At 32.1% G+C, this 72,089-nt stretch overlaps 2 protein-coding genes and 1 long non-coding RNA gene across 4 annotated transcripts; 2 read left to right on the top strand and 1 right to left on the bottom strand.

Annotated features, from left to right (window-relative positions):
• Window positions 1-11,688: 11,688 nt before the first annotated feature.
• LOC114397481 (probable E3 ubiquitin-protein ligase HERC3) lies at window positions 11,689-25,715 on the top strand. 2 transcript variants are annotated; one of them, XM_028359523.1, is made up of 10 exons: window positions 11,689-12,046; window positions 12,256-12,329; window positions 12,429-12,513; window positions 19,042-19,173; window positions 19,274-19,504; window positions 19,680-19,910; window positions 20,127-20,170; window positions 21,511-21,597; window positions 23,770-24,480; window positions 24,559-25,715. In XM_028359523.1, exons 1-8 carry the CDS (start codon window positions 11,821-11,823, stop codon window positions 21,544-21,546), a joined length of 1,059 nt encoding a protein of 352 aa, XP_028215324.1. In that variant the 5' UTR covers window positions 11,689-11,820; the 3' UTR covers window positions 21,547-21,597; window positions 23,770-24,480; window positions 24,559-25,715. The 2 variants fall into 2 exon arrangements, with proteins under 2 accessions (XP_028215324.1, XP_028215325.1); XM_028359524.1 differs by lacking the exon at window positions 19,042-19,173.
• Window positions 25,716-28,058: 2,343 nt separating this feature from the next.
• LOC114395077 (transcription factor EMB1444-like) lies at window positions 28,059-34,460 on the bottom strand. The gene is made up of 11 exons (XM_028356777.1): window positions 34,181-34,460; window positions 33,393-33,892; window positions 32,638-32,814; window positions 32,057-32,150; window positions 31,924-31,965; window positions 31,645-31,704; window positions 30,072-31,247; window positions 29,877-29,978; window positions 29,235-29,366; window positions 29,011-29,136; window positions 28,059-28,552 (listed from the first exon to the last, which is right to left on the bottom strand). Exons 2-11 carry the CDS (start codon window positions 33,488-33,490, stop codon window positions 28,463-28,465), a joined length of 2,097 nt encoding a protein of 698 aa, XP_028212578.1. The 5' UTR covers window positions 33,491-33,892; window positions 34,181-34,460; the 3' UTR covers window positions 28,059-28,462.
• A 33,632-nt stretch (window positions 34,461-68,092) lies between these two features.
• Window positions 68,093-68,320, top strand: LOC114396508. The gene is made up of 2 exons (XR_003663307.1): window positions 68,093-68,151; window positions 68,243-68,320. It is a non-coding gene; the product is annotated as an uncharacterized LOC114396508 (long non-coding RNA).
• Window positions 68,321-72,089: the final 3,769 nt, after the last annotated feature.

Genomic DNA, 72,089 nt, shown 5'->3' on the forward strand with positions numbered 1-72,089 from the left:
TGCATTTGAAGTTCTTGATCAATCTCATCAAGTGCTTCAAATTGCTTCTGATCACTAGTGTTTTTTATTGTGGATCTCTCAAACTCCTCCTACTTAGTGACAACTTCAACCTTGTCCAAATCTTCATTAGATTTAGAATGCAACATAGAGAGTTCGTCATAGACGAAATCTCTACTCATAATGACCTTTCTTTCAAATAGAGACCAAACTCAAAATCCTTTGACTCCATCTCCATAGCCCATAAAGAAACCCTTCTTGGCTCTAGGCTCTAGCTTACCTTCATTTATATGATAATATGTCAGACATCCAAACACCTTTAACATTGAGTATTCAATTGGTTTGTTAGATTATACCTTAATAGAGGTCTCAAAATCTATGGCAATGGACGGTGAACGATTCACGAGATAACATGTTGTGTTGACTGTCTCAATCCAAAAACTCCTATTCAATCCTGAATTGGATAAAATGCATTTGGCCCTTTCCAACAAGGTTTTGTTCATTCTTTCATATACTTCGTTTTGATGTAGAGTATAGTGTACAATACGCTATATTGTTATGCCTTCATCTCTACATAATTCATTGAACTCAATATAACAAAATTTCAAGCCATTATCAGTCCTAAGACACTTTATTGTCTTTCATGTCTGATTCTTCATAAGAATAGTCCAATGCATGAAAATTTTGAAAGCTTCAGATTTATGCTTCATCATGAATACCCATGTCATGCCGGAGTAATCATTTATGATGGAGAGGAAATATCTTACCCCTCCTAGTGGTGGAACTCTCAAAGGCCCCCAACAGTCAAAATAGACGTAGTCCAACATGGCCTTTGTAGTATACATTGCCTTTGGGAACTTCATTTGAGTTGTTTCTCATAGACGCAGTGCTCACAAAATTGAAGAGGTTCCACCTTGTGATTTCCAAGTACGCCTCACTTTGCTCACAAAATTGAAGATGTACAATATTTGTTCAAATAAAACAATGGCATATTTAACATATTCAAGGCAAAACTCAAAAACTTTGAGTCATAGAAAACATGTTTTTCACGAGAACATTCAAGAAAAAGCCAAATCCTAATGTTAGGGTTCCCCAAAACATGAAATGGCACAAGTTTACCATGCCTTCATGGACTGGGCTTTCATCTCCCCTTACCACGAGAAAACTTCAAAAAGTTGTAAGCTTTTGGCCTTCAATTCTACAAATTAATCTAACCAAAACATCAAAGAACCTAAACATGGAATTCAAAAATCAAGCCTTTTGAAATAAAAATGGAGAAGGAAGAGAATGGGTATTTTGAATGAAGAAGAAGAGAAAATAAAGAGAAAAAAATGTTTAGAAAAGAAGAGAAAGTAGAAGAAGAATAGTAGGAACCTGCAATAAGATGTGCGATTCTCACTTGGAATGGAAGTAATTAAGCAAAAAAAAATATTGGAACAAAAATGGAGGTGGATGAGAGAGAAATGAGTGTTTCATCCCTTGTGAATTTTAGTGAGAAGTGAGAGAAAAGAGAGGAATAGGGGCACAAAGTGAATGTCCAAGGCTATTAATTAGTTTCTATTTATACCTATGGTTAGGATTTGAATTACAAGTAAGTTAATTAAGAAAATGAAAAATGGATTTTCTCCACCGATCATCATTAAGGGTGGGCCAAAAAACTAGAGGAAAATACTTTATATATTTCAAATAATTATCTCTTAGTATTCTATCTTAGTAAAAAGGAATTACAAAAGTGTGTAATGACTTATCCATGCTAATTATTCAACTCTTGTGGAGTGAGACCTAAACTCTCAACGGATCATCCCTAGCTCAATCAAAAGAGCTTGCTAAATGAATTATTTGCTTTGTTCCTACTTTTGCTTAGCAAACCCTTAGGCCCATTACGTAAATCCATACAGGACTTCCAAATTTATTCTCTAAACTCCTTCTCACCCAACCAAACTTGGCTAATTTAGCTAAAGCAACTCTCTCACTCAGCGAGTTTGCTCGCTAAGCCAAAATAGTTCTTTGGAGGTGCTCTCAGTAAGCCAAAGTGGCTCGCTCAACCAAAGTGTGATTGTGCAACCTCATTAGTTCTTTGTAAAATCACACTTCCTATGTCTTAAATGACTACTCACTACAAAAAAATGACTTTAATTTAACAAGGTTAAATTTGGTTTTATTGACGATTAAACCCCCCGTTAAATGTGTTTCTCGCAATTATTCTTTTTCATTGGCAAAGTGTCCATGGCCAGTGGCTTACCAACGATTTTCATCAACCCTCGAAAGCACAGAAATTACCTACAATTTCATAACCCTTGGTAAGTACCTATAGTTTAAAACCCCAACTACGCACAATATCAAAATCCTTTATAATTACCAGGGGTTGTAACCCCTGCTATTTCCATTTCTTTAAAAAAAATTATATGACCAACCACGTGTTAAATAATCAACCTTGAGTGATCTAATATTTTTATTTAAATATAAACAAAAGACAAAAGTAAATAAATAAAAACTCATTTTATAAAAAGTAATTCATATCATCCAACACAATTCATAAATGTGATATACAAATAAAGCATATTATTTCTTTAGTACATATTTCCCTCCCCCCATAGAGCCTTGGCTGCATTAAACTTTGCTAATGTCGCAGCCCATGTTGTGGCTGTTAGAAAAATAAAATAAAAATGAAATAAATAAATACGAAAAAGATGCACAGTCTTGAATTAAATAACAAAATAACAGTAGTAAAATAAATTTAATTGACAGCACATGAATAATGCATTATAACATACAATAAGCACAAGGAAAAAATAAATTAGGGGAAGAAAGATATAGCCTGGGTTGAAGCGCGTAAACACTATCCTTAGAGAGAAAACGCCCCACTGCACTAGTAGGAAAATTTGATTGCGCTCCTCTCCCAAGTTACGACAACCCGTTGGTCCCGATCGTGTGCAGCGAAAGGATCCCCAGAGACAATGTTTGGGAGAAAGAAACCAAACGTTGCTCTGACGTCTTTTTAGAAAAGAGGAGATATATATATATATATATATATATATATATATATATATATGCATTTTTGCAACAACACAATATGACCGTTGGAAATATGACCGTCAGAAACCAACCTACAGTTGTCACAACAAACGTAACAAACTAGTTGACTCATTAAAACAAAATCTTAAGAAAATATAAAATAAATATTTTATTTTATAAAATAGAATTAATATAAGTAATATATATTTATAAATTTTAAATTAAAACACAAATATTTGCCAACATTCCCCCACATAATTTAAAATTTTAAGATATATTTTCTAAAAGATAATTTGTATAGAAACATGAGAGAAAGAGCATGTGATATTGTATTTCGGTATAAGGAACCTTTCGGGTTTGAGCCTTATACCTAGTGTTTATGAACTTCCACCCGAGAAAAATGTAGTGACTTGATTGTCTTGAACTACATATTCTTTAACCGGACTTTAGTACACAACCCCTACAATATTGGCATTCAATTAGGTTCTAATCAGTGGTAGCGCATTACACGACCTTGCGCTTGTATCTTGTTTTGCGAGTGTCACTTAGAGATTAACCCATATCTCACAGTGGCGGCCCCACCACCACACTCACTAGGTGAATCGTCAAAGATTGGGTTGTGACCCCCACCCCTACAATAAGTGTCATCGGATTCATTAAGAGGTATTTTTTTCACCAAAAATACACATATATAAATACCTCAACCTTAATATCGCCACAATTTATAATACACTTCGTCATAGGAATGAGAAACGGAGCAGCTCTGCCAAATTTCATTTTGGTGTACTTTAGTCAACAAACAATTTCGTTGTTACCCGTTGAACTCCATTCATGGGATCACCAATCACACGGAGACGGGTGTCCATTATTGTAACTAAATAATGGGCTTTAGTCTCATTCTCCTCGACGAATCAAGTACTTGTTGACGCATCAACCCTTTTGTAAGGGGATCCGCAATATTATTTTCTAACCTGACAAAGTCAAGAGAAATGACACCATGAGAAATCAAATTTCTAATAGACTTATGTCTCACTCTTAAGTGTCTTCTTTTTTCATTAAAATTTTGCTAGTCACTTTAGATATAGCAATTTGACTATCACAATGCATTGGAATTGGAGGTATATGCTTATTCAACAATGACAAATCGCATAATACATTTTTAAGAAATTCAGCCTCACTAGTAGCAGTATTTAAAGCAATAATTTTTTCTTTCATGTGAAATAATAATTTTTCTAGTAGATTTTCATGATACTGCATAACCACTTGTCAATTTTATTTCATCAAAATCAGAACTTCAATTTTGTATCACTAAATTCCTCAATTACTTTCCAATCTACCAACTGCATGTGCAATATCAGACAGGCCTAGAGAAGTTTGTCAAATGCAACAAAGAACCGATACTTTGAGAATATTTATGTGAAGAAATTCCTTTACTCAAATTTTTCTTTAACTTGATGGATGAGTCATAAGGAGTAAAACATGTTTCGCATCAAAATAGTTAAACTTCTTCAATAACTTTTCAACATAATAAGATTGGGTAAAAGTCATACCATCATTTTTCTTTATAAGCTTAATTCCCAAAATCACATCTACTTGACCAAGGTCTTTTATGTCAAAGTTTCTAAACAATAAGGACTTCACATCATTTATGAAATGCATATTACTACCAAATATCGATATGTCATCCAGATATAAACATAAAATGACACATCCATTATCATAAAAAAATTTCACATACACACATTTATCACTATCATTAATTTGAGAACCATACGAAAGAATAACTTGATCAAACTTGTGTATCATTGCTTTGGGGCTTGTTTCAAACCATATAAAGATTTAACAATTTATTTTTCAAGGAAAAACATTTTCAAAGAAAGTAACATCTCTAGATTCCATAATAGTACCATTAAAAATTTCAGACATTTCTGAATTAACAACTAAGAATCTATAAGTAATATTATGTAAAGAATATCCAACACAAATACAATTAACATTTTTTTTGTCAATTTTCATTTTCTTATTAATAGGGATGTTAACCTTTACTAGACACCCCCACACTTTAAGATATTTTAGATTTGGTTCTCTTTTTCTCCATAGCTCATAAAGATTTTTTTTTAATTTTTTTAAAAATATATATACAAGATACCATATCAAGAAAATGACATACAAAATATAAAGCTTCACTAAGTATTCATTTTATTGCTTTGTGTGTTGTATTCTCTCATGTTTATTATTATTCCAAGAAGAAGCTACATATATAGAGGTAACCAGTCACTAACATGTAACAACAAAATACTTGTAGCAATAATAATAACATTAAAAAAAAAATCAAACAACAAACATCCTAATTTTAAAGACCTGTAGCGTTCAAAGGAGAATTTGACCAAGTAAAAGATAGTTTTCTAACATATAGGAATGAAATTAGAAGTATGCTTTCAGTTTTTCACATAAACTAATTCTAAAAACATTTTCTCTTCAAAACCATCATTAATAAAGAAAATATATTTTAATTTTAAATTTCAAATTATAAGAAAATATTTTTCAACAATCTCTCACTAATTTAATATTTAAGGAAATGAAATAATATAATGAAACATTTTTAATAAATTATAATACATTGTGTCTTCATCCATTAATTTTTCAGACATACTAAAAAGGGAGTCAATCATATTCATGACAGATATTTTGGTAAAACAAAATGATACTGCAGAAAAGATTATGCCAGAAAAAAGTAGATAAATTTTTCTCTCTAAGACTGTTAGAAAAATAAAATAAAAATGAAAGAAATAAATACGAAGAAGATGCACAGTCTTGAATTAAATAACAAAATAACAGTAGCAAAATAAATTTAATTGACAACACATGAATAATGTATTATAACATACAATAAGCACAAGGAAAAAATAAAGTAGGGAAAGAAAGATATAGCCTGGGTTGAAACGCGTAAATGTTATCCTTAGAGAGTAAACGCCCTATTGCACTGGTAGGAAAATTTGATTGTGCTCCTCTCCTAAGATACGTCAACCTGTTGGTCCCGATCGTGTGCACGAAAGGATCCCCGAACCTTCTGAACACCAATGCTCTTGCTTTCACAAAAATAAGTTTTTTATAGGAAAAGAAAGAGACAATTTTTTGGGAGAAAGAAACCAAATGTTGCTCTGACGTCTTTTTAGAAAAGAGGAAAGAGATATATATATATATATATATGCATTTTTGCAACAACAAAATATGACCATTAGAAACCAACCTACAGTTGTCACAACAAACGTAACAAACTAGTTGACTCATTAAAACAAAATCTTAATAAAATCTAAATAATTATTTTATTTTATAAAATAGAATTAATATATATTTATAAATTTTAAATTAAAACACAAATATTTACCAACAGTGGCTTCACCTAGTCCCCTTGGAATTGCCTTAACTACTCATTGCACCTTGTTTTTAGCATGTTGCTTCACCTAGCCCCCATGGGATTGCCTTAACTACTCTTCACTACACGTCTTCAAACATCCTAACTTTGTGCGAGCCAAAGTTCCTCATATGCAACTCCTAATCTTGACCATTAGTGTGTTGCATATAACATTCAATTTCTCAAAAAAAGTGTTATTTTTAAAGTTGTAGAAACATAAGTTGGTTAAGAAGGCCTAAAAAATAGAAATTGAGAGGGAAATAAATCCTGACAATAACTAAAGGATATAATGTTCATTCAAACACTTAAAGATTAAAGTAGTATGAAATTTCCATAGTTGCAATCATTAAAGATCTAGCAATATTGACAAATATTTACGATACAATAAAGAACTTTAATTTTCTTAATATTTTAACTTAACTTTCTTTTGTCCTCATCACTTATATTCTCACTTTCCAAAGTTTAACAATTAAAAATTGTATGTTCACTTATACATTGTTGAATCTAGTATTCATTAGAATTCAATTCATTGTAGTATTACATACAATGTTTTTGTCCACTTTCTTTTATTTCACTAAGCTTGCACCTTTTTCTCCCCGACCAAAAATTTAAACAACAACAATTATGTTAGAAAATTTCAAAGCAAGACAATTCTTTTCATTGTTGAAGAAAAATAAAACATACCTTTTTGGAAGGTGTCACACCCAAGGATTGTTAGGATGCCCAGGCTCCCCACTTATGACTAGGCATCCTGCGGGGTCTAATTGTACATGCACTGCTGGTTTTAGAAAAGCATACATATTATACATGATCATTTGACAATTCCATTTCAAACATTCAAATTCAAATAAGTATGCTAGGGAATTCAAATTGCATATATGAATTCAAATTGTCACTAATTTTTTTAGTTTTCTAGGGAAGACTTTTGGGGAAAAAGAAGTCAAATTCATCTTATCAATTCAATGATGATGATGAATTCATAAAATAAATAAAACTAACCTAAATCCTTGAGACTAAATCATACCATTCCTGTTTGTTGTTAATTCAAAATCAGCAAGGAGAGCATTAACCAAGAGATACAAAAATTGAAACTTAGATTTGAAACCCAAAACTTTTATTTGATTTTGGACCTCAAAACCCAAACCTATTATTAGATGAGCCATCGTAGATGAGACTAGGAAGCTTTCACCTCTGCATCCTCCACCTCCGACATTCACCACTTTGCAAACTTGCCCTTCCCCTCCATCAAACAAAGTCGGAGATGATGGCGTTTTAGAAGATGATTTTTCACTGTGAGGAAGGAATTTGGACCTCGAAACCCAAACCCAATATCAGATTTGTTATGATGCCATAGTGACGTTCGCGTCTCCTTCTCGTTGGGAGACACATTGACCTTGAAGTCGTCTTCCCTAAACTCAGAGGAGTGGTGAGGCAATGGAGGCGACGGACAAGGTTTTAGAGGTGCCAATTTTAGAGAGGAAGAAGGAAGGAGTGTCTACTATGACAACAAAGAAGAGAGTGAGAACAAAGGATTTGGAGACAATAGAAATCCTAAAACAAACACTAGGTTTTGAAGATGCAAAATATGATAAGCTAAAAGAAATAAACTAAAATTTTCAAATAAAAAAATAAAAACAAATAAAACTAACCAAGGTTTTTCCTTAACCGTCGAAAATTACTTGTAGTTCGCTAATAAGCGTAGGTAGATAACGACAACTTTATAAACCTTTGTTAGCTTCATTTGTTTCTGACGATTAAAGTAACCCCCGCTAAAAATCCTCGTCTAAAACCGTATTTTCTTGTAGTGATCCAACCATCTAACGTCACCCTAAAAGATCCACAAATGAGTTTTTAAGCTTCTAAACATCAAACTAACACGATATGCCCTATTAATCATGCAATCTACCAAATCCCCAATCTTTGAGTTAGGTTCATAAGCTTATTTCTTTTTCAAAATAAGCTTCTAGACAATCCAATCCCCCTCCAATCATTCACAATATCTCCAAATCCCTTCAAATCTCTAACTTAAGACACACAAAAAAAAGGGAAAAAACAATAGTCAAAGAGACATGGAAGGATAAAGGAAGCACTCACTTGGAAAAAAACATGAAGATGGGCTTCCACTAGGAACAAACAACAACAATGATATAATATAATACAACATAATATAATATAATATATCTATAGTTAAGTATAAACAAATCTTCAAGATAAACCTAATATTTATGATAATGTCTAAAGTATTCTTTAATCAAATAATATAGGTTAAATGTCACTTTTGGTCTATTATGTATTAATATTTTTTTCACTTTGGTACATTAAGTTTTAAAAGTTTCATTTTGGTCCTTTATTTTTTTTAAAGTTTCATTTTAGTATATTAAGATTCGAAAGTTTCACTTTAGTCCTTTATGTTTTCGAAAGTTTTATTTTGTCTCTTTCTTTCTTTTTCATTAAAAATGTTAGTGCTTCGTCAATGTTTTAAGTTTTGAAATAATCAATTATTTTAGCCGCCACTACTTTAAATTAATTATTTTACTTATATTTAGTGCTCTGTCAAAATTTTAAACATTGATAGAACACTAACATTTTTAACGGAAAAAAAAAAGATGAAAAAAAAAATAAACTTTCAAAAACATAAAGGACCAAAATAAAACTTTTAAAACTCAATGTACTGAAATGAAACATTTGAAGACATAAAAGATTAAAATAAAACTTTTAAAACATAATGCACCAAAATAAAAAAATAAAAATATAATGGACCAAAAGTAACATTAAGTCAATAATATAATTATAATAATAAGAGTCTCCTATCTCATGATTTATTTCTAATATTTAAAATTTAAGGTGTTACAACTTTACCCTTTTAAAAATATTTTCATCCTAAAAAATTAAAGTCTAAGAGTATATCCATAATTGCACTCCTGATCATCTTTCTCAATATACTAAGATTCATCCCATTAATGGTCTCCTAAACAAGTTTTAACTTTAAAGGTTTTATGATCCTTCCTCAACCTTTCTTAGGAAAATTCCCACTCTCTAGGTCAAAAGGTTTTCTAAAAAATTCCTTTTGTACTTAAACCAATTTTGGCAATCATTATACTAAACAAGCTTTATCTAGGTAGAAACCTATTGTCATCTAATCCTCCTTGTCTAGGCCTAATTCCAAAACATAACTATAAGATCAGGTAGTTTTGATTCTAGGCATTTGTCTAAGGAAGTATTCAGGCTTGGGAATTCTTTCTTGATTGTCTCTTCTAAAGCTAACTCTCTCAAGGTTTCTTCCGAGTAGATATGTGGTACTTGGAAATCCATTCTTATAGGCCTCACTAGGTGTAACTCACTTACTTTCTCTTACATGAGATCACTCAAGTTACTTCTAGGTTGAAATTTGAAAATGTCTTTATCGATCTTATTTTAGACACACCAAAGGGGTTACATGATTTGTTGTTACACTAGTTTATGTAGGACAACACTCTTCTAATAGGATTTAGGCTACCTATAATCTAGGTCACTATTCCTTCATCCTATGACAAATACAATCTAACTCGTGTTCCCAAGGCACACAAACAAACACTCAATTATATCTCTTAGTAACTCACCTACAACACATGAAACATATTAAAAAGGTAGAAGCAACTCAAAATACATAGCAACATCAACCAAATCACATATGTCAAGCATACACAACATTAGCACTTATCCTTATAAGTTAAGGAAAAACAAACATAAACATTTGTATCCTACTTTACTCCCTATTCATATTCTCATTCAGCTATGAGGCATTGCTTAATGAATTTCTTTCTTCGTTCTCTCTCAGGAATCGTCTTGCTAATTGAGAGGTGACAAACAAAATGTCATGATTTAAGTTATGCAAATCCAAAAGTCTCCCCAAACATTCTAAACACTACAAGAATGAACCAAAGGCAAAATTTTAATGCAATTCCACTCATCATGGCAAAACATAGGGATTCATAAGGCATTGAGGATGATGAAGATGAAAGAGGTAGTAGAAGTGAAGCCATCATGATGGAAGATGCCACGGTAATAGTTGTCGACGACAAGGTCACAATGGGAAATATGTTTAGGTCTTTGACTATTGCTTACCTAAAAGAGGTCATCATTTAAATTACAAAAGACTTTTGTGTAAACTACATTTAAACTTAAAAAAATTAACAAATAAAAACCATCTCAAAAGGTAGTAGGTGAGAGATCACAACCTTTGAATATAGAGTAACTTACTTTCAAAGGGTAACAATCATCACATAATGGACCATCCTAAACCACTTTCTTTTGTGTTAGCATAAGTCTAAATGAGATTTATTAAATATAGAGTAGTATCCATACATTTTTATGATTTTTAATAAATTTTAATCATCAATAGGAAAGTGTGTGATAAAAAAAAAGAATATGTTGCTGGTATGATTCTTATTTATATATTTGATTTCCTTCATTGTCTATCTCCATTAATATATTTTCTTAGAAAACATTCAGTTGTGCCAAAAGAAAGATATAAATAAGAGAAAAATTTTAAAATTTAATAAGAATTACATACTTTTACACTCTATTTTAATTTACCTTATGTTTCAATAATTTTATAAGTATAATCTTATATCAAAATTTAAATTAGTTATAAAAAATATAAACATATATATACACACATACATGTTTAAATGAATATATTTATTATAAATTTTAATTATATAAAATTAAATATTTATCTTTATTTTATACAAAATAATTTTTGTAAATTTTCTAGTAAGAGTAAGAGAGGAGAAAGCAGTCAAGCATCATGCGGGTTAACAAAAATAAAAAAAGATTTGGCACATGTCATGTAGACGTGGCTGTTTCCTGTCCGTGCGTTAGATCCAACCAAAACCACAAGGGATGCCCACACTCGCAGCTTTTTTTTAAAAAAAAATCTTTTTTCAAAATTCAAATATAACTTCCGGAACATTCCTAAATGTGAATTAATCGTATTTCATTAATTAAATCATATTCTTACACGCTAATCATGTCACAAAATATCATTATTTTAATCGCTAAAATACATAACTCTTAAGCACAACCAGACACGCGTCGCTCAGAAGAGGCCCCTCGAACGCGACGCAATGGTCCCCTCCATTTTCCAGAAATTTCGATGCCTTCAAACAATGCAATCCGCGCGTGTGGTCCTGATCTCGCCAAGTGTTCGAATCGCCACGTCAACGTCCGACGTGGCGCACGCTATAACCTTGTAATTGATACGATGTCTTCAAACTTCAAACCCCTTTCTATTTTTTTTCCCTCTCTAAACCTCTCGTTTCGTTTTTGCTTCAGCAAATGCAGCGTTGTTGTCGATTCCCTGCGTTTTGGAGCCCCGTGTTGTCGTTTACCAGATCGGAGATTTCCTCGCCATGAACGAAACCGAAGCGGTGGAGGATGCGAGGGAGGTGGTGGTTGTGAAGGAGGAAGAGCGCGCGGAGAAAATGGTTTACATGTGGGGATACCTTCCCGGAGCCTCGCCGAAGAAGTCTCCGATACTCTCTCCGGCGCCTGTGACTCTCTCCGATCCTTCACTGGCCGTAGATTCGTGGAAGGACGTGTGCGGCGGTGGTTGCGGATTCGCCATGGTCATCTCAGGTTGATTTCTCAGTCCGTTGACACTATCTTGACTAAACTCATAAAAAAACTTAATCCACTTCAAAGAAGATGTTCTAGATCTGAAATCGTTAGAACCAGATTCTGAATTTTATATTTATTTTAATCTGGTTCATCTGTTAAAATCTGAAGAACTGTTTTTTTTTCTCTGAAATTTTAATTAATTGTGCGCCGATTTGTGATTTGTGCAGAGAAAGGGAAGCTCATAACGTGGGGTTCTGCAGACGATGAAGGGCAGAGCTACTTGATATCAGGGAAGCATGGGGTAATGCAGTTAGTGTTCTAATGTAGGGCTTGGTTTTGGTGTGAATTTGTTGATGGAATTGATTTTGCAACTTGTTATGGGTGCATGTGCTTTCTGAAGGAGATTCCAGGGCTTTATCAGCTTCCCACTGAGGCTTCAGTGGTGAAGGCTGCTGCTGGTTGGGCTCACTGCGCTTCGGTCACTGGTAATGCTTCTTGTTCTTTTTTGATTCGCTGGTTAAGTTGTTCATTTGGCTCATTCTCTGTATAGTTTTTTATTTTTTGGCAAGGGGTTAAACAAGAAGAATTTTAATAAATAGTAAAATCAATAGCATACACTTAATATTGAAGTTATTGAGACTTTGAGAGAAACCAGAATGAAAAATATATTATTTGAAATTCTTAAGTTCCTTGTCCGTTTCTCTACCCCGCCCCTCTTCCTTCGCTTCAATGTCTGGTTTCTCCTTATTCATTTCTATATATGAAGAATGGCTTACTAGTAACCACTAACTATGGGGGCCGAACACATTTGGTAGCCTGAGGCCTCTTATTAAACTTCATCTAATTTTTTTATTTGAAATTTTGTTTATTCATTTGTGAAACAAAATTATAAATCAAACCTCCTGAATAATCAAAATAACTTGATTATTCAAATTGATTGTTTATATAGTATAATGCTACTTTGTGTAAGTGCTTCAATTGATTGAAATTACTTTTAAAGAAATTGAGTTGTGTATTAACAATAGTTAACAATTAATAAGAAGATACAAGAGCAATGTAGATAAGAGAGTTATTCAGAATGAAGGAAAAGCAGATAAAAATAAATAAAAAGTGAGTGAATGCTTAAGTTTAAAACAATCTTATTGGAGTTTTAACTTTTGATAACTATTAGGAATTGAGCATAGTGAAAGAGAATTTGTAGGCAAAGATAAACTAGGAATACAAAGTAAAGCTACTTCATGATAGTTATTAAGCAGTTGTTTACTTGTTTAATAGGAAGTAAAGATAAGAGATAGAAAAGGAGTGTAATATAAGGTATTTGTTGAATATTTCTTTATTTTTTGTATCTTGCTTCTATATGGAGAGACAACAGGGTTAGGTTATTTTGTATGTGAGCTGTCTCTCTCTTCTTATGTACTCTATATATATGTCATTCAAAAAGCAATAAAGCTAAAGCTAAAAGTGAGACAACTTTTTACTCACTAAAATACCAAAAGCTTCAACTTGGCATCAGAGCCAAGTTCACGTCCGCACCGCTTGTACGCTGTCGTCCGCCGCCGCGTTGCCGTCGTTCGCTCCCATTTTTCTCTGATGATAGTAGGGTTTGGTGCATCTTGAGAAGCTCGACCTAACCCCACAAGTCGCGTGGCCATCCGACCACCCACGCGCCGCCGCCAGCCGCTGCTTCTTCTCGCGCGTGAGCGCCATGCGCTGACTTCCTGACATCGGAATCTTGCCAGACCGGCGCCGATTGTCTCGTCGGCCTCCCAGGAGTCCATTCCAGCCATCATTTTTCAGTTTTGACACTTGGAACGTGTTGGCCTTGCTCTTCTTTCCTTTTTCCACTTTTAGGTTTTGTGTTCTTGAGTAGAAATGGCTTTGTCTGGACCTGTTCTCTCCTTTTCCGGAACTCCAACAATCACAACAACAAAACTCAACTGGAAGAATTATTTATCTTGGTCAGCTTCAGTGGAGCTGTGGTTTCTCGGCCAAGGCCACCACGACCACTTGGAGAAAGGTGTTGATGTTGTTCCAAATGATAAAAGGTCTGAGTGGGAAAAGTTGGATTATCAACTTTGTGTTGTTCTATGGAAATCTGTTGAGCCCGACGTTTTGAAGATCCTTAGATCGTTCAAAACATGTTCCTTCTGGAAGAAAGTCCGAGAAATCTTTGCCAATGATATTTAGAGCCTGTTTGATGCAACCATGAAGGTTGCAGCCCTTAAGCAAACTAGCCATGACATGATTGCACATATAGGTAAAGCTCGGGCTACAGTAGAAGAGCTGAAGAGGTTCCTTGTGGGTGATTCATTGGAGGAAGTGAATAAGAAGCTGGATAAATTCTACATGGTTCTTATCTTAAGGAGTCTACATTCAGACTTTGATCATGTGCGTGATCAAGTGCTTGCTGGAGACCAAGTTCTATCGATGGACTCTCTCATCACTAGACTGCTTCGTGTGCCTCATGTGTTGAAGGATGAAAATCTAGCTGATGGGGTGGAAACATCAGCCATGGTTGCATCTCGTGGGAGAGGGGGAGACCGTAACAGTAGAGGAGACCGCAGTGGAAGAGGTGGACGTCCTCAATGCACATATTGCAAGAGGATGGGCCACACTCAAGAAAACTGGTATTCCTTGCATGGCTTCCCTGACAAAGTAGCCCAGGTAGCTAAGTCAGAAAAATCAGAGTCTAGGTTTTCTGATGAGGAGTACCAAGAGTATCTGAAGTTGAAATTTGAGAAATCCAGCAGCCAAGCTTCATCTTCCTCGGTACCATGTTTTTCAACAGCATGTATTTTACAATCAGTTGAAGGCTCTAGTCTTTGAATACTTGATTCAGGTGCCTCTGATCATATCTTTGATAATAAATCTTCTTTTTCATCCATTTCTTTTCCCAAAATTCCTCACCTTGTCACAGTGGCTAATGGTTCCAAAGTTGCGTCTCAAGGAAGTGGTCAAGTCTCATTACCTCCTTCGTTAAAGTTAAATTCTGTCTTGTTTATTCCTCAATGTCCCTATAATTTAATTTCATTGAGTCAGTTAACTCGTTCAATGAATTGCTCAGTAACCTTTATTGCTAATTCTTTTGTGATTCAGGAACATGGCACGGGTCGATTGATTGGAGAAGGACGTGAATCATGAGGCCTTTACTACTTAGAACCCAACTTTCCTATGTCCTGTTTTGCAACTTCAAGACCCAAATTTTTGCATGATCGCCTAGGTCATCCAAGTCTGCCAAAGCTGAAAATGATGGTTCCTAATCTTAAGAATCTTCAATTCTTAAAATGTGAGTCCTGTCAACTGTGAGTCCTGTCAACTAGAAAAACATGTTAGATCATCATTTCCTCAAGCTGTACAAAGATGTAACTCAGCTTTTTCTACCATTCATTCTGATATTTGGGGGCCAAGTCGTGTTACCTCTTTTGATTTTCGATATTTTGTAACTTTTATTGATGAATTTTCAAGATGTACTTGGGTCTATTTAATGAAAGACAGATCTGAACTTTTACCTATCTCCATGTTGTTCTTTAAAGAGATTGAAAATCAATTTGAAAAAATTATCAAGATTTTTAGAAGTGATAATGCTAAAGAATATTTCTCTCATGATTTGTCCTCCTTTTTGTCTTCAAAAGGTATTCTACATCAGTCCACATGTCTTCATACACCACAACAAAATGATATAGCAGAAAGGAAGAATCGTCATCTTCTTGAAATTGCTTGTTCCCTAATGCTAAATTCCAATGTTCCCACACACCATTGGGGAGATGCAGTGCTTACTGCTTGCTTCTTAATCAACAAAATGCCTTCATCTTTCCTTGAAAACCAAATTCCTCACTCAATTATTTTTCCTCATGATCCATTGTTTCATGTCTCTCCTAAAGTGTTTGGTTGTACGTGTTTTGTCCATGATCTATTTCCTAGTTTAGACAAACTTTCCCCTAAGGCCATCAAGTGTGTCTTTTTGGGTTAAAGGGTTACAAATGTTACTCTCCAACCACAAGAAAATACTATATGTCTGCAGATTTAACCTTATTTAAAGACACACCCTTCTTCTCACCTTCCATGGATCACTCTTCTTCTCTCCAGCAAGTCCTTCCAATTCCTTCTCCTAGTCCACTAGATAACTCTGACCAAAATGTTAGTGAAGTCCCATATTCTCCACCAAATATGCCTGAAGTTGCTCCTCCACCTCTTATTACCTATCAACACAGGACATGACAAGTTGATTCTACAATGCCTGAGCCTTCTCGTGATTCTCATCCTTCTCCAACCAATCCTCAAACCATGGATCCTTCTTCCTCTCATCACTCTGATTCAGATTGACCCATTGCCATCAAGAAAGGTACTCGGTCTACTCGTAACCCTCATCCCATTTATAACTTCTTAAGTTATCACCGTATGTCTCCTTCATACTCTTCATTTGTTTTCTCGTTATCTTCTCTTAATGTTCCTTCTAATGTTCATGAGGCACTTAATTACCCTGGATGGAGACAGGCTATGATTGATGAAATGCAGGCTCTTGAGAATAATGGTACTTGGGAACTTGTTCCTTTTCCTCCTGGCAAGAAGACTGTGGGTTGTAGATGGGTATATGCAGTCAAAGTTGGACCTAATGGTGAGGTTGATCAGCTTAAGGCTCGATTAGTGGCCAAAGACTATACTCAGATATATGATCTTGATTATTGTGATACTTTTTCTCCTATAGCCAAAATTACTACCGTCCGTTTGTTTCTTGCTATGGCTGCCATGTGTCACTGGCTTCTCCATTAGCTCGGCATCAAAAAATGCCTTCCTCCATGGTGATCTTGAGGAGGAGATTTATATGGAGTAACCTCCAGGGTTTGTTGCTCAAGGGGAGTATGGTCTTGTGTGTAAGCTTCATCGATCTCTCTATGGTTTGAAGTAATCTCCTCGAGCATGGTTTGGTGAATTCAGTCATATTGTTAAACTTTTTGGGCTGAAACGAAGTGAAGCTGATCATTCTGTTTTTTATTGTCATACATCCCCTGGGAAGTGTGTATATCTAATTGTCTATGTTGATGATATAGTGATTATAGGGAATGATACTACTAAGATTGTCTAGCTAAAAGAACACTTGTTCAGCCATTTTCAGACCAAAGATCTGGGAAATTTGAAGTACTTACTTGGTATTGAGGTGGCTCATTCAGGAGATGGTGTTGTGATCTCACAGAGGAAGTATGCACTTGATATTTTGGAGGAGAAAAACATGCAGGATTGTAGACCTGTTGATAGTCCTATGGATCCAAATCTGAAGCTCATGGCAGATCAAAGTGAAGTTTTTCCTGATCCTGAGAGATACAGGAGACTTGTGGGAAAACTTATTTATCTCACTATTAAAAGACCTGATATCTCCTTTGCTGTTGGAGTGGTTAGTCAGTTTATGCAGAATCCTCATGTAGATCATTGGAATGCTGTCATGCGTATTCTCATATATGTTAAAAGAGCTCCTGGACAAGGATTGTTATATGAAGACAAGGGTAATACACAACTATCGGGATATTGTGATGCAGATTGAGCTGATTGTCCTATGGATAGGAGATCTACATCAGGTTATTGTGTCTTCATTGGAGGGAATATTATCTCTTCGAAGAGCAAGAAGCAAATTGTTGTTGCTCGATCCAGCGTAGAAGCTAAATATTGGTCCATGGCTATGGTTACATGTGAGCTAATGTGGATTAAACAGTTTCTCCAAGAATTGAAATTTTGTGAAGTTGTGCAAATGAAGTTATTCTGTGATAATCAGGCTGCTCTTCACATTGCCTCAAATCCAGTCTTTCATGAGAGTACTAAGCACATAGAGATTGATTGTCATTTCATTCGGGAGAAGCTATTGTCCAAGGAGATTGCCACTGAGTTTATTAATTCTAATGATTAACCAGCAGATATTTTGACTAAGTCCTTAAGAGGACCTAGAATTCAGTACATTTGTTCCAAAAGCTTGGTGCATATGATTTATATGCTCCAGCTTGAGGGGGAGTGTTGAATATTTCTTTATTTCTTGTATCTTGCTTCTATATGGAGAGACAACAGGGTTAGGTTATTTGTATGTGAGCTGTCTCTCTCTTCTTATGTACTCTATATATATGTCATTCAAAAAGCAATAAAGCTAAAGCTAAAAGTGAGACAACTTTTTACTCACTAAAATATCAAAAGCTTCAACTGTATTAAATCAGGAAAGTGAGAATATAATATATGTGCCATCTTTTAATTATTTTAACTAATAGAGGTAATTTTGTAAATATATTATCACTAAACAATTTTTATATATTTTATAACTATCTAATTAGTATAATTACCCAACAATGCTAATTAAAATAGGATGAAAGGATTTTTCTTCCCTTCAATGAGATCTGAAACTGATATGTATATATGAAAATTACAGAAGCAGATGTGTGGTATGAGAACAAAGTTTTAACAGTTTGTAAAACATGTATATGGAGACACTTATCTCAAATGATGTATATGGAATATTGCTAGAAAGTTCAACGTGTCATTAAATGGAATATGGTTGAAAACTTTAGCGTGTCGATAGATTTTTGTACATTGGTTACCATTTAAAATTGTTAATTAAAGAAAGTCTTTTCTAAGTTAGCTGCAAAAATTGTGTTTTAGGCAATAACGAAAGTGGGCCATGCTTGACCAATAATGTAAGAGACTAAACTTATTTAACCATATTTTTGCATGCTTTTTGGTCCTTCTAAATATCACAAGTTGTAAAATGGAAGACTAATAGATGGATTATATGGGGAAGGAAAACAACCTACAAGGACTAGATTCCAACTTTTTTAAAAATGTGAAACAGAATGGGAAGCTTATGATATTTAGAGGGATCATGAACATATTTAAACTTAATCATTATGACTCAGTCAACTTGGCATTTATAATATTTTAAAGAACAACTAGAGTCACCTCATAGATTACCTGTGAAGCAACGGCCAATATATGAATATGATACTAATGCTTTGCTAAGGAATATACTGCTTCGTCTACAGAAGAAGGTGAGGTGTATGCATGGGGCTGGAAAGAATGTGTGCCTTCTGGGAAAGTTATTACTGATTTCATCACTGTGGGAAGTCTCCAAAAGGATATTGCTGGGAAACAAAGTTCATCAATAGCTGAACAAAGTGCTAATCAACACTTTTTCATACAACAAAAATAATTTAACAAAAAGAGAGTTTTCTGATTTCATTTCAGGGAGTTAATGGAATTTCAGACATTAAACAGGAAGCCCTCAGAGCTCAAACACAAGCAGTGGATCAGATTCTCATCATGACAACAAGAAAGTGGGAGATGAAGTTGTAAAGCGTAGGAAGATCACTTTCTCTAGACAGGATTCTGACAGTCAAGCATCTGGAGATGAATTCTTTAGTGTGTCCCCCTCTCTTGTGACCCTTGGTAATGGAGTGAAAATTACCTCTGTAGCACTTGGAGGGCGGCATACCTTGGCACTGTCAGGTAGTTCACTTTGTATATATCTTTAGTGTACTATAATGATTCCGAGAATCTAGGGATAGTTGGCTCTTGTGGTTACATTATGTAGTTTTGTAGGTTCAATGAAGTATGAAGATATGGAAGGTTTTTGATGTAAAGCAAGACACCTGATGCATCATATTTTTACCGAAGTTTTCAGATGTGGGACAGGTCTGGGGTTGGGGCTATGGAGGTGAAGGACAGCTAGGATTGGGTTCTCGGGTAAAGATGGTATCATCCCCTCATCTTATACCTTGTATTGAGTCTGCTGGGAAGGATAAATCATCAGCTTTTCATCAAGGAAGTGGTGCTGGAGCTCAAGGGTCAAATGTTACTGGAAGTTATGTGATGGACATTTCTTGTGGCGGTCGACATAGTGTCGTGATAACAGGTCAGATTTCACTGCTGTCATGTAGCCTTGCAAAGGCATCTCTGAATGTTTATAAAATTGTATGAGTGTTGTATTACAAAGGCTAAATTCAGTTTGAGAATTGTAATCAGTTACTAAATCTATATTCATTTAATGTAGTTGAAAGAGATGCATGTTTTAGTTAGTGATTAAGAACAGTCATAATTTGTAACAATTTTTTAAAAATTCTTTCTGTAGATGCTGGGGCTCTTCTTACATTCGGCTGGGGACTGTATGGCCAGGTGAGTCTGCTGTTGTTGGAATTTTTTTAATGGTTTTCCATGTTGATCTTCTGCCTAGATGAATGGCATTTTATTTTTGCTGCCAAGGATGAGATAGAGCTTGCACACATTGAAATCTCACATTTTTAATATTATGGGTTCCTTAGCCCGGGGACACACAACAAACAATGAGAGCTAATGTTAGGCTGTTATTCGAAAGTAATGTGTTATATGGTTTGAGTACAATGTTAAACTAGCTGGAGTCGTTGCTTTGGCATCTGAATGTAGTTTTAAATGAGCAAGGGTTTTCAAAGAGACATGGTAGAACTAATTTTATAAGATTTTCAATCGGGGGTAAGGATTGACATGTGATATGGAAGGACTAAGAATCCAAGAGGATGTACAAAACTTTGCTTACTATTGCACAATTGGGTGAGAGGTAAAAGAACTAAGAGGATGGATAATGGTAAAGTTGTTGTTTCTGATGTTATTCTTATTTAAGTTTGGAAATGTGTAGAAGAACAGTGTTTCATTTGTTTCACTATGTATGTTATTTAATGAGATTTTAAATCCTAGAAAATGTCAAATGAGTGAAGTAGAAATACTTTGGTTCCTAATATTCATGTAAACTACATTGGAATAAAACTTACGAGTTACACTACAAAATTGTCGGGAAAAAAGGTCATTGAGCAAGTTAAGAGAAGAGACCCAGATTGCAGGGAATCAATTTTGAGTTATGCTAGGAAGGTCTACGACATAAGCTATTTATCTTTTATCAGGGGTTGCCAGAAAGGAACCTAAACAAAGAAAGAGACCTACATAAAGTTTTTATTGACTTGGAGAAAGTATATAATCAAGTGTCTAGATAAGTGTTGTGGAAGGCTTTGAAAAAACAAAGGTGTTCCTGTGACTTATAATTTAAATTATATTTGATATTTCATGAATCAACTACTTTTTTATTGTATGAATTTTTTTTGAAAAAAATCTAATACATGTCAAAATTGTAAAATTACATACCTATGAATGTTAAATGTTTCTAAAATTTGGTATGTGTGATCATTAAATAAATATTATTTATTTATTCCAGCTAGTGTGTGTATGTGATGACCTAATTAGACAAACTAATACTTAGGGGAAGGTTGGATTTGGTTACTACTTCAGTCAAAGGATATGATAACTCACCTCAAAATCTAAAATATGAGGATAGAGTTAAGAGTAGAGTAGAAATTAAAAAGCATTATATGCTATGTTTCATGAATATGGGTGTGGTACTGGTTCCAGTATGGATGCGGATAAAGAATTATGCAATTTTTAATAATTAAAGGCATAGTAAACTAATATACTTTTTAAATAATGTGAAGGAAGAAATTAACAAGCTCGCATCTCACATCTCATAAGTAACGATGAATGAAGTAGACACGGGAAGTGGTCGAACCAGTATAAATCGAGTTTGCATTTTTCTCTTCCCTTATCTCTTTTATTTTATTGCAATTAGTTTTGTCTTGCATGTTTAAAGAACATTATTAAATTGATTGCTGCTTCTTCTTCTGCATTCTGAACCTATCATTTAGAAGGAGGTTTAAAAGTTTGTTAGTGAGAAATTAATTCACCCTTTCTTATGTTATTGAGGCCGCTAGTCCAACACTTATTTTTTTATAATTATTTTTTTTCTCTCTCCCTAGATGTCTAATAGTCCTAGCAAACCTATCATATTTATACATATCAAATGTTTTGAATTAGCGAGAAGAGACTAAAATTGAATAAAATTTTAAAAGTCATTTTTTAAATTAGAAAATATTTTATTTTATTTACAAATTTTAATTAAATAAAATCATTTAGCTTATTAAAAATAAGTGGAAAAATAGAAATGATAAGAAAAAGAGAAAGTAGCAAATGAGCATAAGAAGATAAAAAAATATAGCAACAAGTTGAATTGAACTAAAATATTTAAATTTGAAACAATACAACAAAATTTTTTAAATACAAAGAATATGAAATAAATTTAACGTTGGTCGCTTGAGCCTACACGATGGGGGCAAGTTTTCTTTGAATGGTCTGGGATGTGACACATGAAACATCGCTTTGGTTGACCTGGTTCTCGAATATTCATTTCAGTGTGGATACGAGAGGAGACAAGATGACCCTTAGAATTTTTTCTTGTCTGGGTCAGGGCAGAACATTGGCTTGTGACATGGTGGCCAATACGCTTTGTTGCGCAATTCTCCAAACAATCCTTTGTATACGTTGGAGACACTTTCCAACGTATACACAAGATGTATGTGGTTCATGTACTCATTGTGAGCATACTTACAAGTAGCAACAACATGAGAACAATGCATGTGCAATTTTTGGAATTTGCCACAGTCACATAACCTTTTATCTAGTCTAACTGTGAAATATTCAACAAGCCGAACCTCTCTCGGGTTTATTGTCTCCAGACCAAGAACTATGTCTCGTGTCGATCAAACTCAAGAACAGTGTGAGTGCTTGCCTTTCTCTGTGTGTCTTTGATGGGCCTTATTTAGTACTTGCTATAAACTTGGATAGATGCAACCATTGTTGTGACTTCTCTCCTTCTTTTGTTGAACAATGCATTACACCTTAGATATGTTGATTTTATTAGTGCTCCTACACTACTAGAAAATTGTGTTTCAACGACGATTATTTAATGCTTTTAACAACGATTGGCAAACCGTCTTCGAAGCTACCATCATGGAAAGTGTTCAATTTCCACAACAATTCTTGAATTGTCTTAGTATGTTTGGTATTCGACGACAGTTTTCATCCAAAAACCATCTTAGAATCATAATATGTTAAAACGGTTTTGGGGCAAAATCGACTTAGAATGTCATAATTCTAAGATGGTTTTAGGACAACTTTACCATTTGATAGACTAATCATGTTTCCAATAGCTTGCTTCAAGGCATCAAATGACATTTTGTTGTCAAGTTGAATGATTTTTGGTGAACCGCTTACAAACATTGAACCATGTTTAGTTGTTATGATGGTGCCATCATAATACACTATCACATTGACTAATGATGAAGGGTTTAAGGTAGCAAAAAGGTTTCTGATTTAGGTGATGGACAGTCAAGATCCCACCATCATAATACACCATATTTATAATGTTTACTGACTTGTTACATACACTTCAAAAAAAAAACAGTAAAGATCCCACTAGCAAAATGAACGGCCTAGATATCACCAATTGGAGCAACACATATTGAACAACCAAGATCCCATCGATAAAATCAACGGTCTAGATATCACCGATTGGAGAAATGCACGTTGAATGACCAAGATCCCACCGACAAAATCAACGGCCTAAATCCCATCGAGTGAATTATGTTACTGTTAGATTTTTTTCTATAAATACAATGCATGTATTTCCACCATATACACTAGCTCACAGACTCATTTTCTCTCGTTCTCATATATCACCCTTTAACTTCTTCTTTACGTTAGTACCAAAGCTTAAACCATGGAATCTACATCTACTCCTCTTCTTTGGAAACAACATTTTCATAGATCTAGAGAAGCATGCAATACATTTTATTTAGTTTAATATCAATTATGTTATGATTCACAAATAATGATGTTGTTATTTTGTATTTCTGCAGGTAACAGACGATCCAATCCAGTCATATGCTTAGGCTATGCCTTTTCTAGATCCCAGAATTGAATTTTTGTTGGTTCAAGCTAGGTTTTCAAATGTTTCAAAGCTCAGACAAGTTAAAATTGACGAGCTTTAGTGACTGCTTTGGTTGAAAGATGGACACCTGAGTCACACACATTTCATCTTCATGTTGGTGAGTGCATAATCACCTTGGAAGATGTTGCTCTTCAACTAGGTTTACGCATTGATGAAAAACCAGTTATTGGCCTAACATATTATGATTAGCAACAAATGTGCACAAAATATACAGGTGTTATTCCCCCAAATAATGCATTGGTGGGATTAACACTTAAACTAAAATGGTTAAAAGAAAACATGTTGACTCTCCCAGCAAAACCCACACAACAATTAGCAGTCCATTGTAGGACATACATTTTAGGGCTGATTGGTGGGGTGTTGATGCCAGACATGTCAAGGAACAAAGTTCACTTGATATATCTACCCCTGTTAGCAAATCTTGATCGGGCTGGCCGGTAGAGCTGGGGTTCAGCATGTTTAGCACATTTGTACTAAGAAATGTGTAGGATTATTTATTCCACATCCAAAAAATGGGGGGGGGGGGGTGTATAGTGTTGTTAGAGTCTTGGGCATGGTATCGCTTGTCATTCATTCAACCAAGGATCAAGCGTCAACTCTCATATCCACTTGCAACAAGGTAAAAAAAATATTTTCTCACTCAAACAAAGTTCATTTTTGGTAATGTATTTAACACTAACATAATACATTTCATTAGATGAAGCGGCAGAGGGCTACAATTTTTCATAATCTTGTGCGATGATGTGATAGGCTACAGGTCAAGATTTGATAACATGTGTAATGAAAAGGTTGAACCATTTATGTTTTGTTTTACTTATTCAAACTTCAATTACATTGTTTTTAAAATTACTAACACATTATTTTTTCAGTTCCATTGGATGTCTTACAGAGGTTTTGAGTCATTTCTACTAGAAAATGCATACAAGGATTCCAAAATATGGAGTACTTGTGTAGTTTTAATCTGTTTTCCAATGGTAGTATGGCATCAAACTAAGATGGTCATGCTCCAATTTGGACTTTGTCAAAATATTCCAAATCCACCGCATAATCTTGACAAAGTCCATCATATTGACATGAGAGGACATAGTGACACAAATTGGGTAGAGGAACATCAACGGTGGATTGCAATTTGGAAGTAAAGACGCAAATATGTGTTAATCAAGCAACCAATTCTAGGGAAGATTGAACATATGAGTTACTACATGAATTGGTACCGAGCAAATTAAAAAATTTGCCTAACACAGTTCGCAACTCATCCAAATGTTGCCACCACATCTCGTTTAGCTCCAGACATGGAAACTGAACAACATCCTCCACAACAAAGCCCACCAATTGATGTTGGCATGCATGATGAAAGACTACAACCACATGCTCAATCATATGAATTTATGTGACAACCTCATCATCATCAAGAAGATTATGGGTACAATCTGCAGTTCTTCAGTGCTAGCAGAGAAGACTTTATGAGCAACCTCATGGGTATAGATCTCCAAGCATTGGAGTATGCTTATGCGTACATACAAAGTATGCCCATACCTTCATTTGCATCATTTCACCAAAGTATTGTCAACAGTTCTTCCACTAATGACTTCATCCAAGAAGAGCAACCTGTTGTACCTGATGAACAACTTGAACCTTAAGAACATGGATGAGTACGTCGACAACCAACAAGAAACAGGCAGCCTCCCAGATGTGGAATTGGTGGACACAAACGACATTAAATGTTTTCCCTTATTAATTATGTCCTATTATGATGATTATTAATATGCCCTTGTTAATTGAATGAACAATGCATTAATTGACTGAACGTTGCATTTTTTTTAATACGAATTGATTGAACATTCATTTCTTTGAGACGAATTGACCAGACATTGCTTTTTCCTATACGAGTTGACCACACATTGCTTTTCCCTATACGATTTGACCTCACATTGCTTATTTTGAGATGATGTGATTGGACGATGCTTTCTACCAGACGATTTGACTAAACACTATTTTTTCCGAATTGTGGATACCAAACATAATTAATTAAGACTCAATTTAAACCGTTTACATTATCAGTGTGATCTCAGCTGTTGGTATGAGTCACGAGAGAACAATACATCATCTAATATATATAGCAGTAGGGATTTGATGCAACTCAACACCTTTGTCTAATATCCACCCTATTACTTAAAACATGGAGAGTGCATCTGCTCTTGTGTATCGCGATGCTGACATTATTCCATCAGATGAAGGTATAATGTTTCAAAGCCTTAGTGATCCTAAAGTCATCACAATAAGTGATGACATGTTGCTTGCTACCTTAAGGAACACAATTTTTACGCCAACGGAGGTTGTATAATTTTAATCAATCTTTTTTTACCGTCAACCAATCTATGTAGGTTATGATTGTGTTACATATGACTGTATGAAACTCAAACACGACGATGATGTAGGAATTTTTTTTTCATCTATTCAAAATTTAGTAAATTCTTTTTATGTGGTACACACAAAAAATAATGACCTTTGAATTAATCTTATTTCATAATATTATGATACATCTTTCACACCTTATTACCACCTCTCTTATTCTCTCCTACTATTACAAGTCATCGTTCCACCATCATTTCCTTTCTCTCTTTACTAAAAATTTCACGCTTTTGTACCTTCAATCTCCAAGACCTTCCTAAATTCTTCACTACAACAAGAATCAACTATAAACAGATCAGTTTAATTGTGAAAAAATTCAAAATAAAAAACACAAAGATGTCTTTTTCAATCTCTTCATGGGAGAAAGTAATCCAGAATTTGCTCCTCTTTTTTCCTCGAAGCCAGAGTGACTTTGTCGTGGGATTGTTGTTGTTGTCTTGGAATTCTCCGTCACTGTTGTTGCTGGCGTTGTGGTGGTGGGAAAAGAAGGTTTAGTGTCAATCTTGAGGGCGGCCTTGGGGAGGGAGTGTGGGTTTGCGATGGCGAAGGTTCCACCAGTTTTGGACGGAGTCATTGACGTTGTTGTGCTTGGCTCTGTGTGGTGGTGGTGGTTTGAGAGGGAGGGAGACTTGGTTGTAGGCGATTCTAGATTCAAGGCGATGGGGGCAGGAATTGGGTTCAGAGGCGTGATTGGGAGGGAGGGGCGACGATGGTGTTGGTGGTGGGCGTTGTTGATGTTGTTCATGCCCCATTTCAAGACATTGAGGACAAAGTTGTGCAGAGGCTGAGACTTCACCCAAGTTGGTGTCGGTGCAGTAGGTGCACCGTTGCCTGAAATCGACTTTAGTGGCAGCAAACGATGGTCGATGGCAAAGTAGCTGGGGAGAAGAAGAGGGGTGGTGGTAAGATGTAGAGGGTGCACCATAATATTATAAAATGAGATCAATTTAAAGAGTATTATTTTTTTATATGATACACAAGGAAATTTATTTTTCCACCATAGATTATGTCATAATAATTACTCTGAAATTAAAACTTACAACTTTATAGATACTACATAACCCTTCCCTCACTAGCCTGATTCTAACCGTTAAAAGTAAATATATCATGCCTTTTGAATAAAAAATGCCTATCTCATTTAAACACTTGTGTGGCATTTTTGAAAGCTAACAATATTATTTGAAGTAAATGAGTAAAAAATGCATTAACAACTTCTCTGAAATTTTTTGAAATTACATAATTTTTTTAATATTTATAATAACCTCCTCTATAAAAGAATAATATTTTTCAAACAATTAAAAATGTTAATATATATAAAAAGGTGTAGATATAATATTTTTAAACAATTAGAAAGTTAGTATAAAACAAATTTACATGATTTTACAAAACCCCATAAGCTATCAATATTATTTTTTAAATTTTATTAATCAATACTTTTAGGACATTAGTCAAAAAATTAAAAAGAAAAAAAATATTTAATACAAGAACTACAAGAGAACGTAAAAATAATCATACACAATAAAATCTTACACATTCTAATAAAAAAATTTCTTCTTTTAGTTTCTTATCTAATAGGCAAAGGACACTAGTTAACATTTATCTTGTGATTACAAGTGATTAATATAATTTACTTTTTTTTATAACCACCACAATTAGAACCTTTGGTTCCCGGGTTAGATCCCAAGATATTTCACTTTTAGGTCCTTTAAATCGACTATGAACTAATCCTCAATCGAGAACCTAATCACACTTACAGTTTCATGCTCTTCTAAAAAATATATCATGTGAGAATCAAACAGTTATTCTCCCGCGAATTGTCAACTTAATTACACTCATATAACATACTCAGTTTAATATCCAGCGGCGGTAAGGCTCTACTTTTCTAGCTAACACTCCCATAGTTATCTATTTAGGTCATGATGATAATGCCACACCAGAAATGAGTTCAAAGATAGCTACTGCCTGCTAGGCATATTGTTCCGCAGCCAGTAGCACCCCTAAAGTGTCCTTTTTTTGTTTACATAAATTTAGGTACTAGCTTATAATCAACACCAAAATGCAGCAAGTACACTAACGAGGGCATGAACACAATCATTTACAGCATTACACAAAAGAAGGCCCTCTTGAATATTATTGTAACTTCTTTAAATAGAAGTTGCAGTTTGAAACTGAGAACTGGCATGGTAGGGTCAGCTTTTACAAGAGACAGGGTTTCTCCTAAGCTGCAGAAGATGCAGTAAAGGACATAGAACATCCATTCTGTGAAAACCTCTTGGAACCTGTGCATTTCAAAGAAAACATACTTAAATACTTGCTATAACCAAATTTAATGCATGAATGAGGGATGCATCCCTTCCAAAAATGCCTTCAAAATAAAAGATATAAGAGTAAAATATGTTTTTAGTCCTTATAGTTTCGATGAAACTTGATTTTGGTCCCTAGACTTTAATTTCATCAGTTTGGTAGCTAAACTCTACAAAAACGGTGATTTTCGTCCCTCTTCATGCCAAAAACATCAGTGAGGAGGGACATAAATCATTACTTTTCTAAAATTCTAGAACCAAAATTGATTAAAGTACAAGATTAATACCATTTTTTTTGAAGGGACGGGAACTAAACATATTTTATCCAAGATATAAAGAGGATCATTTTCCAAAAGTATGTTTAGCACTAAAAAATACATTTAGAATGATTATCCAAACATGCACTTAGGAACAAATTAGTTATATTTCGCTACCTCAACAATGAAACAAGCCCAACTGTTGCTGGAACAGTTTTCCAAGATCCCTTTCAAGATGATGACATCCAGCTTCCGGATCACCTGAGCAATCTCCAAGAAGAGTCCATGCTCGTTGCATATCATCTATTACAAAAGTGGCAAGTAGTTCAATAAATGCAATTTTGTATGATTTTATTAATTTTATTTTGCGAGTCAAGTAGCATGGAGAAGAAATAGCATACCTCTATGAGCATGTGCCCTGAGCATTCCAGATCTTCTATGACTATAGGCCAGGATACTTCACTTTCAAAGTCAAATGCACAGCTCCTTCCTGGGTGGCTAGCATTGACTTTCTGTCTTTTGCACTCGGGAACCTAGGCACCAACTTGACAATGTTAAGCTTAATCAAGCAGTTGTAACAGATTTTGGGTGCATTATTTTGGATAAACAGCTTAAGTATTAAGTGTTTGTCTTTGTATAACTTGTTTCTATAATTGAAGAGGAAATAGGGTTAAACTGTTTTTAATAAAGTTATTTCTATAGCTATCCTAAAGATCTTATTAAAATAAGTTGAAAAATATTTATGAACATATTATGAGCTGCTTTCTTAAAGCTCTTCCAACTCTTTATGCAAGTGTTTATGTCATAAAATGTGTTGTAAATAAGCTCTTCCAAATAAACTTTCATGCATTTTTCCTTTGCATTTCCTTTTCTTGTTGTATGTTACCCATTATGCCTTGGCTTAAAGGATAAATTGAAGCTTTTGTGCACAACGGATTGCAATTAGCAAACCTAAAGTTATTTTAGATGACCAACAAAAACCAGTTTCCCAGTCTCGGAGATAACATTTGCTTTTAATTTTTCAGAAATATAGTGAGCCTTACCGCCCGATTAGCAATTCGTTTCAGTTTCTCAGCCTGGCTTGTTATCTTTCTCAAGTACAGCATGTGCTTTATGGTACGTTCCAAGAGGTTGTCAATACTACACTGCATATCATAAGGCCAAAGTTAAAATTTTTTCACAAAGTACAAAAAGGGAAATCAAACAATTAGCTTTTGTCCTGAAACATAAATTCTTACCCTACCACCTTCTGGGACAAGTTCTCTCAACTCCTTCATCCTGTCCATGATCAGCTGTCTATCTCTTGGCCTTGACTTTTGGTTGTTACCAACTCTTGTTCTTTTCTTGCTTGAGCTAGAGAGCTTTGGTCCACCAATAGGCTGCATATGACTATTAGCCTTTTCCTGTTGTGCCTTGTCAATCAATAAGCTTGCATTTCCATCAAAAGATGATGTAAAATGGTTAGAAAATTCATCTTTTCCCTTGACCATGATTGCAGGCATAAGATCATTTTTCACATCTGAACTATCCACAATCAAAGTGCTTTCTTCTGAATAATTTTCTGGCTGAATGGAACTGGTAAACTCTGTTGGCATGGTTGTAAGAGACCTAACACTGTTGGATATACTTGAAGTATCAGCAGCAGCACCACAAAAATTGCCAACAACAGCATCTAAAAGATATTCCAGATCAACATCTTTGGGAAACTCCAAACCTTTAATATGATCATGCTCTTTTTTGTTGATTACAAGAGTTGAGTTACTGTATGTTTCCTCAACAGAGATACATTTTGACATAAATTTGCCTGTCTCTCCATATGAAACTGATCCAAGTGCTTTGCGGAATTCAGACTCTGAGGGAAAAGCGAAGTCATTCACATTCTTAGCATCATGGCCAGTTTCAATGCCTCCAAGTTGTTTCTGTGTCGTATTTATAACCGAGGAAGAGTCTAATCCATTTGACATCTCTCTAAATACTCCAACATTGTTGAGCAAGTGAGACCAGGACCATATCTCTTCCATATGATTAGGTTTTGTCTCCACCTTACCGATATGTCTTGGCATCTCAGTTGATGAGGAACCTATCTCATTTTCATTTTCTCTTTTCAGAGATTCTAGTAAATTTTCTCTAGAAAAGAAACAGTCATCCTGAATAAATGATAGCATAGTCGGGTTCAACCTTGAACCATTTGAATTGAGGGCAGCAGGACTAGTTGAAACTTCACTTTTCAATATACTTTTTGTAACAGAAGATGATGATTCATCCAAACTGCCCATCAAATTATGCATTAGGTCTGAGAATGACACATCTTGACAATCAGTTCCCAAATTTAAAGGGGTAATATCTGCTTCCAGATAATGAGTGGAATAGAATTTCTCCTTGATATTGGTAACAAATTCCTTGTCTTCAGCAACCTAAAATGTTGACAGGACAAGAAAGCATTATGTAATCATATTAAGCATAAAGCAAAGATTTTCCTCCAAAATACACATGATCTCACAAGTCCTTAACAACAATAGCACCAATTAGCACACTGATAAGAAAACCAATTTTTGTGCCTAAACCTGTAAGGTATGTGAAAACTGAAAAAAAAAAAAGAAAAAAGAAAAATAAATGAGCTGTAGCAGGTATGCAAAATGCTAATAGATTGGGAGTAATAGACCAAAATTTACGACTATAGGGAACAAAATTGCCAGAATTCGTGGCACAGGATTAATAGATATGCATGCATCAGGATATAAGTATATAACTTCAATCTGCAAAAGCTACAGCCTGTCTGGGTCAGGATCCAAACATAAAATATATACATACCGCTTCAAATGAACCGAATTGCAAAACCCCTTGTGGAAGCACTGGTACAAGCACAATAGTCTGAAATAAATTCAAATTATCAACTTAACATTAATTTGAATTGCACTCATTAATTGTGGAAATAATATGTAAGGCAAGTCTTAATATAAAATGATTAGTCACTAACACACTGATAAGTCCACATGCTAAATGCCTTGTAATATATCCAGAAATTAGAAATTGAAATCAGATCATACTTATAGTACAAACTAAATAATATATAAAGGCAAGACATAATACCTTGATGCCACATGCAAATTGAAGCAGCCACTCATCAGGACACTGGAGAAGGAAAAGATAGCAGTTATTAAATATTTCAAAGCAGTGAGCTTAATTTTACTCCTAAGTGGAAATTGAATGCATAGAATCTCACCTCAGTGATTAAATCTGTGTCAAATTTACTGGTGAGAATATCCTCATATGAAACCCAACAATGATCCCTGGCGAGAGCTATTTTGCCAACAACCCTGAACAAATGATATTAAGTAAGCTTATTGAATTTGAATCACCTTTATAGATCATAATACAAATATTTTTCTTGTTCACAAGAATACTATAATTAATTTAGATTTAGCACCCTATCTTTCCTCTAAGAGGACACAAAAACGTGCTACTTTATGACATCTTGCATACAATAAAGTAATACAGATAGCAGAATGACTAGATCATATGCTTTCCTGGCCTCATTCTAGAAACATGCATTTGGAATTTCTCAAATATAAAACATTATATTTCAGTTTTCAACTACAAACGAAAATAAGTTCATTTCTCTACTTTAACAGCTCACTCCATTAGAATCCTCTCATTTTTACTTAGCAGAGTTGTCAGAAGAAGACAAGGATAAAGTTAGAAAATGTACTTAATATTTTTAGTTTTCTAAAGTCAATTGTTTTGATCAGATGGAGTAATTTGCAACAACTTTAGATATAAAAACAATAAAACTGAAGTTATTACCCTTCTCCCAAACTGTATTTGCGATGAGACATTTCAATCAAGAGTAATCGAGCCGAATAATCAGAATTTTCACCGCTTGAAGAATATAACTCATCTGGGGATTTGAAACTGAGGTCACCCCACATACTTTCCTTAACCTCATCTCTTTTCTGGTAACCATTTTCCCAGGTCAACGTCCTAAAACAAATAGATTTGTGTCATATATGCTAGATCTTTAATTCTAAAGAGCAAACATAATTTCATTCAACATACTAATAAGCCTATTACTAGTAATAAGTAACACACTAGATGGGATGGTTGACATTGATTTTATTTATTATCTTAATAACAACAGTTCATTGTTTGCTAGAATGGTCACTGAGTAATGGGATTAATTTCCAATTTGATCAAAGGGATTTTGACCTTGAGGTTCTAGATTGTGTTTCTCAACAAACAATTGAGTAGGTGAAAAGAAGCTTTGATATCATATTACCTCTGGTTATATTTATAGGAACCTTTTCAGAAGTTTATTTTGATCTTTTCTATAAGACACGACAGGTATAGTATTCTATATATAAGATAAAAAGAAGCTTGTAGACAAATTTCAGCTGATAATCCAATTAATCCGCATCCCTTTTAAAGAACTGCAACGCAGATATATAGAAGCAACAATATAATTAAACTATCAAAGTGAACAGGAGTCATCATTTTAAATGGTTAAGTATATCATTCTCTCAATTAGAAAACTATTAACAACTACTAGCCAAAGAACTTACATAGGAAAATGTTGGTCAAGCTTCCAAAAACCAGCATATTTCCATTGTGTGTGATCACAAAAGCCCTTCAACAAATGCATTATAGAAGTGGCATCCATCTTTCTGTTCTACTTTCCAGGACTACGCAAAACAAAGAAGAAACACAAAAGAAAAACCCAATAGCAACTTCAAACACACGCCTAGCTTCCTCTGTATGAACCTCTCCCTGCTTGTTTAATTCTCAAACCCGCTCTTCTTTTGATCGGTGGCCCTGTTGCACATAGGAGCATGAAAACAGTCATTGCTTGGCTCCTCCAACACAAGACTATGAGAGAGTATGTGTTTAGAGCCGTGCTGTCACAATCAATGATGACCAGAAGTGCTCACTATTTCCATTTTTTGTGCCATTTTGAAGCAACTTGCAGACAAACTCCAACAAAGTGATTTTAGAAGAAAAACCCCAAAGGTCTAAACTATGAATTAAGCCTTAAAAAACAGCTCAGCATAGAAGAACACACATCCTGCAAAACCAAAACACAAAACATTTGTCAAACAAATTTGACCAAAAAGTCTATTTGATTACTTGAAAATTTCTGCCAAGAAAATAACAAGTCAACTCTATAAAATGAAGAACCAAATCCCACAATATTACACTTTGCTCATTCAGAAATTCAGAATAAAAGAACCAACCCAAAAATCAAAATCCTATTTTTCTCGCTGATTCATTTTTTCAGCAACCAAAGGTCATCATCATTCATCACATTTGAAGCAATAACTGACAAAACAAAGCCTATGCTTATGATGCTTACCACTCTTGTACTGTTGACTGTGGAATCAAAGAATTTCACCATACACAAATTCATTACACTCCATGAGAAAGAAGCCAAGTGAAACTCCCCCACACACTTAAAAAGAAGAGATTTTGATGGATAATCAATAACCCCAGAAGGTAGAAAAAGTGGGGAAAAAAAGAGAGGGGTGGCACTTTGTTTTTTGCACTAAAAAAAAGTCCACACAAACCCACAAAGCTTTGGTTTTTCTATTCTACTATTATACATGCCAACAGCAACAGCAACACCAGCACAACCCTTTATATAAAAATTACGGTCATTGGCATTCTCTTTCATCTTGCGGACTTGAAAGTGATTCAAAGGTGGATTTCATAAAATGGGGGTGGAGAAAGTGGAATGAGGGCCCCACAGACAGGGACACTGACAGTGACAGAAGCTGCTGATGATTCTACTGCACTTTGGAGCGCGTGGGAAAAGGAATTTCCACTTTCTAATGACATTAACAGTAACAGTAACAGAGACAAGTTCTGTTTTCTTGTTGAATCTTCTCCTCGGGATTCTCTCTTCATTGCAAAAACTCATTATTGCACATTGCCCAAGGAAGCAAAACTCGTATAAAAATTGTTACCACGACAAAACAACAAATATGAAAAACAAGAAAATTATGCAAAATTATCCAATAATATTATAGTATTTAAGTTAAAATATATTTTTGTAAATTTTTTAATACTTTTCATTCCCACAAAATTGAAATATATTTTTTTTACCTGAACTTAAGTTGGATAAATTTAAATATACAATAATAACTTTTTATATTTATTATATATATAATCGATGTAAATGTAATGAGTTTACATTATTTATGTATAGAACTGAATGTAAAATTTCACATTTTTAAACTAATTGCACATATAAGTAATGCAAAAAAAAAAAAAAATCATGCACTTAGGTTTGAAATCTTGTTTTAAATAAAAAAATAACACATTTTAATTTTGTGAAGACGAAAAACCTATTGAAAATTTTACAAAAATAAATTCCAAACATTCATATTTATGGGGATGAAAAATATATTTTATGGTAGTGTTTATTGTTTTTTTATATTGTTATTGGTAACGAAATATTTACTAACTTTGCTGATGACTAATTTCGATCGTGAATCTAGTTGGTCACCTTTAGTTAGATTTTTTTTTCCTCCCAATCATGTTTTTTTCATTCAAAAAATTCAAATTTGAGACCTTCATTAATGAAATCGAGTCTAACACCAATTGGACCAATGACTTGTTGGTAATATTCATTGCTTTAGGTAGTATTTGATTTAATTCCACTTAGGTACATTTAAGTATAAAGTTTTAAAAATTAGTGAGTCTCACATTTTTACACTTTATTTTAATTCAAATATATATATTTTTTTTTTACTTTCACACCTCTTTCATTCCTTTAAACCAAATAGTACATTATAAAATGTTACTACTCAAGCAATTGAGGTTAAATATGTCCCTACATCTTACATAGGTGTTTTCATTTGCGATTGCGATGAAAGTTTCAACTAAAAGTTGAAGATGCAATGAAGGCAGTTGAAAGTCGTTTACCTCCGTCGTTCATTTGCATAGAAAGTGTCCTTGGAAATTGTAAATAGTGTGTGGTAGGATCCACTTATTTTACTTTTAGTTCAAAACTAAGATGAAAGAGGAGTGAAAGTGTATAATTTTTCCTTATTTTCGGAACTACTCTCAACACTATTAAACAAGTGGTCTCAATAACTTAAGAGGGGGGTGAATTAAGTTTAAAAAATTTCCCCTAACAAATTTTAATTCTCTCTTTAAAAAAGAATATGCAAACTTAATAGAAAAGAAGTAAAGAACAATTTACTTGAAATTTCTTTAAATATGCAAAGCAAAATTAAAATGCAATAAATTAAAGGAGTTTAGGGAAGAGAGAATTGCAAACTCAGTTTTATACTGGTTCGATCACGCCCTATGCCTACGTCCAGTCCTTAAGTAATCAACTTGAGATTTTCACTAACTTTATAAATCCCTTTACAACTTCTGAACCACCTAAGGATATCCTTCCTTGTGTTCAAAGAACTTTACAAATCAAGAGACTCATTGTCTCTTTATTAACAATAGTTTGCTTTGAAGTACAGAAGAATATTTGTCTCTCTTTAAGAGAAGAATGATACAAGTTGAAGACTTATAAGAATCCTTAATGATTTTGCAAGTGTTTGACCAAAGGTTTTCTTATGAGAGGATAGGACAATGAATGTTCTGAAAAACTCTAAAGAATTTTGAGTACAAGTCACATATTTATAGGTCTTTGGTGGCCTTTCAAAAAACTTGTGAAGAGTTGTGACTTTTCAGAGTTATTTTCAGAATTTCCTCACTGGTAATCAATTACAGATATGTGGTAATCGATTACACATTTATTTTGTGAAGTTATAACTCTTCAATTTGAATTTCAAAACTTTTCGTGTTTGGTAATCGATTACACAATAGTTGTAATCGATTACAGATTTTAAAATTCAAATTTAAATCTTTCTGAAATATGTTAGAAACTATTCTTGCTTCTATTTGGTAATCGATTACCAGAGAGAAAACACATATTTTTCAAAATGAAGTACTTACTTAAAAAACTTTGTAAGATATTTTGAAAGCTATAACTTTTAAGGCCAAACCTTTGCAACCTCTTTAAGAGATTCTTTTAACATATAAAGGACTAATTGTTAATCATTTCTCTTGATTTCTTGATCTTGAGTTGAATCAACGTTGAATAGCTTTAATCTTTTGACATCATCAAAATCTTCATACAACATATGCATCTACAAACACTTCGTGGGCCTTGTGATCATCCCAACTTTAATCTTTTATAACTTTTCCTCTACTTGAAAACATATTTGATTATGAGCAGTAGAAATTCCATTTATGAGGAAAGGACCATGAGCATAATCGATTTAGTTTTGAACACATTCGATTTTGTTTACATATTCAATTTTCTTTCAAGGGCAAAATGGTTTATGTTGTTGCCAAATTCAAGGGCACCTTGTTTTTAAAGGATCTCTTGTGTCAAATTCAAGGTCATATTCAATTACAGTGTCATCTCGGACATTTTTAGGGCCCAGAGCAAAAACTAAAAAAGAGATCCCTAAACAATGAAAATTTATTTCATAAATAATTTATCAACAAAAAATTTCATGAATTTATAAATTTAACCATAAAAAAATAATACACAAAACTCTTATATATTAAAAAGTTCACCAAAATGAAGTTAATAATTTTTTTTTCAAATTTTTTAAAAGTTGTGGGGGCCCTCAAAATGGGGTCCTAACCGTCAATCACCTTGCGCATGTGTCCGAGATGGTACTATTCAATTATGCTTTTGCCAAAATTGATTATGCACTTTCCTTTTTTAATAACAAAACACGCATATAATAGCAATGGTTAAAAAAAAGGTTTTTCTTCCATAAAAAAATTACAAACACATGGGTAAAATTAGAATTGTAAAAATACCATTTATTTTATTTTTATTTTATTACCTAATAAATCACTTTAATTCAAATCTTTTATTTCCTTTTCATCCTTCACACTCTCATTCTTTTTCTTTTCTACAGCCCGAACACAAGCATAAGGTAATCTTCTAAACTTAACAATAAATAAAAATAATTATTTTTTATTTTAATTTTAAAAAAATTAGTTATTATTATTTAATTTATTAAGTATACTTCTTTTGCCCCAAATAACTAATGTTTAAGGTTTTTTTAGTCAAATTAAGAAAAGTAAGTATTCGAAGAAAAATTATAGTACCTCTAATCTTATATATAAGAAACATAAGATAAATCATCATAATGCCACAAAATTATAGGGTATTGTATGACCCCAGGGTGGACCCAAGTATAAAAGTTAAGGAGAGGAAGGGGGTGAATACAACTTAATGAATTTGTGATAAAAATCTACACTAACTATATTTTATTTATTAAAAAAGTCCAATCAATCATGTCATAAAACTTTATTAAAAAAATTCCAACAAATGTTTGGTACAATTTGATATTTAGTTTACTTTTCCAAATTTTATATGATGGCATTTAGATTATAAATTCAAAGCTAGTCTCATACACTTAAGTTAGAAACATGTTAGAGTCTCACAAACAATTATAAGAAGAATAAATATGAGATGATCGAAAAAAAAAACATATATGAAGAATAGTGAGAGTGCGACTGTTTGCGTGTCTTAAGAGATTCAAGTTAATTATCAATTCCTTATATAGTGTATGTAAGAGTATCCTATAGACAAAGGTTAACAGCCCTATAATTAATTGCAGTGACAAACAATTAAGAGAGAGAAGTATTAATAACAAGGATAATTTTGAAAAAAAAATGAGAACAAATTTATTGTTTTCTATTAAATTAACAAATTTCCATGATCATGATAAATTAGGTAATTGAGTCTTATAAATAGAAAGGCTTAAATGCAATTGTGATCCCTCTATTTTTCAAAATCCATCATATTTTAAAATAGAGACATTTAGTCCTCCTATTTTTTTTAAATCTGCAATTTTAGCCATCTATTTTAAAATAGAGACACTTAGTCCCTTACTTGTATAAAATCTACAATTTGGGTCCTTCGCTGAAACTGAAGGCATTTGCTATAAGAGATTAACATTGACAATGATGTAGATTAAACTAATTATCTTGTGACACATCAGTAAATTTGGGCCACATCAAATTAATTTCTTACTGATCAAAGCTTTTTTAATTTGATGAAAGAACCAAAATTGCGGATTTTATAAAACTGAAAGACTAATGTCTCTATTTTAAAATAGGGAGACTAAGATTACAAGATTTAAAAAATAGGAGGATTAAATATCTCTATTTTAAAATAGAGGGACCAAAGTTGCATATTTTTAAAAATAGGAAGATCAAAATTACATTTTAAGCCAAATAAAAATAAAGGTAACATTATTTCTATATTCAAACTCTCAAATGAAAATATTTTTTTAATATTAATTTTATATATTATACATATTAAAAAATAGGGGGGCCAAGGCCCCCAACCATGTGTGTAGGTTTGCCCCTCTATGATACAAGTTGTTGTTGTTGAATAGTTGTTAAACACATGAATCATGTATCTCTAAGTCGAATCAACTTGGTCACGTTCAACTACTTTTGCCATGGAACAAAACATATCCACCATATCTTGATTACTCATTCAAATGGTTGGCAATGACTTCCGTGCTTTTTAGCACTTGAACATCACTTGCACAACAGATCAAATCATTGAAGAGCAAGGAAGAAAAAGTGAACACATTTCTAGACTTTCTACCACTAGAAGAATTATTTTCCATTCTTTCTAAGATGTTCACAAGTAATAAAATTAAACCACTTTATTATAGTTGTTACAGTAATAAGCAGGAGTAAAAGTCCTAGTTCCTTGCCACTATTAAATATTGGAACTATGGGATTCAACACATATGGGATTGTAACCCCAACTGCATGAAACATAGTAGCATAACAATTTCATTGTAATTGTTGTTTACTAATACAAATATCATCCTGTACAAGTTTTCCAATAACTTTTTTTATCTATTCTCAATGAACGTTGTTATCTTTCCGTATTATTTACCCAACTCAAAATAAAGGAGTAAGCTAGTTCAAGAGGGTGAGTGGCGTTAATGGGGCTAGTTAAAGATCACAATCCGAGAGCATCCAAGGATTGACAAAGCTCGATTTTCTATATTAAAATCGATTACGCCTTGTCTAGAGAAAAGTTCAGCAAACAATTCATGGAGAATGAAAAAAGGTATCTAATTTTCTAGCAATATTAGATCTCTTAATACCTCTTCCATTTTCTCCCCTTCATCTTTCAGGTCGGGACAGTCCATGACAGATGGCAGTCTTGAATTCCATGATTGCTTTCCTAACAAAGCAAAATTAAAGGGGTACAAAATACTAAAGCTCATTCCACCATTAATATTTTTTGTACATAACTTGTTCCAACCAATGTATTTCCTTTTGTTGTGTTCTTCCACTCCCTCACCAAAATGATTTCATCTTTCATTATAGCTCATCACCAGGAACAGCCCTGACCCTAAGGGTGGGTTAGAGGGGCTATCACCCCAAGTCCTTAGCGGAGAAGGGCCCAAAAAAATTGTATGCTCTGGTTTTATAAAAAAAATTAATATGTTTTTTTTACATAATTAATATAATGTTAGTCTCTTCAACTTCTCTAATTTAATTACTAATTTGTTGATTCCAAATTTCAAGTTTCCAACAATTTGAGCATTTAATTTTTTTAAAGCATTAAAGAACTTCCACAATTTCTATGATTGTGGCAACAAAATTAATTTTTTCACCTTAAACAAGAAGATATTGAGAATGATTTTATCATACACTCAAACCAAACCACCGAATACTGATAATCTAATATAGCTGGAATAGCGGAGTGACTTTTGAGTCAAGAGAAATTTCTTTCTTTTTGGATTCAACCAAAATTTCTTTCTTCTTGAATAGCAACAACTCTATTTTTTATCTGCGATTGGCACAATGACTCTGCAAGACACACCCGCATTCTGCATATATTAACTTATACATAGCTTGATGGTATGTGCTTGAGACTTGAGTTCTTCACTTTTTCATTCGGTGTTTCTACTTATAATTTTTGTTGTTTTAAAAAAATTGATAGCATTTGTAAGTAATTAAATTAAATATGTTGTATGAAGATGAATAGAGGACGTGGCTCATGGGCTCAATGGCTGGTAGCAAAAAGGAAAATAATGAATTGATCATCTATCATCACCTATTACTTTAAGCCTTCAACTATTACTTTAGTTTTTTTTATAGATAAAAATAAAACTATTACTTTAGCTAAATCTAGAGTGAAACAATGATTGTTTCAATTATTTATATTTTTTTTTCTAGAAAGTTGAGCAATGGTGGGATAAGAGGTAGAAAATGGTTGGTTTATTCCAAACATCTTGACAAAGTATATTGTTTTTGTTGCAAATTGTTCAAAGATAATAACAAGAGTTTGTTAGCAAATGAGGGCACAAGAGATTGAAAGCATATTAGCAAAGCACTTAGGCAACATCAGAATAGTGTTGAGCATATGACTAACATGAATACTTGGAATGAAATAAGAGCAAGATTAGATAAAAATCAGATAATTGATAAAAACTTGCAACAAGAGGTTATGAAAAAGAGAGAACGCTAGAGACAAGTTTTACTTAGGATATTTTTAACTGTGAGATGTCTTGTCAAACATAATTTTTATTTTCATGAGTTCAATGAAAAATTATATCAAGATAACAATGGTAATTTTTTGGGCTTGATTGAAATGATTGCGAAATTTGATTTGAACGTGCAAGATCATGTTAGACACATTCACAATCGTAAAATTCATTATCATTATCTTGCGCATAAAATTCAAAATGAGATGATTTCTCTTTTGGGCCATAGTGTTAAAAGTTCCTTCATAAAGATCACTAAAAAGGCAAAATATTTTTTTATAATTCTTGATTGTACCCCTGATGTGAGTCATCAAGAATAAATGACTCTAATAGTATGGTGTATAAATATGTCAAATAATAAAATAAAATTTGAGAAGTATTTTTTAAAATTTTTAAAAGTTGATGAGACATCTGAATTGAGACTTTTCAATGAATTACAAAATGTGTTGAAGTCTTTTGATCTTAATGTTAATGACGTGAGGGGTCAAGGCTACGATAATGGTTATAATATGAAAGGAAAACACCAAGGAGTTCAAAAGCGATTTCATGAATTAAACCCAAAAGCATTATATATGTCTTGTGCTTGTCATAGTCTTAATCTTACTCTTAGTGATATGGTGCATTCTTGTGTTAAAGTTGTTTCCTTTTTTGGAGTTGTTCAACGCATATATTCATTGTTTTCTAGTTTTCCAAAAAGATGAAAAATTTTGCTTGATATTGTTCCTCGTTAATTGTGAAATCTTTGTCTAATACTCGTTGGGAAAGTTGAATTAAAAGCATTAAAGCTATTAGGTTTCAAGGTCCCTAAATAAGATTGGCTTTGCTAGAATTACATAAATCTTGTGATGATGCCAAGTCAAAAAGTGAAGCAGAGAGTCTGGTTAATGCACTTGAAAATTTTGAATTTTTGCTTGGTTTGGTTATTTGGTATGACATCTTATTTTCCATTAATATGGTGAGCAAGAAATTATAATCTAAGTCTATGTGTGTTGACACTATCATAAAACAATTAGAAGGTGTATTATTATTATTTGAGAAGTATAGAAATGAAGGTTTTGCATCTAGTATAGGTGTTGCTAAAAGTATTGCACTTGGTATAGATGTAGAACCTATTTTTCAAAAAAAACTGTCATGTTTTTAGGAAAAAATAATTTGATGAAAGTAATGAGGATGGAGTAATTTTCTTAGTCGAGTGATGAGTTGTTTAGAGTCAATAATTACTTTTTAATTGTTAGGGTCATGGCAATTACCTCTATAAAGAACACATTTGAGCAATTAAAGACATTTGAAAGTATTTTTGGAACATGTTGTACTAATTTTCATCTTTCATTTTCTCATGATAATTTATTGGATGTTGATTTGGATGATTTTTTCTCTGAGTTGAAAGTGTTGTAAATGACTTTGCTTGATGACTTATATTCTTGAGTTCATCAAAACTATAGATTGATATCTAAATGTTTCAGTTGCTTGTAGAATTGTATTAACAGTGTTAGTGACTCTACCATCAGTTAAATTTTTTTTTCAAAGTTAAAATTAATAAAAACTTATTTAAGGCCATTGATGTCACAAGAAAGTTTGTCTGACGTAGCAGTTTTATCTATTGAAAAAGATATGTTGGAAAACATTGATGTTGGTGTTATCATTAACGATTTTGCATCTTGAAATGCTTGAAGAAATCACTTTTTATGAGTTTTGTGTATTTTATTTTGTAGGTGATAAGTGAGGAGAAAATTTTACGAGTGGAAAAAATATTTTCTAGATGATAAAGATAACATTAAAGTAGATTGGAGAAAAAAAGGTAATACATATTTTAATTTGTTAAAATTATGGTATTTAATGTAATCAGACATTATTTTTTAATAAAATTATGTGTTTAAATTTTTTAAAAAGAATATTTAATTTTTTAAATATTTATATATAAAGGACCCATATCTATTGTTTTGCCTTGAGCCCCTAAAATGTCAAGACCAGCCTTAACCAAGATTGGACAAAATCTAATACATCCTCATGCAATATGTAGGCACAACTTGCACTGTTGATATCAAGAGTATCTCTCTTCCAGCCATTGAAATAATTTTCCCTCTCCAAGATTTTTTTCCCAAACTTTTTCCTTAATATAATTAAAGCAATTGAATGACTCACTTTGTTGGAAAAATGATAGTTAAGAACTGCATAAAAAGTTTGAATAACAGTGAAAAGAGTTATCTATGAGCAACAAAGTTGTAACCACACCTTATAAACTTGGGAAGACGGGAAAGCCATTATGAGATTTCCTTCACATAATGCAACAACATTACAGGTTATTGTATGACATAATTTGTTGTTGTTGTTGAATAGTTGTTAAAGGCATAATCATATATTTGTAAGTTGAACCAACTAGGTCACGGTCAACACTTCTTGCCATGAAACGACAAAGATTTACCATATATTGATTACTCATATTCAAATGATCGACAATGACTTTCTTGCTTTTAAGCAATTGAACATCACTTACACAACAGATTAAATCGTTGAAGAGTAAGGCAGAAAAAAACAAACATGTATCTATACTTTCCATCGCCAGAAGAATTCATTTTCCATTCTTTCTATGGTGTTCCAAGGCGATGAAATTCAGCCACTTTGTTACCGTTGTTCCAGTAATAACTAGGAGTGGAAATCATAGTCCCTTACCACTATTAAATATAGGAACTACTAGATTCATCACATATTGGATTGTAAGCCTAATGGCATGGAGCATAGTATCACAATGATTCGACTATAATTGTTATTTACTAATACTAATATTGTCCTGCACTACTTTTCTAATAATTTCTTTCAACTATTTTCAAAGAATGTTGGTTTTAATGAAGCTGAGAATGAAGGAGTAAGCTAGTTCAAGAAAGATAGTTGGATTAATTGGGTTTGTTGTAGCATTAGAGATCACAATCTGAGAGCACCCAAGGATAGACAAAGCCCAATTTTCTATATTACAATCAACTATGCATTGGTAAGAGAAAAGTTGACCAAACAATTCATAGAGAATGAAAACAACACGATATCTCTTAATACCCCTTTCATTTTCCCCACTTCAGCTCCTAGGTCAAGACAATTCATGACAGATGATAGTCTTAAATTTCATGCTTGCTTCCCTAACAAAGCAAAATTAAAGGCATACAAAATTCTAAAGCCCATTCCACATCAATCTTCTTTGCACAAAACTTGCCCTAAGCCAACCAATTTATTCCCATTTGCTATCTTCTTCCACTCCCCCACCAAAATGATTTCATCATTAGTTATAGCTCATAACCAAGAGTAGGTGGAATCTAATAGATACTCATGCAATATGTACAACTCGTACTACTAATTTCAAGAGTATCTCTCTTTTAGCCATTGAAAGAACTTTTTCTCTCCAAGAATTTATTTTTTGCCAAACTATCCTTAATATAATTAAAGATAGATCTCTTATTTATTTAAATCTTAGTCATTCATGATAGGGTCTATATCTTTAAATATTAACCATTTATTATAGGATCTACTCTAAATATTTGTCCCTCTAATTCTTCTATAACCAATGTTTTTTCACTTGATTCATTTCTTTATATATGTGTGTTATGTGGTGAATATATTTAATAACTTTTTGTAGAATACAAATATAACAAATTTAACCATAAAATCATGTGATAATAATTAAATAAATTAAACATTCATAGGTTTCTCTAGAAAAAAAATTCTTGTATTCCAAAAAGTATAGTATATTTTAAAATTAAGTTGATTGATATGGTATTAAGAGATTAATGCTCGTACATTGTCAGTGTAAAAAGACTTTACACACAACCAATCACGTCCCTCTATTTTGTCACCTCACATGATAATGTTTAATAAAAAATGAAAAAATAGTTAAAAAAAAATGAACAACATTATGTTACAATACTCCACATCTTTTGCATGTTTACGTTTTGCAATGACTATCGCCTCAACCTCCACCATATTATATCCAAAGATGTTGTAATGGTTGTTCTAGTATGTGCATAGGTAGCGATATTCACATTTCACTTAATGAAAATTTCATTATATTTATATCATAAACACACATATTTTTTACAAGTAATTTTATGTACATGCAAGACAATATGTTATTTTTGTTTATAATCCTTTGTATATAAGTTCTCATCAACATAATATGCAAAAGCCCAAATGTTTAACTAAAAACCCAAGTGTCTCTCTAACTTTCTCCTGGTGCACCTCACAAAATTGAGAATTAGGTAAAGATAAAAGGAAGGTGAGTGAAACAAGTAGCAGGACAAATGTAATGGCCTGAAAGAGGGTGAAAGGTAGAAAACATGCAATTACATTTTCTAATTATTTTTAATTTAATTAAAGCACTATTATGTGAGGTGGCAAAATAAAAGAAAGTGATTGGTTGTGTGTATAAAGCCCGGTTGTGTGTATAAAGCCCTTTTACATTGATAGTGTGTGGGCATTAATCTCATTAACTAATTCTTAAATTAAATGAAATTTTTAAAGTTATATGAGGTTTATGTGTGAAAATTGAGATGATGAGATGTTTGTTTCTTAATGCAGGGTAGCATTAAGTATCCCCATAAGAAGTGTTTAAAATAATTTAAAAACTGAGCTGATTGTCAGACCGAGACTCGATGACTAATCAACTAGTTCAGTTCACCTATCATATTGGACATGCAATTAGACTAGTGCAACCCGTGGGTGGTTTCTGGTCGAACCATCAAACCGTGGGACTTGGACTAGTTTTGAAACGCACCATTTCATTTATATATATATATATATATATATATATATATATATATATATATATATATATATATATATATAAATGAAATGGTGCGTTTCAAAACTATATATAACACCATCCCCCTTAGTTTTTATAACCACCCGAAACCTCCCCTATTTCCAAATTTCCTCTTCTTTTTCAATAACCCACCCCCATCTCTCAAACCCTATCTCTGCTTTCCAAATTTTCATCTCTCAACCTTTCAATCATCTTCTTCCATTGTTCCAAAATTTATCAAGCTTATTGCATCCTTGTGTCATTCCCAAGCACGAGAATGTGATTGGAGAAAAAAGGGAACACCACTCATTTCCTTAAATTTTCTATTTAATCTCTTTAAGGTAAAAATTTGTAACTCATAATGTTAGATGAGTATTTTATAACATTGTTTAGTTATGGGTTGTGTGAAAAGGGTTAGAAAACTAAGTATTAGGGATTATTGTGGTTTCCTCAAAACCCTAGGTTTGCTAAATTTGGGAATTTTATCTAAATCTCTTGTTCTTTTTATTTTAAATGCTTAGATCCTGTGAAAAATAAGGTGGTTGATCCTCCCAACAACATTGAAAGACATTGATTACGTTCTTTTGAGTGAGTAGCTAATCTACTTAGTGACAAATTTTTTTATTCTTTTAGGGGAAGCAAGTAAATTTTAATATATATATATATATATATATATATATATATATATATATATATATATATATATATATATATTAAAATTTACTTGCTCATATATATATTCTTTTATGATCTTTGAAATTTTAGGAGTACTTGAGAATAAAGGAAAAATATTTATTTTCGCTTGATTAGAATTTATTTTGAGATTTTTGATAAGATAATTAAGGATGAATATTGGATTATAGTTTATTTTATTTATTGTGAGTTTATGATTGATTGCCGTTCGCTATAACAAAGAGATAATGTAGTCTGAGTCAATTACTCATAGTATATTTATATTTGTTGTTCGCTACAATGAAGAGATAATGTAGCCTATGTGTCAACTACTCATAGTATATTTATATTTTCCGTTGATTGCAATGAAGAGATAATGTAGTCTATGGGTTGAATATCCATAGTTCCTAAAGATCCATTCTCTGCAACGTAGAGATAATGCAACCTACGTGCTAAATGTCATAGTTCTATAATTACAGTTTGCCACAACGAAGAGATAATGTGGTCTATGTGCACATAGTGGAATGAAAGTTTGATTATAAAGTTATTATTCTTGAATACAACTTTATATATAGTTCTAAAATTTTTCAAGGGAGTACACAATAGTTCCTAAAAGAAATTGTATTTATTTTTCTTTATTTAATGTTATTTAAATTCCTCTTGGATGTTAAGACTCGTGTTATGTTGTGCTCTCCTTCCTGTCCGCTTTGTATTTTATGCTCTCACTAAGTCTTTATGACTTATCCCCTTATTTTATTTTCTCATATACATAAATAGTGGAGTAGCTGACTTCCTGGGATTTGCTGACTTATCCATGAATTTGATTATCTTTTGGTAGGTCTCCATTGCGTCTAATGGAGAGTTTTTTTGTGACTCCAGTATAATGCAGCTATAAGGATAAGAGTAGTAATATATTTAGAGAGAATTTCTTTATTTTGAAATTTAAATGATCCTCTCTTATAGATATGTTGATGATGTACTTATGATGTTTTGAGACTCTTTGATGATTAGTATTTATGACCAACATCGTTATTAGTTGATATTTTGGACAATATGTCAAGGGTCTGTGTTGTGACCTGAGACCTTGATATTTAATTGTTGGATTGGGATATATATATATATATATATATATATATATATATATATATATGAATATATTATATGTTTTTATAGGTTATTAATTTAATATAAGATAGGCTAGCCAGACTATGGAAATTATAGTTTGTGCACCGGTCATCATCCAAGAGTGGGTCGTTTGTACTACAACTGTGCTTCTTATCCCAATGTGCTGAATGAATTGTCATTTGTGCTACAACTATGCTTCTTAATACCTAATTTCAAAAACTATATATACAATATACCTAGGGAGCAATACAATTAAATTACAAAAATTCACCCAAGCTAGATTTGAAATCAAGACCTAATTAAACATAACACATTGTTTTTTCCACTAAGCCAACATAACTACCAGACTTTTTCCCTTATAATATATATATATATATATATATATATATATATATATATATATATATATCATACAAAATTAGTTATAGTATTAATATAATATATCATACAAATTCTATATTCAACTAATAACCAATAATAATAAAATATTATATTAATTTGTGATGTGATTTTTTTGGCTTTTTTTAATATAGGGTAAGGAATTTTTTATTATTATTAAAAATCAAGTTATGCAGTTCAATAAGTGACCCACTAGTTTGACTATTGACCCAATGTCATGACTTGATTGATCACTGGTTTAGTTTTTAAAACTATGTCCATAAGTTTCATTCATTAGGGTGGATTATGGGACTAATCATCGATCCCACTTTAGTCTCATTTAAAGTGTCAAAATTATTTTAAACACTCTCTTGCAATTCAAATTTAAATGCAACCAGGAAAAAATCTACACAACTAAAAATCAAGTTGAAAACAACTCCATGTATATCTTGTTAACTCTTTCCATTTGAAGCTATACTGCTAACTATAATGTGGAACCTTTTTTTAAAGATCAGAAGATACACAGGGCTTCTTAGTTGACATTTAACTAATTATTTTTCTACCGGGTCAGTCCATTTTAAGGTAAAGTGTTACCCCCAATTGTAATTCCATGTCAAAGCTGGGGATCGATGGAACTTAGTTAATTTTGCTACTTATATGAAATACAACGTAGTCATGAACAATTCATAACATTAAATCCTTGTGCTTGTGGAGTGAGTGCTCTTTCTACTTGATGATGTGGAAAAAAAATGTTAGGTTTAAAATTAGGAAATAATTAAAGATAAGAGTATCTTTTTAAAAAAATATTAAATTAAAAATACCAAATTTACAAAAAAGATCTTAAGTTTTAATTATAAAAAACAAAAAATTAAAGTTAATAATCCAATATGGCAAAAAAAGTCACATGTGACATTATATAATTACACAATATATAAATCAGATCAGTGTGGCTTATTTTAAAATCAAATCGAAGTGAGATAAGATCAATGTCTTCATTAACTTGACACACTTTTTAAGAGTTGGTATGTTCAAAAATGAAAAAGAAAAAGGTATTTTTAGAACAAATTAAGAATTACGAAGCACACTTTTTGACAATGAGGGACAAATGTGTAGGTCAATGAATTGAACCGCTACAAACCGAAAACCTCCAATTTTTACCCGTTTCATCAATTTTAGGTCCATTAATCCGATTTCTTATCTGATTGATTTAGTATCTATTTGATTAGAGAACAGACCAATTCATCAATTTACAGATCGATCATGTCAGATTTTCAAAATCATGATTTAAATATATTAATTATTTTCTCAAGTAAAAATTTGAGAAATAAAAAGTGGAGGTTTTGCTTTAAAATTAAGTTGTCCAGGCCGTTCTAGATGCTAACCATTTTTAACCTTAAGGAGGGCCTAAGAAGGAAGAGTTTTGACTTGGGTAGACTCAACATTGATGGACCATCACTTGAGCAAAGAGTAAGAGATTTCAAGAAGAACTTGGTGAAAAACTAAATTCTCTTGAAGAAGAAGCGAAACTCATAAATTTTTGCCAACTTTTAGAATATGATTTATTTTCATTTTTAATTGTATTTTAGACCTAATTTTGGACTTGTAATGGCTATGACCTTTTGTTGTTATTTTTAAGTCTTTTAATTATTATATTAGTTATTGGACCTTGGGTCTAATTTAGGGTTATTAGTAAAAGGTATAAATAAACTCTTTAAACACTTTGTTAATAGTTTCTGATGAAATTTCATATTAGACATAATTAATAGAATGTCTCTCTTGATTCTTGTGTGAAACCTTAGATCCTGTATAACGAATCATTCTCAACTTATTAATCTTTCAAGATTGTGTTATTATTCTTTCCATCTCCTTTTTTAAATTTCACCTTTTCTTTCTTATTTTCATCAATTTCAGAAAGTCTCAAGTAAATTCTCCAGTTTATTGATACTAAAAATTGAATCCGCAAATTAGGATTTCATCACCTATGATCTACATTATTATTTTTTGAAGTAAAAAATTTGGGAAAGAAACAAGGGTTTTCCTTTAAAATTGGATTGTTCGGTCCCAAAGGCTGAACACACACATAATCTTAGGGAAGATTTTATTGCCCAACTGAAGACTTAGCACGTTACTGTAAAGTGAACACATCCCATCTGGTTCCTACCTGATAATCTCCTCCATCCATTGAGTAAGTTCTATATCAGACGGCCCAAAAATTTCCCACGGTACAGGACCTATTTCCCTTTTCCACACTAGTAGGCGTCATCACAGGAAGCTCTCAAACTCGAAAAAATGATTCTAGTACCTTCCAAACATGTTAGAAAGGCATAGCGATACTGTCACGTAATTAAGAATATGTAAACACGTCAAAGTGCGCCAACTTCTGGCATATAGCAAGATAAATTTGCAAACATCATCCTCACCCAGATTCATGAAAAAGCAGAGCTTATCGGAATTTTTCTCGGGAACTCTCAAATTCAGAGAAGCCTTGGCGCTACTAACAATATCTGATATGACACAAACATACACTTAAAAATCAAAATTCAAAACTTATAACTACCCGATTGACTTTCACAACTTACTACAAAAATATATGTTCTCTTGAAATCATTAATTGGAAGACATACGTTGATGTGTTACTTAGAACATGCAATAATAGCAATTAATATAACATTTGACTATGGTTACGTGCCAAAATATATGATATCAGTACACTGCGGCATCCCGACTTTTGATAGCTACATACACAACCGACCTATATAAGAAATTGTGAAAGTCAACCCTGTTATTCCAAGTTCACTTTGCTAGCTTGCGTATTATTTGTTATTTTATTTGATGATTTTTAAATATATATTATGTATTATATGTTTTTGTCACATGTCATTATTCAAATAATATAATGGAACTCTTTTTTCTTGTTATGTCACTTTAAAAATGTATCATATATATTTAAATTCGTTTTCTTACTAGAACACGGATCTAATTTATTAATAATTCAAAGTATTATTTTTAATTCAATATTTCATGACTGAATCCTTTTATTTTTAATAATTTGAATGGAATTAAAACTAAGTCCAGACTTTGCTATTATCCATTTTAAAAATTATCATTGTTTTAACATTTAAGAACTTACAAACTAAAATAAGCTATTGTGTGTGAATGAGTGTTGACAGAAAATCTTGATATATAAAATGGAATGGCGAAGTCTTCTCTAAAACTGTGTGTTATTTAATTTAAAAACAAAAGTTAAAAATGTAAATCAAAAAGGAAGAAAAGAAAGAAAAAAAGAGCAAAATCACGTGCTTATTTAATTATCTAATATATAATATTAAACCCGTTTTAATTCGCTATATAGTTGCTTTAGTGTTTATTTTTTCTACATAGTTATTTATTTATACTATTATTAGCTTTTTGGTACACATAAATAACTTATTTCTTTAACCGTTTTACGTGTTAGACTAGTAACTCGATCTCACGTCTCGCTTTCCTTTTTTTTTTTTTATTGAAATCAGATTATGTAACAAGTTTTTGCACTCATGATACTGACATCGATGTGAATGTTTACTGAGGTTACATTTAGTAGTCCAGAAAGTGTTAATCCAGTAATAATTACAAGAATAAATTTTGAAAGGGGATAAACATTTTACTTATTTATAAGCAAAACTGCTTGATAAAATAATATTTTTAAAAAATAGTCAAGTAACAAAAAATCAAACAATATTAAAATTTTCCAACAGTCATTCGGGACTCTTTTCAGAGTGTAACCTATATATGAAGCTCTAGCATGATAACTTTGAGGTTAGTTAAATTCCACTATAATTTTCTAGCATCTAAATAATATATTTTCAAACAACTCTAATAGTACGTAGAAACTTTGGTGAAGACGAAGTCTTGGTCAATGGGGGCTCGAAATTGTACCAAAGGCCATCACTATTCGATCGTTGGCATCACTGCCTCTTTCCAACTACTGATTATGATGCTGGTTTGTGGTTGAGATAGCAATGTGAAATAGGAGTGATGGTCAATGGACAACGGTAACAATGGGAGCAGTGGTAATAGCTAGCAACGACAATAACGTGATTTGCATTCAAAGGAAAATAGCCACTTTGCTTCCTACACTGAATAAGGCACAAGAAAAATTAGTTAGTAATATTTAAATTATGTTTCATCTTATTTTTTCATTCAGTTTCGTTTCAACATTATATCTATGTTAGGATGTATTTCTAATTATATCAATTCCACATTTTCCTTGTGATTTTGTTATGTATTTTGATTTTTGTTTATTTAGGCTAAAGATATCTTCTATAAGAAGTAATCTTGTACATTTCAGAATATTTACAGTATGATAGAGTTAACTCTTACGATGGGATTTTTTTCATACATAGAAAACTCAAACCCTAAACTTTAATTAGTTATGAGAGTAAAATATGTACCATTTAAATCAACCGTTGGTTTTGATTTTGGCAAACGGTAAGTATTTTGTTTTTAATCTCTCCTGTAAATTTATGTCATCCTTTGTAATTTTGTGACCCAATGAAAATGTGAAATATTCCAGTAGACTTAATTATACAATCCATCTTTTAATTATAATTAAAAATTTGAATCCTTTAATTATTAAAATTTCAATAAGATCTTCTAATTATTAAAAATACTATAATTATACATTTTCCGTGAGTTCTATCAATTTGATGGACAAAAATAAATATTTTTACATCGTTGTATTGATGTAAAATAAGAAATTTTTATATTGATTTTCAATGCAGCCGATGTAAAAACGCCATTCTTATTAAAATCTATGACTGATGTTGATAAATATTTTTGCATTAATTATCAATACAACCAATGTAAAAATAATTATTTATATAATTTCCGTCAATCAAACTAATAAAGTTTTTATAGAAAGGATATAATTGTAGTATTTTTAAATAATTAAAAGATTAAATTGAAATTTTTGCTATTAGTAATGGAGGGATTCAATTGAACTTTTAATTATAACTAAGAAAAAAATCATATAATTAAGCTTATTCCACTAACTTATGGGTCTTTTTGTTTAAGAGTAAATATTAATCTAGTGACCTATGCAATACACATGTTTATTTTATATTTTAAAATTCTAAAATTGTTATTTCCATTTAAGTTTATTATTTAAGAGTTATAAAACAAAATCTAGAATAACAATTACAAATAACTAATATAATTTAAGTTTTGAAAATTTTCTTAATATACCACATTCGATAATAATAAATTCAAAATATGACTTAAATACTTAACCTTAAATATTAGCAATATTCAGATTTCATGACAAACTTATGGGTCTTTTCATTAAGAGTAACACTACCGGGTCGCGTAGAGTGGTATTTATATATTCATGTGCAACTTGTGAACTTTTTGAATAAATTCCCTTTTAAATTTTAATGTGCCAAAAGAGTTGATACAAGTCAGCGTCACTTGTTATAAGCTTTCATTATGATAAGTGCCTTTGCATATATTATATCATGTGCAGCTTACCATGTTGGTAAGTATGATCAATACTCCTTAATCCAGACAAACCGACCTCTTGGTAACGAAAGTAACATATTAGAGTTCAATTATCTGCATCTATACCCACAATTAAATATTTTAATTTCCTTTTCAAATATGAATGATACCCTTGTTCTTTTATAGCGCCAAGCTAGTTTACTATTGCCATATATAAATATTATAATGAAGATTCTGCCTGAAAATAGATGGTTTTTTTTGTTCCATTTCGTATTGCAACAACCCGGTAATATATAGTTATATACACAATACGGGAAAAAAATGTTCTACATGTATATTAATGAAGCATTATATTCATGTAAGGATTACTATTGTTTGCATAAACTTTATCCAATTAAATTGGTTATATAAGTATCGGGGTCGTTTATATTAATAATGCGATACATTATTAGACTGATATGATGGTATTTCGGAATTTGTGGAAATTTGTTAGGAACAAGTGCATTTTTTATGGTATGGTGGTGAACAAAGATTTGATTAAGGATGTTCTGTTTTACACGTGGGCATGGATAAATGGATACTCAAAGGACTTTGACTAATCTTATGCTTCATGGCAATGCAATCCTGGGGTAGTCGGGGACTTGGGTAATTGATAAGTGTGGATTGTGTTGGTCATTTATAATTCATACGTGGAAATTCTGTGTGAGGCTTGGCCTTTGTTTATTCGTAGAGCATACTAGTATGTGGTTGATGTGGGTTTTTCGAAACTGCAGACATTTTAAACTGCCTTTGTCAATTGGTTTTGCTTTGGTTTTGGCATTTATTTAAACTTCAATAATTATTTTTGTATATAGATCAGGGGATGTTGGAGGGCATGTTACAGGTGGTTGTAATTACATTAATAGTATGCATATAACCATTATCGGTAGCGTTCTTCATGGATTTTTGAAAATCCAATCCATATCCAATCAATTAAATGGATTGGATTTATAATCTACATCTACTTAATTGAATAAAAGTAGTTTGAATTTTTTAAAATCAGTTTATAGTTGAAAATCATTTTAGTTTTAGATGGTATATTAGAAATTAAATTAGTAGTTGCTTAATAAAAAGTTACTATAAAACAAGTTCAGTTCAGCTCTAAAGAGTAAGCCAAGAATTGAACTAAAGCAAGAATTGAAGCAAGAAATAAACTAATGCAAAATGAAATGAGATACTTACAAAGAGCATAAGAAATCTTGAACAGTAAAAGGCTTCATTGAAATAGCAAAAGACTTGATAGAAACTTCGAGGAATATCATTTATTGTAGCAACAAGATTTATACAAGAGGAAATAAAAAAAAGGTCAACTTACACTCACAAGAAAACACTCCTAGAGAAAACATACTTTTTAGAGAAAATTCAAACTGAAATCTAGTGTACTAATCTCTACATGAGACCCCTTATTTATAGCACTCTTTTACAAATAAAATAAACACTCATGTTGCACACTTTACTTTACTTCTTTACTTCGTACCCCATTGCCCAGAGGCTCTTCGCTATGCGAAGGTATGGGGGAGGGATGTTTCCACACTATCTAATATTTTATTTGAACAGTAATATTTTGAAATATTTCTTAAAACTTAAAGGTAGTAGTTGTTTCCATGATGACTTCTTTTGAAAGGAGGAGTCTTGGTAGATTTGGGACTTGAAATGTTGTCATTAGGACTGCATGTTCCTGATGAAGGGATAGAGAATCTTTGTTGTATGTTAACAACAAAATCTTGTGCATGAGAGAGAAACTTTTGGCCTTATGCAAGGTTGAATGCTCTTGGTATTCAAATTTTAAAATCTGAAAATGTGTATCCTTACGTGGTATCATTTGGGGTCTTGTGGTGCCACGTAATTTTTACTTAGGTGTACATTTCATAATAGTTATCTTCGTTGTCTTGGGAAACATTTTCAGGGCTTGATAAGGCCTTATCCCTGAGGCCCACCGATGGTGTTGAACTCACCTCCTTTAATCTTTCTTGTCATCTTCTTCAGAGGTTGGGAAGGCCAAGACCATCATTATCTTTTGTTTTTTTGCTAAAAATGATGATCCTTTATTGGCTTGGACTTTTATCTCAAACCTTTGTTGGTATATTTTTACCCTTCATCAATTTTTTTCTTACCAATGAGATCAAATTTGTTACATCATTTAACTCGATCTAGCTAGGTATTGAATGTCTATCTCACTAAAGAGTTTTATCGAGTCTTGAATCATATCATAATCCCAGGATATAATCCATATTATGCCTTGGCTGGCTACAAATGATATAAACCTATATCCTTGAACAAAAGTGATTTTTTTTCATTAAAATATTGATAATTGTCTTTAGCTTGTTGTGGGAATAAATTAACAGTGTGCCCAATATCGTTGAACCACTTGAAGAACCATTTTGGAAACTTGAGTGAAATTCCCTTTTTGAACCAAAAAAACCACGAACGTTGAAAAGGCCGAAGGTAAAAAGTATTGTATCAAGCATCAATATAATCATAATAATTATATGATTGCAGAGAGAATTGTCTTGAAAAGGCCTTGGATTTATAGAGTTCTTGATTCCAGTTTGAACTAAGAGTACTTTAATTTGCTTTTGAAAATATTATACCTTGCACCGTTGGGTCATCATGATGTATTTCTATTGAATCAATTAGGATAAACTTATAAAATTTTCTTGTTTTTTTCTCATTCATGAGGGATGTAATGGTATTGAGGGGGAAGTGCCCTTTGAGCTACTTCTCTAGGGTGAAACCTCGACCATTCTTTTTCAATTATTATCGGCATAAGCTCTAGTTTTTCTTGGTAGTTTTAAGATGAAGAGGGTTGGCTTCTAGTGAGGTCAGAAGGCTTAACTAATGGTATTGAAGAGGGGTAAATTTGTTGTAATGCAGGATTAAGAGATTTTGCGAGGTTGTCGGTTTTCCATCTATTTTAACAAGAGGTTTTTGAACAACTTGAGTCATAGTGGGTGACTTTTGGAAACAAGTGTTGAGCTTGGAGGAGAAATCGGTGTTGAAGGTCTTATAGGTTGTAATGATATTGGGAGGCTACCACTTAGTGGAGGACCATATTGATCTCTTGACATTGCTTTACTACTCATTTTGATCCCTACAAAAAATCTCTTGTTGGAAAATCTGGCAAAGAATTTTTATTCCCTTTGATATGAATAATATCAAAATCAAAACATGAGAGTAAAGATTGCCATCTGGCAAAAATGTGTTCAGAAACCAAGTTTTTTACATCATTCTTTAAAACACTCGGTGTTGCTTTACAATCAGTCATTAATAGAAAATTATTGCTAAATAGATCATCCTGAAATTTGGTAAAGCATAAAACAATGGATAAAATTTCCTTTTTAACCATAGAGTACTTTTGTTGAGCTGGATGCCAAATGTTCGAATAATATCTAACAGTTTGTTCTTTAGAAGAATTTTTTGAAACTTGCTTTAGGATTCCTCCATACCCTATGTCCGAGGCATCAGTTTCTACAATCAAGGAGGCTTCTGGATCCGAAATTCCTAAACAAGACAGATGCTTTATAATTTGCTTAATTTTAATCACTTGGGTCATGTCAACATTTCATGGTGGTAGATTTTTCTTAATCTTTTGTATAATGGGGCACAAGTGGTTCTAATATTTGAAATAAAATCTGTTACATAATTTAAGCATCCTAAAAATCCTTGTAATTGTTTTTTTTATCTTTAATTTCATTTGGAAATTTTTCTACAAACTGTAGAGATCTTTGGATTAGGGTAATCATTCTTTGGTATAATTCATATCCTAGAAACCTAGTTTTTGTTTGGAATATTTTTGCTTTTTTTGCTGAACCAACCCATTTTCTTTGATTATTTCTATAAAGTTATTTAAATGTGAGATATGTTGATTTATTCCTTTTGAAAAAAATAGTACATTGTCTAAATATACTGCCGAAAATTCCATATATTGGTAGAAAATATCATTCATAATATTTTGAAATTCACTTGGCACATTCTTTAAGCCTTGGGACATTTCATTCCATTCGTAATGTCCAAAAGGGACTACAAAAACAATTTGGTATCTATCCTCTACCATTGAAATTTAATAATAGCCTGACTTCATGTCAAATTTAGAGAATATAGTTGCGTCATGCAACCTTTTTATTAGATCAAATTTGTTAGGTAGTGGGTATCTTATCCCTTTTAGTACTTTGTTTAGAGGCTTATAATTTTTTTACTAACCTTGGAGCCCCTATTTCTTGTTATGAAGTATTCATTACATAAAATCCGGAACAACTCCAAGGAGACTAGGATAGTCTAATTAATCCTTTATCTAAATAATCTTGGATTTCTTTTTGCATTATTTTAACTATTGTTGATTCATTTGTATTGGTCTTGCTTTTGTTGGGGCATCATTCTCATTAAATTCTTCTTCGTAAGCTATTGAAACTTCATATTTTCCGACTCCAAAAGGCTATGGGATTCGTATCAAATTTCTTTTTCTATTTTCTCTTCAAATTCTTTTACTATTTTCTTAATGTTAGGAGTTTTTAGTTGTTCTTAAGTTCTTTTATATTGAATTTATTTATTTAGCATATTTATGTGTTTTTGTTTCCTTTAGATTAAATTTACTTTAGTTATAGAAACTTCTTGTAACATATTTAATTCCTTTAGTCGGGGGTGTTGAACAAAAATCAAAACATATTTCTTTTTCTAGGGTTTTAGATATTATTCCCTTTTTAGTCAGCTTAAAAGGATATAATATAGTTAAAAAATGGTGTTCCTAAGATTAATTGTGTGGTCATGTGAATAGTAAAAAAAAAATAGAAAACAATCTAAACCAATAAATAGTTAGGAACACCATTTTTCAAAATAAAAAACCCAAAAATACAATATTATAAGGGAGCAGCCTCTATTTCTAGGTCCCTCATTTGAAGTTTTATTCCTTCTAAGGGAGGATACTCAGATTCTACTATTTTGTTGCCTAAAGTTTTCCAGGGTGTTGATATCTTTGATAAAGGGTTTAGTTCTTTTTTCCTATTAAATGGGTAATTTAAATTATTTATTTTACAATAGTTTGAAAACCAATCAAAGAAATATATGTTAATTTCATTTTCTTTCATGTATAGATAAAACGAGTTCTCTAAATTGATTTGTTTCACCTTTTGTAAAAGCCGAGAAAAACCAATCTCTTAAAATTTTATTATATGGAGCTTCAAAGTCATCTCTTATTCATTGCTTATCAATTTTAAAGGGTGGTTCTCTTGTAAGGGTGTTAAGTATTTGAGATGTGGTTGGAGAATAGGTAGGTGACCCATACCTTTTTTTCTCTTCATATACAAGTCTAGAAATTTTTGGTACACTGTTGTCTAATCCTTTCAGATCAAAACTAATTGTTGAACCATCAACTGAGTGTCTAGAAAATCCTTCTCTAACTAAGTGTTGAGGTTCCAATGCCTTAAAAGATGTTCACCTATTCATTCTTAATTTGATATTAGTGTCTTCTTGAATTATTTCTCTAAGTTGAGTATTATAAATTTTTTCTTCCTCTATAATGTCTATAAATAGCCAATCTTGTGGAATCTTATCCACTACTTCTTTGTGTTTAAGCTTTTTAGGTACTTGAGCGAAAGATTTTCTTCTACAAGTATAGTTTCATTTTTAGGTGATGATGTTAAGGCCTTAAAATTATAATTTATTTTCGTTACTTTATAATATATTCTATATATTATTTGAAAGGGTCCAATTTTTTCATCTAAAACTTCATTTGGGGATTTTCAATTTTTATGGTCATCCTCCCCTAACTATAATCAAGCATATGAATTTCTTTGTCATAGGAGGATGACCATAAAAATTGTTGTTCGTAAACATCACATTTTTTTAATAACGGGTATTGACCAATGCTACAGAGCATTTTCAATTTTAGCAATTTGTGATTCAATAGGAATTGTTTGATTTTCTTGACTTTGTGAGGCAGAAGAAATATCTTGAGATGAGTGTCTTACTACTATCTTATTTCTTCTTCTTAAATTTAAGTCACTTAAAATTCTTAACAAACTAGTCATTTTACTTATCTTTGTTAGTGTTTCTTGTGATGGGACCACCTCGATTTTTAACTTAGCTGACCAACGGGTTTATTACTCTTTCAAGATAATTATCGAGACCACTAAGTCTTGAAGCTGACCAATGTCCTAACAGCTCTCATTGTTCCAATTAACACTATCAATGAATAGTTTTTTGACTAATTTATTTTGAACTCTTAGCTTTCAGAGCATTCAGCCTTGGATAAGGCCAAAAGCTTCTCCCTCATGCACAATATTTTTCTATCCACATAGAGCCAAGATTATCTATCCCTTCATCATGAACATGCAATCCTAATGACAATATTTCAAGTCCCAAATCTTCCAAGACTCTTCCTCTAACATTCCATTTTTTTATAAATAAATTTAATTTTTTTAGTAAAAATAAATAAATAAATATAGAGCAAATAATAGGCTGAGTACCCTAGGTATAAATAGCTAGGTTAAGTCAAGTGCCTCCTCTTCGCCTCATTTTCGTTTTTCTCTTTTCTTCTCTCAAAACTCTCTCTTTTTCCCGCAGATCACCAACCCGGTCTTAGAAAAACAATGATCTCGAACTCATTCACCGTTGGATCATTGTGAAATTTAAGCACCTGATTTGCAACCCAATTCCGAGCATTCTCACTATTGGGAATTTCGATATCATGTCTGAGCTTATAGAAATACCCTTCGTATCGTAGCCTTTTCCTTTCCCGCAGAAACCTAGAGTTATCTTAGTAAAACTACGATCTCAATTTCGTTAACCGTTGGATTTCGTGAAATTTTGATATGTTGTTTACGATCCAATTCCACACACCTCCACCGTTGGGATTTGAAAAAACATGTCTGTGGAGGGAGAAATATGCATCGCATGAAGTAGTATAGAATGGAGGCTTCAATCCCTTCTCCGTCTCCCTGACATTTGGGAACTCTATCGGAGCAGTCAGAGGAAAAACTAGAAAAATCTCAGGGAACCGTTAGAGATGCCGCTATCGCTGTTTGAAGACACGTGAGTCCGTTTAGAGGTAAGGGATGAATTATTTACAATTGGGGATTAGTCAGAACATGTGTAGGGATTCTTAGAGTATCAATTGGAATGAGTTTTGGGGTGTTTCTGCAATTTTTATTTTGTCCTTATAGTTATAACTGAATTATATATGTTTGATGAACCATTTGATGTCCCAATGAGAAATTGTTTTGAGATTAATGTGTTCTTGTGTTGAGTGTGAATAAAAAAAAATTGAGCTCTTTTTATTAATGTGAATTATATTCTAAATGATATTATTTTTAATGACTTATTTTATATGAATTATTATCTTATTCTATATTTTTCCATGATGATGATCAACATGTTGTGTGTATATATTTATTGTAATACTAAAATAATAAATTAAATAAAGTTGTAAGATTAATGCCTAGTGGTAATTTCTTTTGATGTAACATTAAATTAATTATTATAAAAACTCTTTTGATTAAAAATAATGTAGCTTGATTTACTATATATATATATGTTTTGTGTCATGCAAATATGATTATTGTGGGATGTGCATATGAATTATGAGATGTTAAATTGTGGGAATAATATTTGGTTGCAAATAAGTGTATGTGTTTAACACTTATGTGACAATGATTACGTTGTGAGCTGTGAATTGTATAATAACCCGACCAGTGTTGATATTGAAAAAAAGTGTTGATGCGCAATGTTAAAGAGAAATTGTATGTTTCCTATTTAGGAACCAGTGTTAAATTGTAGCGCAATGTGTTAAACGTGTTTGAAAATACGAGTGTGAGATCGTGGGTATTGTATAATTCATGAGCAGTGTCTATGAATGAAATATGTGATGAATTGTAGAATAACATGTTGCTTTGAGATTATAGTATTGTTATTGAGATTATACCGTTGTGATTGAGATCAAGTGTATGTGATAAACTGAGTATGCAAGTGAATTGTATAATCATACGACTATAAGTCTCTTTAAGGGAGATGAGTTAATGTTAAGTCCCTTTTAGGGCGACGAGTTAATATTAAGTCCATTTAAGGGCGACGAGTTAATATTAAGTCCATTTAAGGGCGACGAGTTAATACTAAGACCCTTAAAAGGTGACGAGTTAAAACTATTTTGAGAACAATTGAGGAGTCGTGTGTTTTGTACAATTCATAGATAGAGTTTGTGAGCTAAAATGATTTTAGGGGTTGGACCTGAATCAGGAGGGAGAGGCCCTGACGGACTCTTCAGAGTATAGGCCTTGGGGGTCACGGGGTTTGAGTGCTCCTTTAAGCCTATGCTGATTCCATATGGTTGGAGCATTTTCGCAAAACATCGTGATCCTGACTGATCTCCCTATGATCTTACTTAGTGAGAGTGACCTGACAAACCCATTGTGTGGTGTGTCTTGTTATGTACTCCTAAGTGTCCCAGGGTGGTTTTTCATTGACATGGTACCACATTGCATATAGGATTGAGTCTTAGCATAAATGTTGCATATGCTTGCTAATTGTTTATTTTGAAATTGATGTGTTATTATGTCTTGATCAGAGTGTGTGATTCTTGTGTAATGTGATTGATGATTGAAGATTGAAAGGTGAATTTTGAATGACAAAGTGGTGGAATTATGTGAGTTATATTTAAGTAAGTTTTATTTTGTTTATATGATATGTGTATCTAGTTGTCTTGCTTCTCTATTAGTTAGGAATGTGATAACTCACTCCCTGTGTGTTATTTGTGTTTGGATCTTGTGATGATCTTGAACTTTGTGTTCGAGGGAGCAAATGACTAGGTGAATCGCTTTAAGGAACCTTATGTTAAAGGACGTTGGGACACAATGCTCTGATAGGATGTGACAGTGGGACATAAGTTTTCATATTAATTGCATAATGTTAGTCTATTTTATTTTATCTCACTGATTTAACCAAATATTTTTGTAAATTTTGACGGCCTTATTTTGAGCCGAATATGTTTTAATAAGTTTTAATTGATAATAGTGAAGTGAATGTGAACATTTTACCCGTGTGAATTTGGTTACCGATATTTTTATATATTTTGTTTATTTATATATATGTCGGGGTAGAGGGTGTCACATTTCCTTTCAAAAGAAGCCATCATGGAAGTAACTACTACCGTCAAGTTTCAAGAAACATTTCAAAATGTTACCATTCAAATAAAAATATTAGATAGTGTACAACATGAGTGTTTATTTTATTTGTAAAAGAGTGCTATAAATAAGGGGTCTCATGTAGAGACTAGGTCATTAGATTTCAATTTGAGTTTTCTCTAAAAAGTGTGCTTTCTCTAGGAGTGTTTTCTTGTGATTATAAGTTGGGTTATTTTCTTTTTCTCTTTTATAAACCTTGCTACTACAATAAAATGATATTCCATTGAAGTTTCCATAAATTCTTTTGTTGTTCAAGATTTCTTATGCTTCTTGTAAGTATCTCATTTCATTTTGCATTAGTTCATTCTTTTGCTTCAATTATTGGTTTACTCTTTAGAGTTGAATTGGACTTGTTTTATAGTAACTTTTTATTAAGCAACTACCAGCTCTATTTCTAATGTATGATCCATCCGCTCTAGTATCAAAGCCTGAGTCGTGAGGAATGGCTTAAAAATACTTTAGTTAGGGTTGCTTTTAGCTAACATTGATCACCACTATTTTTGGTCGACTTCAACTAGGGTTATTTTTAGTCGACCAAAACTATTTTCGGCTAAGGTTGAAACTATTTTTTGTCAAGTTTACTTAGGGATTTTCGATCAATGTTGGACGGAGATGTTTCTTGGCCAACATCAGTTGACGCTAATTTCGGCCGACGTTAGGGACAACTATTTTTTTGGATGACATCAGAAGGTGTTATTTTTTGGTTGATGTTGGTTAGGGTTTTTTTCGATTGATGTCGGTCGAGGATATTTCTTTGTCGATGTCGGCTAAGATTTTTTTGGTCGATGTTGGTTGATGTTTTTTGGCTGACTTCAGTTAGAGCTATTTTTTATTGACATCAGCTAGGGTATTATTGGCCAAGATTGGTTATTAGAGGGAAATATTTTTTTACCAACGTTAGTTAGGGCTATTTTCGTTGATACGGGTAGGATTTTTTTAGCCAAAATAGGATGATGATATTTTATAGTTGACATCGACCAAAAAAACCCTAATCAATGTCAGCTAAAAATAGCCTCCATCGTTGTCAGCCATAAGTAAGTCACCCTAGTTGATGTTGGTTAAAAAAAATACATTGGTTGATGTCGACCAAAAAAATCTAGCCAACATCAGTTTCAAAATAGCATTAGCTGAAAAGTAGCCTTGGTTGATGTCGCTCCAAAAATAGTCTCAATCAACGTCAACCAAAAAAATCTCTAGTCGATGTCGATCGAAAATAGTCTTAGTCAATGTCGGCCAAAAAATATCATCAACTGACATCGGTCGAAAATACTCAAAACGACATTAACCAAAAACATCATCAACTAGCATTGGTAGAAAAAATTCTAGATGATGTCGTCCAAAAAATAGCCTCAATTGATATCAGCTAAGAAACATCATCAACAAACGTTGGCCCAAAAAACTTCGATCGACATTTGTCGAAAAAAAAAGCATAAGTGGATGTTGGCCCAAAATAGCCTTGACCAATGTTAGCCAAAAATTTGTCTTTATCTGACGTCGACCAAGTTTATTTCTAGATGAATGCTTTAAAATTTGAAAATCCAATAAAATATCCAATTCATATCCAAATTATTGAATTGGATTTAAAATCCAAAAACCTGGATTTGAATATAAAATCAATCCATTCAAATGGATTAAAAGTGATTTTTTGGATATGATCTGTTATGAATTGATTTTATATAACTGAATTTTTTTTTAATACCCTCTGGATATTATCTATGGGCATGTATTGTCCTTGTAAGTTGGTTATGTTTTGGGTTTTAGCTAGGTACCTTGTCAATTGTCATAAAGATATATTTAGTTGCTGACAAAAAAGAAATACTACGGACGCCTTTTCCCACATACATGAATTAGTGTAGGTAAATCTCAAAAATAGTTCTACCTACACTTGACTAATGTAGGTAAAACTCAACAGTTTGTACCAACCATTATTTGGTGTAGGAAAATTCATTAAAACTAAAAAAAAGACTTCTACCTACAACTATATTGTGTAGGTAAAACCCCAAAAAAACTTGTGCCTATGATTGATTAGTGTAAGTAAAACTCAAGGATTACTACCTACAAAAGAACAATGTAGGCAAAATTCTAAAAAACTTATACCTACAATTGCATGATGTAGATAAAACTTCATAAAACTTATGCCTATAATTGATTGGTGTAGGTATAACCTCAAAAAGTCTTATACCTACCATTGGTTGGTGTAGGTATAACCTCAAATGATAGTTTAAAAATTATAATAATATAAAAGTTATACATTTCGAACTTTAAACATAAGTTACGTGGGATAAAATTAACTTAAAAGTTAATTAAAAACTAAAAAATTAATTTATTAAATTATAAAATTATAATTTATTAAATAAGAATAATTAATAAATTATTAAGAGTAAAAAAACATAAAAAGTTATAAGTTAACATTTTAAAAAATACTATTTCAAGTAATATTTTTAAAACACTCATTACAAAAAAAAGTTTTCCTTATAAAAAATTAAGCAAATTTTTTAGTTAATAATTTTTTAAAAAAATTGAAATATTTTATTCAACGTAATCTTATTATCCGTGCAACAGAATAAATTTTACAAGTTAAAATAAGATAAGAAAAAAGAAGAAAGTAAAGGAGCAGGGTTTGGGAGATAGAAAATGGTTTCCCTGGCATTCTGTTAGAATCACTTCCCTTTGCAGCTATTGTTGCTGCTGCTTTTGCCTTTGCTCCACCACCGAACCACTTCCCCTGCAAATAGGGTTTGGTTTGCGCAAGGTGCGTTTCGATCACCGATTCTGCGATTTGTGTGTTTCACCTTATATTTTGGATGAATTTTTGTGCTTACATGCTGTTTTTGGTTACTGAATCCGTAAACTTCTGTTGTGTTTTTTAGATCGAAATTCTTTGGACCTCCTTTGCTCTTGTTGATGTGGATCTACTTCGTAGCTGCATCTTGTGTGTTTAGGTTTCGATCTTTGCTTAATTTTGTGGTGAGATGTTTTCTTATGTGGTGAGATGTTTTCTGATGCTTAATTTTGCATAAAAGAATAAAACCTACATACAATATTTTAGGTGTTTTTGGTATTGTATTTTATGTTTGAAAAGAAAGGACCTGAGTGGGAAGTGAATAAAATTTGTAGGCACACGAGCACACTAGGAAATGGTGCAAACTAAAAATCTGAGGACTATAGTATGGAAGAGTGAGGGGTCAGGGGAAGTGGGACAGTGAGAATAAGGTGCATAAAAGAGTCTTATAAGAAATATGAATGGAAACATGTGAACCTCATATGTAGGGTTCATAAGCCTCTAGTTTTTTCTAATAAATGGGCTTAGACCAAGTTAATGTAAGTTGGACTCTCATGGCTATTTTATTTATTTATTTTTTAGTATCATTTAGAAGCTGATAGTAGTATAGTATGAGTACTATATATTATTTGTTTCCTGTGGTGCATGTCTTTAATTAATTGTATGGGGTTGGTATGGTTTTGGTTGTTTAATTATTTAATAGGTTGATCAGTAGTTTTTATTTTTATTTTTGCGTCAAACGCCACACCTGGTATGTTTGCTTAATCTCCCTTCATAATTTTATTGTTACTCTAGATTAGGAGGGGAAAAGGGGGACAGGAACCTTAACTTTCAATTGGAATGTTACTTAATCTATGTTTTGTTATACAGTTTTCCATCATCATGTTGCTGATTTTGTGATGTTCACCCTTTCTAATCTCTTTCTTGTTCAGTGTCACCTCTGCATGTATTTACAAACTTGTTAGGATTTCAATCCTTAAGTTTGAAAAGATTATGTCTATGAGAATGGAGCTGAATGATTTCCCCAAATTAGTTGGGGATTTTAACCTCTAATTTGGGTTGTAGGATATATTGGTACTGGCCTAAACTTTAGTTAATGGCCTTTTTGAAAACCTTTTCAGTTCACACTGTTTCTATTGGCCTAAATTTCACATAATGGGAAAATTTAGGACATGATAGGTGGAATAGTGAATGACTCAATCAATAAATTAGTGCTATGACTCATTTTCTTCTTAATCATTTTGTTCCAAGTTTTTGGAGGTTATTAAGAAACTCTACATGTTTAGTTATTCTTGTTCTCGTCTTTGGTTTAATCTATTAGAAATAATGAAAATCTACATGGTGATGCTCTCTCTTATCCAAATTATCTCAATAAATTCACAAGGCTATACTTTTCAAGTGTGATTGGGTTGATATAAACAGGGGTTGCAAAATTGATAACTTCGGTATGACATTAGTGAATTTCAATTATTTACAACATACAGGGAATGATATATGTGACGATCCATTTGTTTTTGCATCTCAAGCTAAGAAAGTATTCTATGTGGAGAATAAAACACAAAATGGTTGGCTTGTTGTTGTGCATGCTAAAATCAGAGATGTATATGATATGGGTGATGAGCAATCCAATGACACGGATCAAGGGAATGAACAAGTCTTACAAGAGATAAATCATAATGATTTGATCAGACCAGAAGTCGATGATAGTGATGATATCATTGAAGTTACAATACCTATGGAGAACATTTTACCACATGACAAGGATGATAATTATATAGATGATGATGAGAGTGATGCATACTTTTTTTGATTTGTTTTTATTTGTTCTATTTGAACATTTGGTTATATTTTGAGTATACATGTATTGAACATTTTCTCACATTTATATACTCTTATTCCTTTCTTTAGTTTTTTGTTCTTATTATTCATTACTCTTGTGTTTATTTTTTTGTTATGTATAAAAATCACTCACAATATAATGATGTTATCCGTTTTTTATCAAAATTTGTTTCATTGTTTCCTCAATAGTTTGATTCTTGGTGATTGGAGATTGGTGAAAAATAGCTTACAAGCAATCTAAATTCGCATTTTAGGTAATTACTTTATTCTTCTTTTATTTTTTGGCATGGTGTTTAAAAAAATCATAGTCAATAATGTAGTTATATCTAATTTTTATTTTATTTTATTTTTTGGATTGGTTTATTTAGCATACTATGGGAAAGCGCAAAAAGTTGAATATCATTCAGAATGATGGCCAATCACAAGCAAAAGAGCAATCAATTGAAAGCTTTACTGAAGTGAACCAAAATAACAACTCTATACTTGAAGAAAATGCACAATTTGAAGGAGGTATAAAAATTTTATTAACTTAATTTCTTTATTTTATATTAAATTATTTATAACACAATTGTTTATTAACTAAATCAACAATCACAAACAGAACAACACATACAAGAAGATAGTCATGTTCAGTCTCATACTTCTCTTGAAAGTGCAAGTGAAAGTTCAACTAAAGGTATTTATACACATATGCTTTTTTGGGTTAGAATTATATGTACAATTCTGTTTGAGTTGAATATCTTTTAGAATATGATAAGATTAAATTTACTAGGGCAGAAATTTATATCGACACTAGAACTTGAAAAGATGGAAGCATTGTTACTGAAAAGACTGTTATTGTAATTGTAAGAATTTTAATTTTTATTTCAATACTTTTTTTTTATTTTGCTGAATTTTCTAATAGAAGGTTATGGGGTGAGGGGGAGTAACTAATGTGAAGATGAGTTTTGTTTAGTGATATTGAAGTATTTAGGATATTGATGTATGATAATAATTTATAAGGTGTATTTATGTAGGATGAACTAAAAAAGAAAATGGTTGAAACAGAGAGTTCGCAAAATTTACAAAACACCCAAGATTCTACTAATTGGACAAATGATATATATTCAAAAGTCAAAGGACCTGAAAAAAGAGGACGTGTGCGTTGTCTTGGCAAGCTTCCACATCAGGCAAGTTCATCTCAAAGCTCTTATGCAAACAATAGAATTCAAAAGTTGGAGAATTTGCTTGGAAACCTTGTAGTTGTGCTTAAAGTACGATTTGCAGAAGATCCACAAATTAATCAAGTCTTAGAAGCTATAGATCAAGAGGTATGAATTTATAATTCTACTTATTCAACGATTTAACTATGATATGATACTTTACAAAGAAAAAACATTCTTTTAATTTAGGTACCTACAAATGGTTCTACCAGTAAAGATCATCAAACTACAAACAATCTTAACTAGAGGTGAGTTGAAATTTAGATGATAATGAAGATGCGAGCCGGCGACAAAATGTTATTTCAGGAACATGATTTAGATGGTAATGAAGATGCGAGCCGACGACAAAATGTTCAAGTGTTTGGTTTTTACTTAGTCTATTTGTCCAACAACTCGAATTAACTCTTTTATACATTTAGAAATTTAGAAACTTGTTACATTTTAGTGATGATTCCCTCAATGTAAAGAGGGTCATGGTGCACCAAAAAAGATACACTTAGGAAGGACTATGCACATGGTACTAAAAAACAAGGCAAAGTGAATTGGAAAATTTTCTATAGCACTACTAATGCTAGATCATTTCACAATGACAATGGATCAAGGACTGCAATATGTTAAAAAGCACACAATCTAGTTACAATAATCACAAATTAGGCTAACAAAAATTTAATTGTATGTAGCAGGTTGTTGTAACTTTTCAAAGGCCATGTTGCAGCAGATCTCTAACTTTGTGCAGCATAATAATAAGCTCATGTATATTTAATTAAAAATTATAATCAACAAAGAGTGTAATTAAGAACTAGTTTTATTATTATTATATGACATTTACCTACAGAAGATCGTATGTACAAGTAAATTGACTTTTACTTACAGTTAGAGATTATAGGTATAAATTAATATCTTTTACCTACACATTTGAAATAGTAGGTATTACCTATAGTGATAGTTAAATTTGACTGTAGGTAAAAATATATCTGTAGGTAAAACATATAGTGATAGACTATTAGTTGTCACTGTATACCCCCTCAAAGTTGATGCAAAATCGTCTGTAGGACAAAGTCCTTTATACATCTACCTACGGATTTTGGACTTCTAGTGATAGATTTTGATTGTAGGTAAAAGTCATTTTCCTTGTAGTATATGATGAATTAAGGAAAAATATAATGACAATGGTTTGAAGTAAACCTAGAGCGTCTTATAATTCATTTCCATCCATGTGATTACTGTAGGAAAGATTATATTTAAGAGAAAATAGATTATGTATTAATAGTGTAAAATAGTATATTGTCATTAATCATAAATTATTGTGTATTATAAATTTATTAACTTTTATAATAATTATCTTAAAAGTAATATCAATAATTATTTGTAATTTGTTGTTACATTTGTTATGTTTAACAATTAAACTCTATATTTAAATGTTCTATTTGTAACTAGGTATGTGGTGGGTCAAGGGTTTTGACTTGGTAGTCTGTTACTCAAACTCAAAGGATACTGTTGAGTTGGTTGAATACGAGGTATATATCTGTTTTTCATTAATTATTACAGGGAGGGAATTCGGATGATTCAAGATTATGAGTGTGTTTAGTTTTGAAGATGGAAATAGAAAAGGTAAAAGTAGAATAAATTTTTGAATTAAGATAAAATATAAAAGATGTGAATTTCACGTAAAAAAAATATAAATTTTTTCTCTTATTTTCCTCCTCCCACCTTAATTAAACCGCAGAAACATAGGATACATTTTAGGTTCATAATCATTGTTGTTGTTGAATTTTAACCTTAAAGTACATTAATTAAAATAGAGAAAAATGTGATTTTTTTTCTAACAATTTTGATATAAATTGCTAACATACTGTAATTAAAAAAGAGGTGACAGGGTTAACAATTCTCAAACATATAATATATATATATATATATATATATATATATATATATATATATATATATATATATATATATATATATATATATTCCTTTGTTTCATTACATTTGAAACTTGAGCAAATAATTTAAGTCGGCAATTATTTATTATTCTGTCCAAATAATTGAGTTAAGACGGCTGTTATGATGCATATATGTGCGTCAAACAATAACTAATTTCTCTGTATTTTAAAATACATAAAGTGAAATTCAATGACCGGATTTGTACTGGGAGATTAATTAAATATTCTTTGTGAATTACTAATATTATTAATTTATAATTCTTGACTAGCTAGCTATTAAATAGATGAAATCTGCTAAACAATTTTTAATTTTTCTTTTATTTCTTGATAGAAGCCTTCTAGTTACGATTAATTATCAAAATGAAGGATTTGATCATAAGATTCTTTGAATTTACAATTAATTAAACGCCAGAGAAAAAAAAAAGTAACTAGAAGGTACTTGAGGGAACACATGCATGGTACAAAGTGCAAGTTTTGTAAGAAGTAATAACTAGAAGACATAGTACTTACTTAAGCTAGTTTAGTTCATTTGCAACTAGGCTATTAGGATTAAAGTTTGAATAGGCTAGGGGACGTTTATATTAGGTTTTTTTTTTTTTTTGAGAAAATATTAGGTTTAGTTTAGGCAAGAAATGAATTTGAATTTCAACGATTCAAGGTTTGATCATAACGAGGTTTTAGGAATTTTGTCAACAAGATTTTGTTATTCATGACTCAATCAAATGAGTTTATGACTCGTTTAAAAATACTTTAAAAATATCCTTGAGACATTCTTTTTTTATCAGGCAAAATTAAATATATATTGAAATAGGACAAAAGATATAAGGGATACCCGACACTTACAAAAGACAGTGCCATATGCATGGGTACAACGTACAAGGGGTACTCAATCCTTTAGACATTCTAAGGTATTTAAAATGACATCCATCACATTCCCAAGTAATAAATTAAGAACCATGCATGCCTGAGGGGATTGTATCTAAAGTCACCAGTTTGGTGTTAGACTATAGCTCTTTAAGCTAAGATGATCAACACAATTATATCCGTCACAAAGTTTGAATTAGTGCTTACACACTCTCAATCTCGGCCCAATATTAGCCTTTGATGATGGATATTTTATTGTTATTGATAATAAATATTTAAGTGTGTGTGTTTGGATTACGGTTTATAAGACATTAACTAAACTCTTGCTCGCTCATTTTGAAGCTAAAAGGTAAAAGAAATTATATTGGTAAATTGAGAAAAACACGAATTAATTATGTTCAATTAACGTTTTCCCAAATAATTAAACTTTAAATGTAAT

Source organism: Glycine soja, chromosome 18 (assembly GCF_004193775.1).
Source record: "Glycine soja cultivar W05 chromosome 18, ASM419377v2, whole genome shotgun sequence".
NCBI classification, from domain to species: domain Eukaryota; kingdom Viridiplantae; phylum Streptophyta; class Magnoliopsida; order Fabales; family Fabaceae; genus Glycine; species Glycine soja.

What these genes read in the sequence shown, in the direction of transcription:
- LOC114397481 (XM_028359523.1), top strand. Translation starts at nt 11,821, where the DNA reads ATGAACGAAACCGAAGCGGTGGAGGATGCGAGGGAGGTGGTGGTTGTG. An exon ending in TCACTGCGCTTCGGTCACTG is followed by an intron (nt 12,514 to 19,041) that starts GTAATGCTTCTT and finishes CTTCGTCTACAG; the next exon opens with AAGAAGGTGAGGTGTATGCA. An exon ending in GCATACCTTGGCACTGTCAG is followed by an intron (nt 19,505 to 19,679) that starts GTAGTTCACTTT and finishes CGAAGTTTTCAG; the next exon opens with ATGTGGGACAGGTCTGGGGT.
- LOC114395077 (XM_028356777.1), bottom strand. Translation starts at nt 33,490, where the DNA reads ATGGATGCCACTTCTATAATGCATTTGTTGAAGGGCTTTTGTGATCAC. An exon ending in AAATACAGTTTGGGAGAAGG is followed by an intron (nt 32,151 to 32,637) that starts GTAATAACTTCA and finishes TCATTTGTTCAG; the next exon opens with GGTTGTTGGCAAAATAGCTC. An exon ending in AATTCGGTTCATTTGAAGCG is followed by an intron (nt 31,248 to 31,644) that starts GTATGTATATAT and finishes TCAACATTTTAG; the next exon opens with GTTGCTGAAGACAAGGAATT.